We start from the raw sequence: 72,089 nt of genomic DNA on the forward strand, positions 1-72,089 counted from the left end.
TTTCATTACTGGGGTTCCGATGAGCTGCAAACACCTTAAGTGCAGCGATCGCGTTTGAGCGCTGCACTTAAGGGGTTAATGGCGGGGATCGAAGCTAATTTCGGTCCCCGCCGTTACAGCCGGATGTCAGCTGTAAGATACAGCTGAGATCCGGTGATGATGGCACCGGCTCAGCTTCTGAGCCGGTCCCAAACATTCGGCGTACATGTACGGCAAGATGCGGGAAGTCAATGCTTTCCATGACGTACATGTACGGCAAATGTCGGGAAGGGGTTAAGGTACCTGTTCAGTTCCAAAGTGGCTTTGAGGGGCCTATGTATTAGAAACCCCCATAAAACACCACATTTTGAAAACTAGACCCCTCAAAGTATTCAAAACAGCATTTAGAAAGTTTATTTAACCCTTTAGGCATTTCACAGAAATTAAAGCAAAGTAGAGGTGAAATTTGCAAATGTAATTTTTCTTGCTGAATTTTAATTGTATTCAATTTTTTTCTGTAACACAGAAGGTTTTACCAAAGAAACACTACTAAATATGTATTGTCCAGATTCTGCAGTTTTTAGAAATGTCCCAGATGTGTCTCTAGTGCGCTCGTGGAATAAAACACAAGCCCCAGAAGCAAAGAAGGACCTAGTACATTTTGAAGCCTCTTTTTTATTAGAATATAGTTTAGGCAGCATGCCAGGTTTGAAGAGGTGTTGAGGTGCCAATGCATTAGGAATCCCACAAAAGTGACCCCATTTCGGAAACTAAACCCCTCAAGGAATTAATTTATGGTTGTTGTTACCATTTTGACCCCATAGTTTTTACACAGCACGTATTTGAATTGGGCTGTGAAATTAAAAAAATGACATTTTTTCCAATAAGATGTCATTTTTGATAAACATTTCTTATTTTCACAGGGAACAAAATACACAATTTTGTTGCCCAATTTCTCCTGAGTGCAGCAATATCCCATTTGTGGCGATAAACTGCCATTTGGGCTCATGGGTGGCCTCAGAAGGGAAGGAGCGCTGTGTGTTCTTTGGAGTGCAGATTTTGCTGGATTGGTTTTTGGGTGCCATGTCGCATTTGTAGAGCCCCAGAGGTATTAAAGCAATGGAAACCCACCAGAAGTGACACCATTTTGGAAACTACACCCCTCAAGGAATTCATTTATGGTTGTTGTTACCATTTTGACCCCACAGTTTTTTCACAGCACCTATTTGAATTGGGCTGTGAAATAAAAAAAATTTCATTTTTTTCCAATAAGATGTCATTTTTTATCAAAATTTCTTCTTTTCACAGGGAACAAAATACACCATTTTGTTGCCCAATTTCTCCTGAGTGCAGCAATACCCCATTTGTGGCGAAAAACTGTTGTTTGAGCCCATGGGAGGCCTCAGAAGGGAAGGAGCGCTGTGTGTTCTTTGGAGTGCAGATTTTGCTGGATTGGTTTTCGGGTGCCATGTCGCATTTGCAGAGCCCCAGAGGTATCAAAGCAATGGAAAACCACCAGAAGTGACCCCATTTTGGAAACTACACCCCTCAAGGAATTAATTCATGGGTAATGTGACCATTTAGACCCCATAGTTTCTTCACAAAACTTATTTGAATTGGGCTGGGAATTTAAAAAAATATAATTTTTTCCAATAATATGTAGTTTTAGCTCAAAATATCTTATTTTCACAAGAAATAAAATACCCCATTTTGTTGCCCAATTTGTCCTGAGTGCGGCAATGCCCAACTTGTGGTGATAAACTGATGTTTGGGCCCATGGGAGGGCTCAGAAGGAAAGGACCACCATTTGGCCTACTGGGGATTTTCTGGTGCGAAGTCATGTATGCAGAAGCCCCTGAGGTACCAGTACAGTTGAAACCTCTGAGAAGTGACCCCATTTTGAAAACTACACCCCTTAAGGCATTCATCTAGAGGTGTAGTGAGCATTTTTACCGGGACATACACACCATAAACTGTAATGTGGGTTCTCACGGGTATGGCAATACCCTCAATGTGGCTGTTATCAGCTGCCTGGGCACACGACAGGGCTCAGAAGAGAAAGATGAGGGGGATAACATGTGCGGAGTACATCAGGGTAAGTAAAACCGGGGTAGATTAAAAATCATTGGATGTATGATACATTTTGAAGCACTCTTTCATACGGAGCATTAGTTTTTCGGGACACGTGTCACATTGATATATTGTGTCCTCCCTTATCCCCCTCTTATAGCAGACTTTGTACCTCTTTTGACTTTTTCCTTTCTTGCCAGTTTGGGGAACTTCTCCTGGAAAGTGTTGCCCTGGTACGATGCGTGTGGCCCCACTTCCAGAAGTACTGGGTGCCCCCCCTTCTTGGTCCCTAAAAATTAGTTTCTTGATAACCACCTCTTGAAATTCCCGGAAAGTTCCCGTCTGGCCTGCACATCGACGTAGCACATATTCATTGTACAATGCCATCTATATGGGGTGCACGGCCAGCTTCTTATACCACACCGCATGGCGCTGTAGGGCTTCAGGACTTGATCTGACAAGTCCACCCCTCCCATGTACCTATTGTAGTCCAGGATGCAGTCTGGTTTGGGGGTCTCTGTACTGGTACCTCTTACAGGTACATGGGTACTGGTGTGACATCTCTCTTGTCCTTGTACATGACACACAATATGTTGCTGCTAGATTGTGCCCTGCTCTCACCCCTTCTGAGTGTTTGCCCTGCAGAGTCTTAGGGAGGCCTCTCAGATTTCTTCTAGCAGTGCCGCATGCCGCAGGACTTATGGAGGCGAGGCAGTTGAAGAGTGGGACGCTGGTATAAAAATTATCCAGGTAGAGTTGGTAACCCTGGTCCAGCAGTGGGTGCACCAAATCCCAAACAATTTTTGCATTAACTCCCAGTAAGGGGGGGGGGGGGCGCATTCTTTGGGCTGAGCACTGGTGTTCTTCCCTTCATATATCCTAAATCTGTAGGTATACCCTGATGCACTCTCGCACAGCTTATACATCTTCACGCCATACCTTGCCCTCTTACCCGGCAGGTACTGACGGAATTGAAGCCTCCCTTTAAAATGTACCAAGGACTCATCAATTGAAATACAATTCTCGGGGGTGTATGCTTGGGAAAACCGGGCACTGACACGGTCTAATAGGGGTCTCCGTTTATACAAACGGTCAAAACTTGAGTCGTCTTAGAGTAGGCAATGCTCATTAGGAAAAACGAAGTATTGCCTCATTTTTATTTTTTTTTAGGTTCCAGTTCAGTTCTGAATTTGCTTTGAGGGGCCTATATATTAGACACCCCCATCAAACACCCCATTTTAGAAACTAGACCCCTCAAAGTATTCACAACAGCATTTAGAAAGTTTATGAACTCTTTAGGTGTTTCACAGGAATTTAGAGCAAAGTAGAGGTGAAATTTACATATTTTTTTTTGTCAGAAAATCCTTTTTATACCATTTTTTTCTATAACACAAAAGGATTTATCACAGAAACGCAACTCAATACTTATTGCCCAGATTCTGCAGTTTTGAGAAATATCCCACATGTGGCCCTAGTGCAGTAATGGACTGAAGCACCGGCCTCCGAAGCAAAGGCGCACCTAGTGGATTTTGAGGCCTCTTTTTTATTAGGCACCATGTCCGGTTTGAAGAGGTCTAGTGGTGCCAAAACAGTGGAAACCCCCCAAAAGTGACCCCATTTTGGAAAGTAGACCCCTTGAGGAATTCATTGTAGTTTTCTTGGGGTGCATGCGGCTTTTTGATCAGTTTTTATTCTATTTTTAGGTGGCGTGGTGACTAAAAAACAGCAATTCTACTATTGTTTTCTTATTTAATTGTTTTTACAGCGTTCACCGTGCGCTATAAATGACATATTCACTTTATTCTGGGTGGCGATACGATTACGGTGATACCAGATGTTTATAGTTTTTTCATGTTTTATGCCGTTTGCACAATAAAATACGTTTTGTAAAAAATCATTCACTCTTTGCGTTACCATGTTGTAGGAGCCATAACTTTTTTATTTTTCCATCAAGAAAGCCGTGCGAGGACTTATTTTTTGCGTAACGAACTGTAGTTTCAATCATTACCATTTTTAGGTACATGCAACTTTTTGATCTCTTTTTATTCCATTTTTTGGGAGGTGAAGTGACCAAACAATTGTGATTGTGGTACGGTTTATTATTATTTTCTTTTACGGCGTTCAACGTGCGGGATAAATAACAAAATAATTTTGTAGTTCAGGCCGTTACCAATTATGTATAGTTTATTTGTTTATTTATCTATTTTTATTAATAATAAATGACTGATAAGGGAAAAGGGGGGATTTTTACTTTTGTCACTTTCAAAACTTTTATTTTCTTATTTTTACACATCTTTTTTTAACTTTTTTTTAACTTTATTACTTTGTCCCACTAAGGTACTTGAGGGCAGGAGGCCCTGATCGCTACTCTAATACACTGCACTGCATGCGTAGTGCAGTGTATTAGAGCTGTCGTTCCGCTGGAAGCAGCCTCGCCAGAAGAGACCATGCCTGCATGCATTGTCGGAGAAGAGGACAGCGCTGGAATGGGAACAGGTAAGACCACATCTTAATTTTGTCACGGTTTTGCTGCGAATCTGAAGGCCCCTGGAATAAATTGTATCCGCATCAGAAGAGACCAGGCCTGCATCGTCGCATCTACATGGGGGCTGTGTGGCGATTTCTACAGGGGGTCCGTGTGGCGCTTTCTATAAGGGGTGGTGCTATCTACAGGGGGGCTGTTTGGTGATATCTACAAGGGGGAGTGTGTGTGGTACTATCTACCAGGGGGCTGTGTGGCACTATCTATAGGGGGTGTTGGTGGCACTATTTACAGGGGCCTGTGTGTGATGCTATCTACAGGGGCTGTGTGTGGCGCTATCTACAGGGGTCTTGTATGTGGCGCTATCTACAGGAGGGCTGTGTGTGATTCTATCTACAGGGAGGTGTATGGGGCACTATCTACAGGGGGTCTGTGTGGCACTTTCTACAGGGGTGTGTGTGTGGTGCTATTTATAGGGGGGCTGTGTGTGATGCTATCTACAGGGGGTGTGGTGCTATCTACAGGGGGGGTGTGGCACTATCTACAGGGGGTGTGTGTAGCGATATCTACAGCGGGTGTGTGTGACGCTATCTATAGTGCGTGTTTGTGTCGCTATCAACAGGGTGGTGTATGTGGCGCTATCTATAGGGGTGTGTGTGTGGCGCTATCTACAGGGGCTTTGTGTGGTGCTATCTACAGGAGCTGTGCTGTCTACAGGGGGTGTGTGTGTGGCGCTATCTATAGTGGGTGTTTGTGTCATGCTATCTACAGGGGCTGTGTATGGCGCTATCTACAAGGGGTGGGTGTGTGGCACTAGCTACAGGAGGCTGTGTGGCGCTATTTATAGGTTTTTTTTGTGGCACTATTTACAGGGGGGGCTGTGTGTGATGCTATCTACAGAGGCTGTGTGTGGCGCTATCTACAGGGGGGTTGTATGTGGCGCTATCTACAGGAGGGATTTGTGTGATGCTATCTACAGGGAGATATGTGGGGCACTATCTATAGGGGGGCTATGTGTAATACTATCTACAGGGGGTGTGTGGCACTTTCTACAGGGGTGCGTGCGTGGTGCTATCTATAGGGGGCTGTGTGTGATGCTATCTACAGGGGGGGGGGTGTGCAGCGCTATCTACAGGGGGTGTGTGGGGTGCTATCTACAGGGGTGTGTGTGTGCAGCGCTATCTATAGGGGGGGGCTGTGTGTGATTCTATCTACAGGGGGTGTGTGTGGCACTATCTACAGGGGGCTGTGTGTGGCGCTATCTACAGTGGGCCGTCTGTGGCACTATATACATAGGGTTGTGTGTGGCGCAATCTACAGGGGGCTGTGTGTGGCTCTATCTACAGGGGGCTGTGTGTGGCGCTATCTACAGGGGCACTGTGTATGTGGTACTTCACTTTACAGTGTTTGACACAATTATATTTAGGGGCACAGTGTTTGATGCTATTTTATTCAGGGACGCAGTGTATAGTGCTATTATATTTAGAGGCGCAGTGTGTGGCACCATGAGAATTTTATCTTCGTTTATAGGTGTGGAAATGTTGGAAAAGTGAGGAGCCAAAGACATCTGAGTGGCAAATTCTGCAGAAATGGGTCATGGCCGGGAGAAGTCGTCATGAAGTCTGGACTGGATGAAGAAGAAAAGAGGAAAAAAAACTACTAGAATCTGAGAAGAATTCATCTGTGTGTCACTGGATTTATAGAAAATCTGTCGCCTCTCCAAAGGGTGTCTGTGGAGCTATCTACAGTGGGCTGTGTGGCGCTATTTACAAACGGTGTGTGTGTGGCACTATCAATAGTGGGTGTGTGTGTCGCTAACAACAATGGGCTGTATGTGGCGCTATCTATAGGGGTGTGTGTGGTGCTATCTACAGGCGCTTTGTGTGGCGATATCTTCAGGGGGCTGTGAGTGGTGTTATCTACTGAGTGTGTGTCTGTAGCGCTATATATAGTGGGTTTGTGTGTCATGCTATCTACAAGGGCTGTGTGTGGCACTATCTACAGGGGCTGTGTGTGGCGCTATCTACAGGGGCTTTGTGTGGTGTTATCTACAGGGGGCTGCGTGTGGTGCTGTCTACAGGGGGCTGTGTGTGGCACTATCTACAGGAGGCTGTGTGGCGCTATTTATAGGGGGTATTCATTGCACTATTTACAGGAGGGCTGTGTGTGATGCTGTCTACAGGGAGGTGTGTGGGGCACTATCTACAGGGGGTCTGTTTGGCCTTATCTACAGGGGTGTGTGGCACTTTCTACAGGGGTGTGTGCGTGGTGCTATCTATAGGGGGGCTATGCGGCGCTATCTACAGGGGGTGTGTGTGGCGCTATCTACAGGGGGGCTGTGTGTGGCGCTATCTACAGGGGGGGCTGTGTGTGGCGCTATCTACAGGGGCTTTGAGTGGCGCTATCTACAGGGGGCTGTGTGTGGTGCTGTCTACAGGGGTCTGTGTGTGGCACTATCTACATGGGGCTGTGTGTGGCACTATCTACAGGGGGTTGTGTGTGGCGCAATCTACAGGGGGCTGTGTGTGGCGCTATCTACAGGGGGCTGTGTGTGGCGCTATCTAGGGCACTGTGTATGTGGTGCTTCACTTTACAGTGTATGACACAATTATATTTAGGGGCACAGTGTTTGGTGCTATTTTATTCAGGGACGCAGTGTATGGTGCTATTATATTTAGGGGCACAGTATGTGGCACCATGAGAATTTTATCTTCTTTTATAGGTGTGGAAATGTTGGAAAAGTGAGGAGCCAAAGACATTTGTGTGGCAAATTCTGCAGAAATGGGTCATGGCCGGGAAAAATCGTCATGAAGTCTGGACCGGATGGAGAGGAAAAGAGGAAAAAAAATTACTAGACTCTTAGAAGAAGTCACATGTGAGTCACTGGATTTATAGAAAAGATGTCACCTCTCCAGACATGTTTATTATAGGAAAACCTTGTATTTCACATATTGTCTTTATGTAGTCCAGGACTGATAGACAAATGGGTGTTAGCATTCCCCTTATCAGGAGGATGTGTCCCTGCACAGTGCGATACTGTCAGAGACGGTTGGAGACTGTCAATATGTAGGGACACAGCCCTTTAACAAGGGGAATTTTAACAACCATTTGTTAATGCTTGCACGAAAAGGTAGTGTTAACAATAGTTACGGCGCGGCAGGGGTGGAGAAGGGGGGCCCAAGTTTGGGTAACAGGTCAGGGCCTATGGTCTACTTAATCTACTACTGGCTGCTGAGGTGCCTATTCTTGCAAAGTGGTGATGGTGTCATCCTTTACATGAAAGGTGTCCTTGACAACACGCATCATTGCCAGTATAGCTGCTGCCAATTGTGTGTACTGCTCGGGTTCCGAATCCGAAAACATATTTGAGGATAGGTCTGTTTAGAAGCAAATGTCTCTCATGGGAAAACCCCTTTAAGGTGGGAATATTAATTTAATAAAAGGTTTTGAATTCCTTTTCTGGATGTCTAAGGCCTTGTTCACATCTGCTTTGTGGCTTTTGATTATAACAGAAGCCACCATGCAGTACCGGATCCATTGTTCGACGTGTATCCCCGGCCCCTGACATATACCACCGTCAGTGGCGTAGCTATAGGGGTCACAGCGGTCGCAGTTGCGACTGGGCCCCTAAGCCTGGGGGGGCCCACGCGGCCCCCATTGCCATACAGCATGCTGATGAAATAATTTTTCTGTGCCGTGAAGCCGGCACTTCCTGGTTACGGTTACATGGTACACTTAGTGTACCATGTGACCGTGTCGTCACGTGAGGGGCGTTCCAGCCAGCGTGGAAGAGGCGGTGCGGAGGACTCCAGGTGAGCTGCAGAGTCTGTATTATACTGTATGGGGAGCTGATATGGGGGGATTATACTGTATGGGGGGCATTATACTGTATGGGGGGCACTATACAGTATGGGGCAGCTATGTGGGGCAATATACTGTGGGGGCTGATATAGGGAGCATTATACGGTATGGGGCAGTTATGGGGGGCATTATACTGAGTGGGGGCAGCTATGGGAGCATTATACTGTGTGGGGGCATTATACTGTGGGGGCTGTTGGGCAAGGCGGCTGGGCATAGGTGCGCCCAGGGGTCTGGTGAAGGTGGTGTGGGGAGGGAAAGAGGGGCCCAAGCTGAATTCTTGCACTCAGGCCCATGAGCCGTTAGCTACGCCTCTGACCACCGGCAGTGTGTACGCTGTTTTGAAGGCAAGAATACCGCTGCATATTATTCTTGCCGTCAAGTCTGATGGAGTTGCTGATGGAGGCTCTGAACGGAGACTCACGCCGATGTGAAAATATGTACTTGTAGACACTACTAAAAGAACACGAACCTCTGTTTTATTTCATGCTGCCATCAGATGGCGCCAACACATAGAAAATAATTGTTATGTAGACATTTCTATTTTCTTTTACCTTTGTTGTTTGGTTGAGTTGTGTTCACATCTGCGTTGCTGGTTCTGTTGTCCTGCAGAACAATGATAATACTGGAAGTGCCGAATCCTTCGCATGACTGAAACCAACGGCGCCCGATAGAACCCAGTGACTTTAATACGCCATACACTTCTCTCCACAACGCCCACTTGGTCAAAAAGTAAAAACACGCCCAGTTGGGCATTAAGAAAGTCATTAGCATAAAGCTAAAATATGTCATAACTTGATCGATTTTCTAAATAAAAAACACTGCTGTTACCTACTGTCACGGCGCGGGGTGTGGACCCACTGGGCCGTACCGCAAAGCCGGGTAGCAGCTGGCCAACAAGGTACAAAACAATGTCTATAGTTCGGAATGGGTAACTGAGGCAATGTAGACAGTAGCGGAAGCAGGACTTGACTTTCACAGCAGGTGGCACCATGGGTGCAGCGGAAGGCACGACTTGACTTTCTCAGCAGGTAGCACCGTGGATGCAGCGGAAGACTCAACTTAACTTTCACTGTAGATACAATAGCATGGGATACAGGGTACAGGCAGCAGGAACGGGTAATACTGGGAACTGGAAAACACTGGGGGACCATATGTACTGAGCTTTGTTCTGGTACTGTATATATGTACTGCGCTTTGTTCTGGTGCTGTATATATGTACTGAGTTTTGTTCTGGTGCTGTATTTATGTACTGAGCTTTGTTCTGGCGCTGTATGTATGTACTGATTTTTGTTCTGGTGCTGTACTTATTTCATGAGCTTGGTTCTGGCACCGTGTCTGTGCATTAGCCGGGATATTTGTTGCGGCTTTCTGTGCACGCCGCACTGTCCTTCACCGTTCTTACAGTGCACAGCGTAACTAAATGGGCCGAGGACATTAAGGATATTGAATGTGCGCATATAGGTCTATACGTAATGGGTGAGTTTAATATAATGAGTGCGGGTAGGATAGGTATGTACGCTTATGTAATTATATACATAGTGTGGAAATCCATTTAAACATTCTGGACAGGGAATTTCATTATTTAGAGTCCACGTTAATATAGGGTGTATTTGGAATATCGTAATGGTTTTATTTTATTATTAGAATAATTTTCCATGGCGCGTTACACCGCAAAACTACGCGACCCCCAGCGCGTTTGTCCTTGTACGCAAAACAGGGAACCTGTTGTTAAAAATTTGAATCCCACTCCTGACCCAAAGCAATATTAATATAAAAAAAAAAAGGCCCAAAAGGTATTCAAAGCCATTAACCCCTTATCGCGGCAACCAGTTTTGACCTTTCTGACAGAGCCTTATTTTTCAAATCTAACATGTGCCATTTTATGGTTAAAACGTCGAAATGCTTTTACTTACAAGCGATTTTCAGATCGTTTTCTCGTGACACATTGTGCTTTATGTTAGTGGTCAATTTTGGTTGATAACTTCTGTGTTTATTTGTGAAAAACGCCAACATTTATCAAAAATTAAGAGGAATTTTTCTACATTTTATTTTCTTTACTTGTAAAGTAGATTGTCATACCACACAAATTAGTTAATAATTAACATTTCCGATATGTCTACTTTATGTTGGCATCATGTATTAAACATACTTTTATTTATTCAGGATGTTACAAGGCTTATAAGTTTAGCAGCAATTTTTCACATTTTCCAGAAAATTTATAAAACCTGTTTTTTGTACGAACCAATTCAGTTCTGAAGTGACTTGGAGGGGCCTATTTATTAATTATCGGAGGTCGCCGTGAAGGGGCAAGTGGGCTTATACAATTTGATCAAAATGTTAACTAAGAACCTCCTGTTCATGTTCACTGATTAATATTGTGGATGTGCAGTCCTTGTTTCTCCTTTTCAAACAGTACACATCTGCTTTGTGGCTTTCGTTTATAACGGAAGCCACCATGCAGTACCAGATCCATTGTTCCACCGGCCCCTGCCATACCACCGTCATGGTGTACGCAGTTTTGAAGGGAAAAATACCGCTGCATATTATTTTTGCTATCAAGTCCGATGGAGTTGCCGATGGAGGCTATGAACGGAGACTGACGCCGATGTGAAAATATCTACTTATAGACACTACTAAAAGAACACGAACCTGTTTTATTTCATGCTGCCACCAGATGGCGCCAACACATAGCACATAATTGTTATGTAGACATTTCTATTTTTGTTTTACTTTTGTTGTTTGGTTGGATTGTGTTCACATCTGCGTTGCGGGTTCTGTTGTTTTGCAGAACAATGATAATACTGGAAGTGCCAAATCTTTTGCATGACTGAAACCAACCGGCGCCCGACAGAACTGACTCACACAAAATATTTTATTCTCTGGCTTGTTAGAGAGGCACACTATGTAAAGTGTGGTGAAGATAATCTTCTTAGCGGTGGCTGTATGTGTGAGTTATCCCCTCCCTTCTACTCCTCAGCTGTGTCATGTCACCAGTAATGAGACTCCCACTGCCAAGGCGTCTCGTGTGTGGACAGGAAGTCAGTGTCTCCGTCCATTCCTATAAGGGTATGTTCACACGGCGGGGGTCCGTAACGGCTGAAATTACGGGGATGTTTCAGCCTGAAAACATCCCCGTAATTTCAGCCGTACCGGCATGTGCAGGCGCTTGAACGCCGCGTCAATTACGGCCGTAATTAGCGCTGCTATTCATTGGAGTCAATGAATAGCGGCTCCAATTACGGCCAAAGAAGTGACAGGTCACTTCTTTGACGCGGGCGTCTATTTACGCGCCGTCATTTGACAGCGGCGCGTAAATATACGCCTCGTGTGAACAGACAAACGTCTGCCCATTGCTTTCAATGGGCAGATGTTTGTCAGCGCTATTGAGGCGCTATTTTCAGACGTAATTCGGGGCCAAAACGCCCGAATTACGTCCGTAAATAGGCCGTGTGAACATACCCTAAGGGTATGTTCATACGGCAAACTAAAAACGGCTGTAAAATACGGAGGTGTTTTCAAAGGAAAGCAGCCTCTGTTTTTCAGACGTTTTTAAAGCGTGCATGTACATTTTTTTACAGGGCGTTTTTTTACGCGCCGTTTTTACATATGGCCTCCTAAAAAAACGCCCTATGGGGAACGAAACGCAGTTTTTCCCATTCAAATCAATGGGCAGATGCTTGGAGGTATTCAGCCCCCGTATTTTCAGTCATTTTTCAGGGCGTTTAAGGCAGACAATGACAGACAATGGCCTCTCCCGCAAGGTAAACTTCGCAAAAAAAAAAGTCAAAAACAATTCCGGAATCACTATTTTTTGATCACCACCCCTCCCAAAATATAGAATAAAAAGTGAACAAAAAGTCGCATGTACGCCAATATAGAACCAATAAAAACTACAACCTGTCCCGCAAAAAAACCCCCAAGCCCTTACACAGCTTTTTTGACTGAAAAGTGATTTTATTGCGCAAACGCTGCAAAACATAAAAAAAAAACTATATACATATGGTATTGGCGTAATCGCATAGAAGAATAATTTTTTTTTGTCATTTATAGCCCAGGGTGAACGCAGTAAAAAAAAAAAAAAAAAAAGAATAAAAAACATTGTCAGAGTTGATGGTTTTTGGTTACCTTGTTTGCCAAAAAATGGAATGAAAAGGGTTAGAAAAATTGCGTGTACCCCAAAATTGTACCAATGAAAACTACAGATTGTCCCACAACAAATAAGCCCTCCGGTGGAGAAAAACGTAAAAAGTTCTGGCTCTCAGAATATGGCGATGCAAAATGTACAGTGTTCCAAAAGCGGATAAGATCGGGCACCATTTATCAGTGCGACACCGTCCACATATCTGTGAAATATTTATTTACCCCATTATTTATACAGCTTACATACGTCCCCACATTATAAACTGAATTACCAGTAAAAACCCCAAACAGAACAGTTACCAAGCAAAATCTGCGCTCCAAAAGCCAAATGGCGCTCCCTCCCATCTCAGCCCTGCAGCGTGCCCAAACAGCAGTTTACGATTACAGATCTGGCATCGCCATACCCGGGAGAACACGACTAACATTTTATGAGGTATTTGTCTTCAGTGGCACAAACTGGGCACAACATATTGTGCTCTAAAATGGCATACCAGTGTAAAATTTTAATTTGAACTTTGCACCATCCACTGCGCATTAACCCCTTCGTGCAATACGACTTAATAGCATGTCGTGGTGCGGGGGGTGATGTATTGAGCGGGCTCACGCGCTGTATTACAGCTGCCACCCGAAACTACTGGACAGGAACACAGATCACGCTGTTATGGTATGTGCACACACTAAATCAAAAACTTCTGAAAATACGGAGCTGTTTTCAAGGGAAAACAGCTCCTGATTTTCAGATTTTTTTAAGCCACTCGCGATTTTTGTGGCGTTTTTTTACGCCCGTTTTTTGGGCTGTTTTTCTATAGAATCAATGAAAAACGGCTCCAAAAACATCCCAAGAAGTGACATGCACTTCTTTTTCACGGGTGTCTTTTTACGTGCCGTTTTTGGAAAACGAGGTGTAAAAAAACCCCCTTCGGAACAGAATGACATATTTCCCATTGAAATTAATGGGCAGATGTTTGTAGGCATTCTGCTTCCAATTTTTCAGCCGTTTTGCGAAACGTTTACACCCTGAAAAACAACTGAAAACACTATGTGTGCACATACCCTTACAGAAGCCTGTAAAAATGTCTATATACCGCAATACTAGTATTGCAGTGTATTGTACCAGCAATCTAATGATCGCGGGTTCAAGTCCCTTAGGGGGACTAATAAAATGTGTAAAAAAAATCAAGTTATTATTAGTGAAAAAAATTAAATGTCCAATAAATGTAAAAAAAAACACCTTTTTCCCATCTTTCCTCTAAAGCAATGTAAAAATAAACAAAATTGGTATCGCTGCGTCGGTAAGTCTAAACTATTACAATATACCATTATTTAACTCGCACGCTGAACGCCACCGTGAAAGTTCACAGTCAATTCCTTAAAAAAGAAAGATTTTAAAACACCAAAATCTCAGTATTTTGCTTTTTTGGTTACCTTAGCTCTCAAATAAAACGTAATAAAAAGTGATCAAAAAGTTGTATGCACCAAAAAATGCTACCAATAAAAACTACAGCTGGTCCTGCAAAAATAAGCTTCTCTCAATTGACCAAAGAATATAAAAAGTTATGCCTCTCGGAATGCGGTGAAACAAAACTATTTTTTTGTAACAAATAGTTTTTACTTTGTAAAAGTAGTAAAATATTAAAAAAACTATATACATTTTATATCACCGCAATCATATTAAGTCGCAGAAATAATTTAAGTTGTTGTTTTTACTTCACGGCGAAAGCTGTAAAAACGAAACACAAAAAACAATAGGTGAATCGCAGTTTTTTACAATTTCAGCCTGCAAAGAATTTTATTTTCAGTTTTCCAGTACATTAAATGGTACTTTAAATGGCGCCAATAGAAACTACAGGTCGTCCTGCAAAAAGTTAGCCCTCATACCACTCTATTAACGGAAAAAGAAAAAACGTTATGGCACCTGGAAAGCGAAGAGGGAAAAACGAAAATAAAAAAGCAAAAATGGTCAGTCCTGAAAGGGATAATTAATTTCTAATGAAAAACACATTTATGACCACAGGTGGGGTATAACTCAGGAGAAAGTGCCTTACAAATGTTGGGGTGCTTTTTCCTCCTAATTTATCCTTTGTGAAAATGAAAAAATGCAACATTTTAGTGGAAAAAAATTTTGATATTCATTTTCACGGCCGAATTCTAATAAATTCTGCAAAAGACCTGTGGGGTCTAAATGCTCACTATACCCCTAGATAGATTACTTAAAAATTTGAGCTCCAAAAGCCAAATGGCGCTCCTTCCCTTCTAACCCTGCTGTGGGTCCAAACAGCAGTTTATTACCACATATGCGGTATTGCCGTAATCGGGAGAATTTGATTTACAAATTTTGTGGTGCTTTTTATTCTTTTTTCCTTGTAAAAATTAAAAATATCCTAATTTTTTTCAGAAAAAACTTTGATTTTCATCTCCACTCCAATAAATATAGCAAAAGGCCTGTGGGGTCCAGATGCTAACTATAACCCTAGATAAATTCCTTGAGGGGTGTAGTTTCCAAAACGGGGTCACTTTTGGGGGATTTCCACTGTTTTGGCACCACAAGACCTCTTCAAACCTGACATGGTGCCTAAAATATATTCTAAAAAAGGAGGCCCCAAAATATATTATGTGCTTCTTTGCTTCTCAGCCTGTTTTTGTGGGGTATTTCTAAAAACTGCAGAATCTGGGCAATAAATATTGAGTTTTGTTTCTCTGGTAAAACTTTCTGTGTTACAGAATTTTTTTTATTACATATGAATTTTGCAAATCTCCCCTCTACTTTGCTTTAATTCCTGTGAAACGCCTAAAAGGTTAAGAAACTTTCTGAGTGCTGTTTTGAATACTTTGAGGGGTACAGTTTTTATGGTAATTTATGGGATCTATCTAATATATAAGGCCCTCAAAGCCATTTCAGAACTGAACTGGTCCCTAAAAAATAGCCTTTTGAAATTTCTTTGAAATATGAGAAATTACTGCTAAAGTTCTAAGCCTTGTAACGTCCTAGAAAAATTTAAGAATGTTCAAAAAACGATGCAAACATAAAGTAGACATATGGGAAATGTTAACTAGTAACTATTTTGTGTGGTATTACTATACATATAAATTTAGTAAAATGCCAATTTTTGCAAATTTTACCAAAATGTTGGTGTTTTTCACAAATAAACACAGAATTTATCGACCAAATTTTTCCACTAACATAAAGTACAATATGTTAGGAGAAAACAATCTCAGAATCGCTTGGATAGGTCAATGCATTCCAAAGTTATTACCACATAAATTGACACATGTCAGATTTGAAAAAATCGGCTTTGTCCTCAAGGCAAAACAAGCTCAGTCCTGAAGGGGTTAATGGGTTTTGTCGGGTTTCCATCATTGTTTTTGTCATTTTGCTATCCAAAATGGCCCTACAGTTTGTTAAGGTTCTTTAAAGCGATCTTGATTCACGACACATTCTTGTGAATTTTTTGTAAGGAACTTATTTAAGGAACTTATTTACTTATTATTTATAAATAAATAATACCGTTTATAGTTTCATTGCCTTTTGTCATCAATGTGAAGCAAACGTAAAAAAAGTCAATCTTTTTAAGATTAGAAAAAATGTCTGCTTGGGGTTGTGTCTGTTATTGCAGCTGACAGAGTCTAGGGGTTAGTTTTTACTGGGTTTTAGCATCCGGGCATCTCCTTGGCATCTGGTACATAAGTGATATTGATATGTTTTGTACTGAACGTGGGTGATACCGCAGTACAAAAATGACTTGATAATGAATACCTACAATGGAGTTTCCCTTTAAGAATATCACTAGTCAATAGCAGAGAACTCTTAGTATTATCAATATTATGTGCAGAGTACAGGGTGAGCCATTTATATGGATACACCTAAATAAAATGGGAATGGTTGGTGATATTAACTTCCTGTTTGTGGCACATTAGTATATGGGAGGGGGGAAACTTTTCAAGCTGGGTGTTGACCATGGCGCCATTTTGAAGTCGGCCATTTTGTATCCAACTTTAGTTTTTTCAATGGGAAGAGGGTCATGTGACACATCAAACTTATCGAGAATTTCACAAGAAAAACAATGGTGTGCTTGGTTTTAATGTTACTTTATTCTTTCATGAGTTATTTACACGTTTCTGACCACTTATAAAATGTGTTCAAAGTGCTGCCATTTTGTTGGATTGTCAATGCAACCCTCTTCTCCCACTCTTCACACACTGATAGCAACACCGCAGAAGAAATGCTAGCACATGCTTCCAGTATCCGTAATTTCAGTTGCTGCACATCTCGCATCTTCACAGCATAGACAATTGCCTTCAGATGACCCCAAAGATAAAAGTCTAAGGGGTCAGATCGGGAGACCTAGGGGGCCATTCAACAGGCCCACGACGACCAATCCACTTTCCATGAAACTGTTCATCAAGGAATGCTCGGACCTGACACCCATAATGTGGTGGTGCACCATCTTGCCGGAAAAACTCAGGGAACGTGCCAGCTTCAGTGCATAAAGAGGGAAACACATCATCATGTAGCAATTTCAGATATCCCGTGGCCTTGAGGTTTCCATTGATGAAGAATGGCCCCACTATCTTTGTACCCCATGTACCACACCATACCATCAATTTTTGTGTTCCAACAGTCTTGGAGGGATCTATCCAATGTGGGTTAGTGTCAGACCAATAGTGGTGGTTTTGTTTGTTAACTTCACCATTCACATAAAAGTTTGCCTCATCACTGAACAAAATGTTCTGTGTAAACTGAGGGTCCTGTTCCAATTTTTGTTTTGCCCATTCTGCAAATTCAGTGCGCCAATCTGGGTCATCCTCGTTGAGATGCTGCAGCAGCTGGAGTTTGTAAGGGTGCCATTTGTGAGTAGCTAATATCCGCCGAAGGGATGTTCGACTGATGCCACTCTCCAGTGACATGCGGCGAGTGCTACGCTGTGGGCTCTTGCTGAATGAAGCTAGGACAGCCACTGATGTTTCTTCATTAGTGACAGTTTTCATGCGTCCACATTTGGGCAAATCCACACTGAACCAGTTTCACGAAACTTGGCAAGCAGTTTGCAAACTGTAGCATGGGAGATGGGTGGTCTCGTAGGGTGTCTTGCATTGAAATCTGCTGCAATGACCCGGGTACTGCATTCACCAGACATCAACACAATTTCTATCCGCTCCTCACGTGTTAACCTCTGCGATATGTCAATGGCTGTAAACAAAGAGAAGCTTGTAAATAACTCATGAAAGAATAAAGTAACGTCAAAACCAAGCACACCATTGTTTTTCTTGTGAAATTCTCGATAAGTTTGATGTGTCACATGACCCTCTTCCCATTGAAAAAACTAAAGTTGGATACAAAATGGCCAACTTCAAAATGGCCAACACCCAGCTTGAAAAGTTTCCCCCCTCCCATATACCAATGTGCCACAAACAGGAAGTTAATATCACCAACCATTCCCATTTTATTTAGGTGTATCCATATAAATGGCTCACCCAGTATTTAAAACATCATTTAGAAAGTTTCTTATCCGTTTATGCGTTTCACAGGGTTTAAATCAAGGTCGAGGTGAAATTTAAAAGTTTTATTTTGTTTCTTGCAGTAATTAAAATTTAATTAATTTTATTTTTCAACACAGCAGGAGTTAACAGAGAAATGTAACTTAATCTTTACTACCCAAAGTCTGCAGTTTATAGACATATCCAAAATGTAGCTGTGGTATGCTTTTGGACCTAAACACAGGCCTCAGAAAAGAAGGAGCACCTTGTGGGTTTTGTGGACTTTTTATTAGGATGTTTTCCAGGCAGCGTCAGGGCCAGTTCACTCGGGGTGGATACGCTGCATAAAAGCATGCAGCGTATCCGCCCTGTGCGCCACAGGGAGTTCCGGGTAAAAGGTCGCACCAAACTGTGGTGCAGTTTTTTTTTACTATAATGTCCGCTGTGGAAAACTGCAGCATTTAGCCGGTCTGCTAGCAGGCCGTCCTCCTGGGATGACGTTTCATACCAGGAGACCGCTGCAGCGGCGGTCACATGGGATGACACATCATCCCAGGAGGTCGGCCCTCTGACGTCATCCAGACCCTTTGACATCATCTGCCACTGCAGCCTGTGATTGGCTGCAGCGGTCACATGGGTTGAAACATCATCCTAGGAGGCCAGCCTGGAGGAAGAAACACAGACTTCTGGGTAAGTATGAGAAAAACATTTCTGAGTTGCGTTTTTTGCGGCGGAATCGCCACAAAAAAAAGGCAACAACTGCAATTTGAATTCAATGGGGATAACCCTCAACAAATAAGCAGCATTTATGCAAATACAATTGACATGCTGCGGAATGAAATTCCCCACCACATGTCAATATCTGAGCATTTTTTCCACTCAGTATTTACGCAGCTTGTGGATACGATTTGTTCTATCTCATCCACTTTGCTGCTACTGTATTATGCTGCGGATTCCGTTGTGGAAAATTTGCAGTATTTACGCAACGTGTGAACTGACCCTTATAGATTTGCAGAGTCCTTAACTCCTTTGCGCATCTGGCCATAACTGCACTTCCTGGTGCGGGGGGTGAAGTATGTAGCGGGCTGTGCCTGCTTCATACGCCGCAAGTGTCAGCTGTGTATTACACAGGTCTGCCTTCTTTCTGCCTCTGTTAAGCCCTGCCTCTTGCAGGGCTTAACAGAAGCCTGTAAAAATTACAATATATTGCAATACATTAGTATTGCAGTGTATTGTACCGGCGATCTAACGATCGCTGGTTAAAGTGGGGACTAGAGATGAGCGAACCGGGACAACCGAACCCGGTTTCGGTCCGAACTTCCGGTAAAGTTCGGTTCGCAGCGAATCCGAACTTCACCGGGTTCGGCCGAACCCGTTTTGACCGAACCCGGTCAAAAACATTATACAAATCGGCAGCCACTTATCTCTATCAATCACTGATAGAGAAAAGAGGCTGCTGATTAAAAATAAAATAAAAAGCATTTCATACGTACCCGGTCGTTGTCTTGTTGACGAGTCCCTCTTCTTCCTCCAGTCCGACCTTTTCTGACGCGGCAGCCTGTGATTGGCTGCAGAGGCCTCTGCAGCCTGTGATTGGCTGCAGAGGCCGCGGCAGCCTGTGATTGGCTGCAGCGCTCACAAGGCTGCATCGTCATCAAGGAATGTCGGGCCGGATGTCGAGAGGGACGCGTCACCAAGGCAACGGCCAGGAGACCGGACTGGAGGAAGCAGAAAGTTCTCGGTAAGTATGAACGTCTTTTTTTTTACAGGTACTGTGATCGGTAGTCACTGTCCAGGGTACTGAAACAGTTACTGCCGATCAGTTAACTCTTTCAGCACCCTGAACAGTGACTATTAAGGGTATGTTCACACGGCCTATTTACGGACGTAATTCGGGCGTTTTTGCCCCGAATTACGTCTGAAAATAGCGCCTCAATAGCGCTGACAAACATCTGCCCATTGAAAGCAATGGGCAGACGTTTGTCTGTTCACACGAGGCGTATATTTACGCGCCGCTGTCAAATGACGGCGCGTAAATAGACGCCCGCGTAGAAGAAGTGACCTGTCACTTCTTTGGCCGTAATTGGAGCCGCTATTCATTGACTCCAATGAATAGCAGCGCTAATTACGGCCGTAATTGACGCGGCGTTCATGCGCCTGCACATGCCGGTACGGCTGAAATTACGGGGATGTTTTCAGGCTGAAACATCCCCGTAATTTCAGCCGTTACGGACCCCCGCCGTGTGAACATACCCTTAGTGTATGTGCACACACACTAATTACGTCCGTAAATGACGGACGTATTTCGGCCGCAAGTACCGGACCGAACACAGTGCAGGGAGCCGGGCTCCTAGCATCATACTTATGTACGATGCTGGGAGTCCCTGCCTCTCTGCAGGACAACTGTCCCGTACTGTAATCATGTTTTCAGTACGGGACAGTAGTTCCACGGAGAGGCAGGGACTCCTAGCATCGTATATAAATATGATGCTAGGAGCCCGGCTCCCTGCAGGGTGTTCGGTCCGGTACTTGCGGCCGAAATACGTCCGTCAATTACGGACGTAATTAGTGTGTGTGCACATACCCTTACTGACGTCGCCTAGCAACGCTGCCGTAATGACGGGTGCACACATGTAGCCACCCGTCATTACGGGGCCTCATGCACACGACCATAAAAACACCCGTTATCACGGGTCGTAATTACGACCCGAAATAGCGGGCCCATAGACTTCTGTTAGCCACGGTTACCTTCCCGTTTTCTCACGGGAAGGTGCCCGTGCCGTTAAAAAGATAGAACATGTTCTATTTTTTTATTTTACGGGCCGTGCTCGTAATTACGACTCGTAACTACGAGCACGGCCGGCCGGCCACGGGCAGCCGGCCGCTTTTGCGAACCGTGCTGTCATTATAATTATAGCAGCACGGCCCGTAAAATAGAAAAATAGAACATGTTCTATTTTTTTAACGGCACGGGCACCTTCCCGTGAGAATACGGAAAGGTACCCGTGGGTAACAGAAGTCTATGAGCCCGTTATTGCGGGTCGTAATTACGACCCGCAATAACGGGTGTTTTTACGGTCGTGTGCATGATGGGAGCACGGCTCGGAAAAACGAACGGCTGCCCGTGCTCATCTCCTGAAATAATCTGTGCTGCCTTAAACTCTGTGGACAGGTCAGGATCCTGTTTCTTTTAAATGCTGCTAGGGAACCCGCTCGATCCACTATATAAGGCTGCGCTACAGTGCAGCATTTAAAAGAAACAGGATCCTGACCTGTCCACAGAGTTTAAGGCAGCACAGAGTATTTCAGGAGATGAGCGTGCAGATTCAGTGCTGTTGTGAACTCTGCTCTTACCATTACGTAGCTCTCAGTCTGTTATCTCTCCTCCACTCCTGTCCTCAAGAACACCTTCACATGATTGGCAAGTCACCACGTAATGGTAAGAGCAGAGTTCACAGCAGCACAGAGTATTTCAGGAGATGAGCGTGCGGATCTTGTGCGTGGTGGTGACTTGCCAATCATGTGAACGTGTTATAGAGGACAGGAGTGGAGGAGATGTAACAGACTGAGCTACGTAATGGTAAGAACAGAGTTCACAGCAGCACAGAGTATTTCAGGAGAGGAGCGTGCAGATTCAGTGCTGCTGTGAACTCTGCTCTTACCATTACGTAGCTCAGTCTGTTACCTCTCCTCCACTCCTGTCCTCAATAACACCTTCACATGATTGGCAAGTCACCACCCCGCACAAGATCCGCACGCTCATCTCCTGAAATACTCTGTGCTGCTGTGAACTCTGCTCTTACCATTACGTGGTGACTTGCCAATCATGTGAAGGTGTTCTGGAGGACAGGAGTGGAGGAGAGGTAACAGACTGAGAGCTACGTAATGGTAAGAGCAGAGTTCGCAGCAGCACTGAATCTGCACGCTCATCTCCTGAAATACTCTGTGCTGCCTTAAACTCTATGGACAGGTCAGGATCCTGTTTCTTTTAAATGCTGCACTGTAGCGCAGCCTTATATAGTGGATCGAGCGGGTTCCCCAGCAGCATTTAAAAGAAACCGTGTTTGTGTATGTGTGTGTTTGTGTATATATGTGTGTTTGGGTATGTGACTGTCTGTTTTTGTTTTTATATGTGTGTGTGTATATATGGGTGTGTTTGTGTATATGTGTTTTGTGTATATGTTTGTGTATATATGGGTGTATTTGTGTATATGTTTGTGTGTAGATGTTTGTGTGTGTTTTTGTATATGTGTGTATATGGGTGTGTGTTTGTGTGTATATATGGGTGTGTTTGTGTATATGTGTTTGTGTATATGTGTGTTTGGGTATGTGTGTTTTTGTTTGTATATGTGTTTGTGTATATGTGTTCGTGTATGTGTGTATAACTGTGTGTGTGTTTGGATATGTGTGTTTTTGTTTGTATATGTGTGAGTTCGTGTATATGTGTGTGTTTGTCTGTTTATGTGTGTGTGTATATCTTGTTGTGTTTGTGTATATATGTGTGTGTCTGTGTATGGTTGTTTGTTTGTGTGTGCGTGTATATATGTGTGTAGGTGAGTAGAAGTATTGGTATTGTTCACATTGATAACTGTTTTTTTATGTTGTTGCAGATTTTGATGTACCGATTGGACTACATCTACGATTCGTTGGACTACTGCGTAGATCTGCGTTTTTTCAAATTTTAATAAAATGGTTAACGAGGGTTTTGTTGGGGATTTCTTATTTCAATAAAAAAGAATTGTCTTTGTGTTTTTTTTTCAAACTTTATTAGTGCCTAGATAATGGCAGTTGGCTGATTGACAGCGTCCATTATTAAGGCGGTACTTAGTGTTAGCCGGTGCAGAGGCTAGCACTAACCACCCATTATTACCCCGGTACCCACCACCACCAGGGGTGCCGGGAAGAGCTTGGTACGATCCAGTACCCGACCATCTGTTGTGATGGTCGGGTACTGGGGCGGCCGTAGGCTGGTATTATGAGGCTGGGAAGGGCCAAAATCAGTGGACCTTCCCACCCTTGTAATGCTAGGCTGCTGCTGCTGTGTTGTATCGGGCTGGTTATAAAAATGGGGGGGACCCCCACGTCGTTTTTTTTTTGGAATTTAACAAATTTAGCAATAGACGGGTCCCCCACATTTTTAATAACCAGCCATATACAAGGCCGCAGCAGTCTGGCATTACATGGGTGGGAAGGGCCACTGGTTTTGTCCATTCCCAGGCTAATAACACTGTTGTATGTGGCTGGTTATGATAAATTGGGTGGAACCCCATGTCTTTTTAAAAAAAAAAATGTAAATAAATAAATAATTTAAAAAAATGACGTGGGGTCCCCCCCACTTTTATAACCAGCCAGATACAACACAGCAGCAGCAGCCTAGCATTACAAGGGTGGGAAGGTCCACTGTTTTTGGCCCTTCCCAGCCTCATAATACCAGCCTGCGGCCGCCCCAGGGCCCGACCATCACAACAGATGGTCGGGTACTGGATCGTACCTGGCTCTTCCCGGCACCCCTGGTGGTTTTGGGTACCGGGGTAATAATGGTGGTTAGTGTTAGCCTCTGCACCGGCTAACACTAAGCCTCGCATTAGTAATGGATGTTGTCACTCAGACAGCGGCCATTACTAAAGTGGTAATAATAAAATTTGAAAAGAAAAAGACAAAGATATAGATAAAATATTTTATTGAAATAAAGCACCCCCAACACAACCCTCATTAACCATTTTATTGTAGAAAAAAAACCGTCATCGAAGTAGTCCTCGAAACCGACGTAGTCCAAACACCAAACCTGTGGAAAAAAAAAATAATGAAATAAAACATGTCGTAGGCTTACATTCAGTTTAATGTGTGATACTGACTGTTATACCATGTATAGAAGCCTGCCGTGAAGTTGACTTAGATACAGGGCGCCAGCAGACAGTATCATACATGGCCATACATACATATATACAAATATACATACATATATACAAACATACATACATATATACAAGCATGCACATATATACATGCAAATATACATACATGCAAACATACACACATATATACATGCAAACTATCATACATACATGCATACACACACACATGAAAACATACATACATACAAACAAACATGCAAAGATACATACATACATATATACAAGCATGCACAAATATACATGCAAACATAAATACATGCAAACATAATTACAAACATGCACATATATATATAAACATACATGCAAACATACATGCAAAAATAAAAACATGCAAACATACATACATGCACATCTATACATACATACATGACAACATACATACAAACATACATGACAACATACATACATGCAAACATACATACATGCAAACATACATACACACATGCAAACATATATACATGCAAATATACATACAAACATGCACATGTATACATACATGCCAACATACATGCAAACATACATGCACATATATACATACATACATGACAACATACATACATACATGCAAATATACATACATACACACACACATGCACATATATACATACATGCCAACATACATGCACATATATACATACATGACAACATACATACATACATACATGACAACATACATACATATATATATACACACATGCAAATATACATACAAACATGCATACATACATGCAAACATACATTCATGCAAACATACATGCAAACATACATACATACATACAAATATACATACACACATGCACATATATACATACATGACAACATACATACATACATGACAACATACATGCAAAAATACATACATGCAAACATACATACATACATGCAAATATACATACAAACATGCACATATATACATACATGCCAACATACATGCAAACATACATGCACAGATATACATACATACATACATGCCAACATACATACATGCCAAAAAATAATAATAATACGTTCATACTTACTTTCCTCCTGTCCGGCCTCCAGCGATGACGTTTCATCCATGTCGCCGCTGCAGCCTGTGATTGGCTGCAGAGGCGGTCACGTGGGATGAAGCGTCATCCTGACGTGCGTGACCGCCACTACAGCCTGTGATTGGCTGCAGCGGCGAAAGGGATGAAACGTCATCGCTGGAGGCCGGACAGGAGGAAAGTAAGTACGAACGTATAATTTTTATTTTTTTATTACATTTAAATGGTATTTTCCGCGCGCCGAGCATGTACTGTGAAGGTTGCTGAAAGAGTTAGTGCAGCCCATTAACTCTATCAGCACCCTGGACAGTAGCATGCTCGGCGCACGTAAGTGACAGGTTCGGTCAGAACTAGTTCGGTCCGAACCGAACTTTTTTGTGAAATTCGGCGAACTAGCCGAACCGAACTTTTGATAAGTTCGCTCATCTCTAGTGGGGACTACTAAAATGTTAAAAAAAGTTTGATAAAGTTTTCAGTAGTGAAAAAAATATTAAAAGTTAAAAAAAAAACCCTTTTCCCATTTTTCCTCTAAAGTAATGTAAAAATAAATAAATAAACAAAATTGGTATCACTGCATCTATAAAAGTCTGAACTATTAAAATATAAGATTATTAATCTTGCAAAAAAATTAAAACACCAAAGTCACGGTTTTTGGTCACCTTAGCTCTCAAAACAAAATGTAATAAGTGATCAAAAAGTTGTATGTACCAAAATATGGTACCGATAAAAACTACAGCTCGTCCTGCAAAAAATAAGTCCTCAAATCTCTCAATCAACAACAATATAAAAAAGTTAATACTCTCAGGGCGGATTTACACGAGCGTGTGCGTTTTGCGCACGCAAAAACCGCAGCGTTTTGCGTGCGCAAAAGGCACTTAACAGCTCCGTGTCATGTTCATATGGTGCGCAGCTGCGTGCTTTTCACGCAGCCGCCATCATTATGACACTCCGTTTGGATGTTTGTAAACAGAAAAGCACGTGGTGCTTTTCTGTTTTCATTCATTTTCTAACTGCTGTTGCGCGAATAACGCGCGTCCCACGGAAGTGCTTCCGTGTGGTGCGCGTGATTTTCACGCACCCATTGCCTTCAATGGGTGCGTGATGCGTGGAAAACGCCGAAATATAGAACCTGTCGTGAGTTTTACGCAGCGGACTCACGCTGCGCAAGAATCACGGACAGTCTGCACTGCCCCATAGACTTGCATAGGTCCGTGCGACCCGCGTGAAATTCACGCGGGTTGCACGGACGCAAATCACGTTCGTGTAAATCCGCCCTCAGAATGCGGTAAAACAAAACTATTTTTTTTAACAGTTTTCTCTTTGGAAAAGTAGTAAAATATATATATATATATATATATATATATATAAAAAAAATTGTTATCACTATAATTGTATTGAGCTACAGAATAAAGTTAAGTTGTTGTTTTTACCGCTCAAGTATTTTTTTTCAGTTTCCCAGTACATTATATGGAACTTTAACTAGTGCCAATAGAAACTCCAACTCCTCCCACAAAAAATAAGCTCTCACTCCACTCCATTGACGAAATAATAAAAAAGTTATGTGTCTTGGAAGGCGGTTAAAGACCCCATTTAGGAAACTAGACCCCCTTATGGCATATGTCTGGTATAATACACTGCACTACTTATGCAGAGTATTATACATGTCAGTTTTACAGGCCTCTGGCAGGGCCTAATAGGCTTCCATACCTGGCAGATCAGGAGGCCTTTGTTAGGCTTCCTGGTTGCCATAGCATCGCAGGGCAACCGGGCTGTAGCAGCACAGCAGGGTGTCAGCTGTAGTATACAGACTTGATCAGAACTAAGCTTAGAAAATCTCTCAGGAACACACAGGAGCCGACGTCAGCCGAGCCGTCAGTGCAGCTCACTGACAGATTCAGCTTAGAGCGGCATTCTGCAGCTTCTGTGTACTGCGATACATATAAACTGCAGAAGTGTAACAGTGTCCATAGTCTTTAAGGACCTAGAGTGTACAGAGCACCATCTAAACTTGAATTTGAGGAAATAGAGTTAAAGAATAAATAGCTTTGGTATGAAAATGTGCCCGAAATGTCACTTTATAAACTACTTACTTAAATCTTTAAGTTCTCATTAGACAGACTATTTTAATAAAGAACATTTATGAGATGCTCATAGCAACGTGCCTCAACGAGTGCTATAGCACATGCTAATTATGACGCACCCTGGCCTAGTTTATCGAGAGGCACTATGTGGTCACGGCTGCGACTCGTTTCGGCCTCATTCACATGTTATCTATTCCTGTTTTGACTTCAATGGGTCAAAAAATGCAGTAGTTAAAACTTTGATCATAGAAGCAATTTTGGAACAAGAAACATGACTGCAATTGAACAGCAGTGACTGTGAACATAATGGTTTCTTAAAAGGTTTCCCGCCATCAATATTTATCAGTAGGGAAACACCACAGCCCCTTCACTGCAGTAACTGGCAGTATCCTTAGTTCAGCTTTAGTCACTGGAATAGAGGTGCGTTGCAGTACTAGATAGCGCTGCGTTCACTGGCAGAACTAACATTGTAGCAGCCGTAGATGCTCTGCAGGAAGGTATATTCCTCTAAAGCTGTATGTGAGATAGGCCCGAGTCATCCGCAGGAAGCAAAGGTACAGAGAGCTGTTTCCATAACTCCCATTTACTTCTATGGGTGTTACACAAACAGCGTAGCACAGCGAGCCCGGACGTTTTCCTAATCCTGACCATCTCTCCATTTGTTTACAGATTGGATGTGGTATCCTCCAGTCTGAAGACATCTACAAGAACAGGATTTGAGAAATTTGCCGCTTGAAGAACTTGGTAAAAATCCTTAACAACTTTTCTGCTAGAGGTAGACTCTGATGCAGCAATGCTGTAGTCACTGGTTGGGTTAAGAGAGTTGATTTAAAGGTTTTTTTGCCATTATAGTAAGTGATGGCATACTGCTAGAGCACTCACTAATCGGTGGGGATCCAACAGCCATGACCCCCATGGATCCTTAGAATGAAGGGGCCGCAGTGCTAGCTAAGAACTTTTTCCTAGCGTTTCTCTGCACAAAAACTCTCCTGGCCACCTGATGTGCAGGGAACTCCCAAAATATCCCCATTTGCTTCAATGAGTCTTGTTGCAAATTTTTACATAGTGCGTGGCTTTGTGCACTTCTGTGCAGGAGAAAACACAGCAGGGGCCACAGATATTGAATCTCCACTAACCCAAATTTTATGTTGGCACAAAGCAATCCTAGAGGTAGAACTCTCTAGTTATGCAGTGATTTATCTCTTGCCTCACTGTCTAAGTGAATAAAGAGATTTTGGATCGATAGATGGATAAATAAATAAATAAATAAATAAATAAATAAATAAATATTAGATACATATTAGATATACAGAAAGATCGAGAGAAAAATAGATAGATGATAGACAGATGATAGATAAGTAGATGCAGACTAATAGGCAGATTTAATGCATCCAATAAGATATTCAATTAAAGTTAAAAATTATATGACCCCTCTGAAATATAAATATCTTCTGGGTCATCTTCACCCCCATTAGCTTGATTCCAAAACATCTGCTTTAAGACCCCTGACCACTTTTCTTGAATTTCTCTATATCATTTTAAAATTTGGCTTTGAGTTTTTGACTTTCTTGGTCACATGTTGGACCAGCGGGGCTTCTACAGAACAAAAATTGTTGAACTTCAGGATTTGTACTGTAGATATATGTCATTTTTTGTGAATTTTTTTTACATTTCACTTGAGTTTACTTCTAACTTTCCTTGTAGGTATTTATGTCATAAACTGATCTTCTAAAAACGTTTTCACTCTTGGCTATTTGCAAATTTTCTTGTATAGCTTTGCCCTGTAATTTACATGCTGACATGCTGCTACTTTTTGCTACATATTGTAGGGGAACTATTCTACCCCTGCCATTAGGCCACAGCCTGGCAGCCATTAAATGACCTTACAGGAGACTAAGCCATGAATTAGACCTCTTTCGTGGGAAACAGCTGCACACTGTCCAGTTTGGTGCCCAAAGGCTGCAGCACAAAGAATCCCACTCTGCATGTTTATCTTGTTGTGCGCTATGTTCCATGAGCAACTCTGTGAGCAAAGCATCTAACCCCTTTAGCATATTTTATTTTAACCCCTTAAGGACGCAGGTCATTTTGGCCTTCAGGACACAGCTCATTTTTTCCATTTTTGACTCACTGCATTCCGAGAGGGAAACATTTTTTATTGTTTTGCTGACGTTGCTGTGTGAGATCCTGATTTTTGCATTTTGCATATCGGGGTATATATTTTTATATAGAATTTTTTGGTTCCTTTAGATAAAGGAGATTTACTCATAAATTCAAGTTTCTCCTAATAATGCATTAAAAAAACCTATGTACACTACCGTTCAAAAGTTTGGTGTCACCCAGACTTTTTTGTGTTTTCCATGAAAACTCACACTTATATTTATCAAATGAGTTGCAAAATGACTAGAAAATATAGTCAAGACATTGAAAAGGTTAGAAATAATGATTTTTAATTGATTTTTATTTGAAATAATAATTTTCTCCTTCAAACTTTGCTTTCGTCAAAGAATGCTCCATTTGCAGCAATGACAGCATTGCAGACCTTTGCCATTCTAGCTGTTAATTTGCTGAGGTAATCGGGAGAAATTTCACCCCATGCTTCCAGAAGGCCCTCCCACAAGTTGGATTGGCTTGATGGGCACTTCTTGCATACCATACGGTCAAGCTGCTCCCACAACAGCTCTATGGGGTTGAGATCTGGTCACTGCGCTGGCCACTCCATTACAGATAGAATACCAGCTGCCGGCTTCTTCCCTAAATAGTTCTTGCATAATTTGAAGGTGTGCTTTGGGTCATTGTCCTGTTGTAGGATGAAATTGGCTCCAATCAAGCGCTGTCCACAGAGTATGGCATGGCGTTGCACAATGGAGTGATAGCCTTTCTTATTCAAAATCCCTTTTACCTTGTACAAATCTCCCACTTTACCAGCACCAAAGCAACTCCAGACCATCACATTACCTCCATCATGCTTGACAGATGGCGTCAGGCACTCTTGCAGCATCTTTTCAGTTGTTCTGCGTCTCACAAATGTTCTTCTGTGTGATCCAAACACCTCAAACTTCGATTCCTCTGTCCATAACACTTTTTTCCAATCTTCCTCTGTCCAATGTCTGTGTGCTTTTGCCCATATTAATCTTTTCCTTTTATTAGCCAGTCTCAGATATGGCTTTTTCTTTGCCACTCTGCCCTGAAGGCCAGCATCCCGGAGTCGCCTCTTCACTGTAGATGTTGACACTGGCTTTTTGCGGGTACTATTTAATAATGCTGCCAGTTGAGGACCTGTGAGGCGTCTATTTCTCAAACTAGAGAGTCTAATGTACTTGTCTTGTTGCTCAGTTCTGCAGCGGGGCCTCCCACTTCTCTTTCTACTCTGGTTAGAGCCTGTTTGTGCTGTCCCCTGAATGGAGTAGTACACACCGTTGTAGGAAATCTTCAGTTTCTTGGCAATTTCTCGCATGGAATAGCCTTCATTTCTAAGAAGAAGAATAGACTGTCAAGTTTCACATGAAAGCTCTCTTTTTCTAGCCATTTTGAGAGTTTAATCGAACCCACAAATGTAATGCTCCAGATTCTCAACAAGCTCAAAGGAAGGTCAGTTTTATAGCTCCTCTAAACAGCAAAACTGTTTACAGCGGTGCTAACATAATTGCACAAGGGTTTTCAAGTGTTTTCTAATCATCCATTAGCCTTCTAACACAGTTAGCAAACACAATGTACCATTAGAACACTGGAGTGATGGTTGCTGGAAATGGGCCTCTATACACCTATGTAGATATTGCATTCAAAACCAGACATTTGAATAGTCATTTAGCACATTAACAATGTATAGAGTGTATTTCTGATTAATTTTATGTTATCTTCATTGAAAAAAACTGTGCTTTTCTTTAAAAAATAAGGACATTTCTAAGTGACCCAAAACTTTTGAACGGTAGTGTATATGGTATGCCCTAACAGGGATTAGCTCAGGACAATTTTGGGGCTCCTGTTGGGTCCAGGCCTGTCCCTTAAAACTGCCAGTCTCGGCAATTGCTATTGTCGGGGCTGACAATCAGGGGCAAAAGGGAGTCCCCCTTTTTCAACATGTGATGCCGCGATGGCTATTGATCGCGGCATCACTAGGGTTAAACGGCCAGTAACAGAGTTTTCTTATGGTGGTGTTTTTACCCCATTGACTATAATTGTATGACAAAACCACAATCATAGTCTTTACATGTGGTTCCACTATTGTTCTTTTCCTATAGAAATAATTCTAGGAAATTCTTAAAAATGATAACTTACAATGATTCTAATGCTAGTTCAAGATGAATACTGTAGCTTTGCATTAGGATACACACGAGGGTGTGTCGCAGTAACATTTTGATATTACAGACAATAGAAATGTATTGGGTTGGACATTGTATGATACGCTGTATGACCACACTGCAGGTCGAGGACATGTTTGCTGAATACCTATACGAGTATAGACCATTGGCATGCGCCAAACAATAATGCGTCCACACAAATCATAAAGCAAATATCAATACCTATACCAGACTGTGAAGACTACTAGTATATCCAGAAAATGAAACACACATAGCACAAGTCATGTACCATGACAATATAAAACAAACTTTATTGAAATATACATAACACATTGGCCATCAAAATATAAAAACAATATAGCACACAGTTAAAAAGGAGAGTATGGAGGAGCTGCGTGAATAATCCAATATATATGCTACCATACTATAAACATCCTGTGATGTGGTAACAAATGCAGATATCTATAGAAAAGATAATCATATAGATCAAGTATTTGGAAAACAGAAGCACATAAATATATTTAGCACCTAACAGAAGAGCACACAATTGTGCATACATATAAGAGTATACAACTAAAGCTCCAAGTTGCACCCAAAACAAAGACCATGCTTTATAAATAAAGGATATTGCACAAACCCATGGACTGCATGATGGGAAGCACGCAGGAACACTCCACACTGACCGCCCCCGAGGACATGTTTGCTACTGAAGCTACTAAAGCTGCCTTTTCCTACAGATAAAAACTTTTTTAGGAACAGCACCACTCTTGTCCTTGGGGTGTGTTTGGTAATAGAGCCCAACCCCATTCAAGTGAAATGGACTGAGCAGCAATAACAGACACATCTCAAGAGTAGAGATAGTTCTGGAAAAGAGCGGACGCTTCTGAACCAACCCTTTAAAGAGGCTCTGTCACCAGATTTTGCAACCCCTATCTGCTATTGCAGCAGATAGGCGCTGCAATGTAGATTACAGTAACGTTTTTATTTTAAAAAAACGAGCATTTTTGGCCAAGTTATGACCATTTTTGTAGTTATGCAAATGAGGCTTGCAAAAGTCCAAGTGGGTGTGTTTAAAAGTAAAAGTCCAAGTGGGTGTGTATTATGTGCGTACATCGGGGCGTTTTTAATACTTTCACTAGCTGGGCGCTGTGAAGAGAAGTAACATCCTCTTCTCTTCAGAACGCCCAGCTTCTGACAGTGCAGATCTGTGACGTCACTCACAGGTCCTGCATCGTGACGGCCACATCGGCACCAGAGGCTACAGTTGATTCTGCAGCAGCATCAGCGTTTGCAGGTAAGTCGATCTTACCTGCAAACGCTGATGCTGCTGCAGAATCAACTGTAGCCTCTGCTGCCGATGTGGCCGTCACGATGCAGGACCTGTGAGTGACGTCACAGATCTGCACTGTCAGAAGCTGGGCGTTCTGAAGAGAAGAGGATGTTACTTCTCTTCACAGCGCCCAGCTAGTGAAAGTATTAAAAACGCCCCGATGTACGCACATAATACACACCCACTTGGACTTTTACTTTTAAACACACCCACTTGGACTTTTGCAAGCCTTATTTGCATAATTACAAAAATGGTCATAACTTGGCCAAAAATGCTCGTTTTTTAAAAATAAAAACGTTACTGTAATCTATATTGCAGCGCCTATCTGCTGCAATAGCAGATAGGGGTTGCAAAATCTGGTGACAGAGCCTCTTTAAATACTGCACAATCACAATGCATACAATTACGTCTAGGGTAAAAATGAAGAAAAAGAAACTCCATTCTGGTCATGTGCTGTCTCTCCCGAAGTGATACAAGAAGGTAAAAGCAACAGGAGACTGTTGCTTTTATCTGCTTGTATCACTCCTTGAGAGACAGCGCCGGACAAGAAAGGAGTTGCTTTTCTTCATTGTTATCCCTGATGTTATTGTCCTACTTCGGATCCCAAAAATCTTTTTCAAATCTGTTGTAGCGTCCTTCCCTGATTGACACCAGCGAGACCGTGCACTCCATTATTTTCCATATGTCATGGATTTGCACAACCTGAGATGGTTGGTAACCATTTGTGAAGTGCTTTATAACCTCAAACTGTTTTCCCAGATGTTGCTACCCTAGGTAGTGCCTGCTCTTTTTGTTTTATATTTTTGCATTGCATACAACTAAGGATTCGTTCACATCTGCGTTGGGACTCCCTTTATGGGTTGCGTCTGAGCTTTCCGTCAGGGGAACCCATGAACGGAACCCTGACTCAAACAAACGGAAACCATAGGTTTCCGTTTGCATCACCTTTGATTTCAAGTGTGACGGATCTGGTGCAAATGGTTTCCGTTTGTCCCCATTGTTTAAGGATTCTGTCATTTTGACAGAATGAATAGCGCGGTCGATGTCTGCCAAAGTGAAGGAACCCTTGCGTAACTGAGACAAACGGAAATTGTTTGCACTGGATCCGTCACCATTGAAATCAATGGTGATGCAAACGGAAACCTATGGTTTCCGTTTCTTTCAGTCAGGGTTCCGTTCATGGGTTCTCCTGACTGAAAGCTCAGACGTAACCCCTGAACGGAGCCCTAACGCAGATGTGAAAGAAGACTAAAGTGTTCTTTTGCAGTGAGCGTTGTGAGTATTGGCTTTTCAAAATAAAGTTTTGATTGGTGGGAGTTTGAGACCTGAGACCTCCACTGATCGCTAAAACAAAGCTGAAGAAGCACTCAGGTGAGCGCTGTGCTGCTGCTTTTCTACTCGGTTTTCCTCGCAAAGCTGAGCGAGCAGTGTACGTACTCATAGATTTTCTAATGAGTCCGTACACAGCTCACTCGGGTTTTTGAGGAAAGTTGAGCAGAGCCGAGCAGAAACGAAGCGGCGCATTGATCACCTCTTAGTTTTAGAGATTGGTGGGGATCTCAGTGCTCGGACCCTCACCGATCAAAACTTCTTTAAAGAAACCAGGTTTTAAACTCTCATTCAGTCACAAATTCAATCAGAAACAGAGAGACAGCTTCAGCATCAGTTTCTGAGATGCTAATTCAAAGGAGACAACCAACATAGCTGAACTTCCTGTTGTCACTTTTATCATAATGGCTGACACAGCTGAATGCAAAAAATGACATTATCTCTTCCACCTCATATCTCATGCCACCATTGTTTCTGCAGACTTGTTGGTGATCGGACTTACCTATGTTAAAGTATGGTAGCGTGGAAAAAAAGAAATGACCATTTGTTCACTCACCCTGTGCAAAGTTTTGGCTCCAACTAAGAAGAGCCGAGTCAGAGCTTTGGATGGTTGCTGCCCATTGTCCATGGTTGCTCTCTTTTAGACTCGCTCATTATGAGCCCCCAGCGGGGGGCTGTTTGTCCTTCCTGTTTCATACCTTCTGTCACGTTGGGTATGTGGACCCACTGGGCCGTACCGCCTTGGCGGTATGGCAGCTGACCAACAGGGCGCAGGTCAAAGCCTATAGTTCGTATAGGGTACCTGTGGCAGCTCGGACAGTAGCATGGCAGGCTTGGTTGGGACTAGGCAGCGGATAGACGTCAGGCGTGGAGTAGCAGGACAGGCGTAGAATACAGCACAGCATGACTACAGCACAGCTCGGCACTTGACCAGGATAGCACGGGATACAGAATACAGGAAACACTGGGAATTGGAAAACACTAGTAGACCATTTGCATAGACAAACTAGGAAACTACAAACAATGCTCAGGCATCGAAGCAAGGGGCTGGGCCCCTCTTATAGTCCAGGGCACTCATCGGCTGATTAACCATTAAAGTCCGGTGCGCGCGCTGCCCCTTTAAGAGCGGGCACGAGCGGGCCCTACGGGACCCGGCCGAGGTGAGTGGATGTGAGCGCTGGCGTCTCCTGAGGAGGAGACTGGGGCCAGCGCTCGCAGATCCATGGCTGCGGCCGTCAGGGGGAGAGTGAACCTGACGGCCCGCGGCCACGGACATGACACCTTCTGTATCTATTGTAAGATACTGAGGATAACATGGAAGCCAAGCACAGCTCATAAATACATTATATATTAAAGTAATTCATTGAAGTTCCCCATTAAATAGACATTCAACTAAAATGTGAAATTCTGACACACTAAGGTTTGAGAATTACTCCAGGAAATTTACATTTTGTGGTAAAAGGCACCCAGTGTTTATTTAATATCTAATCCAGGAATGCGACAAATCTTTCTACCTTGAACTGATTTTTTTAAGCCTGATAATACTTATGTTCTTTTACCTGACCTTTATACTTCCTCATGTAGATATACTCCACTAGTCTTTACTTTACGGTGAGTGAAGTGAAAAGAAATTTAGGAGACATTCATTACATACACAGTAATGAACTTGGTTCAAATAGTTTAGCAGTTCTTAAAGTGGTATTCCCCTCATAATTTTATGGCATATAAGGCATAACGTTATGATCCGTGGTGGTCTGACCTGTGGCTCATTCTCTGTACAGCTGTGCTTCCGGTCACCAACTGTACAAGGAATTGCAACACAACCCCATTCAAGCTCTACTAGCGCTGCTGCACCTTTATTCTAAGGATTGGTGGTGGTCCCAGCAGTCCGACTCCGCCGATCAGTAAGTGACGGCATATCCTAGCAATATCCCATAATTTACTATAATGGGAATACTCCTTTAGGGTGTAGCTAAACGTTTAGCAAACTTCTGACATGTCATAGTGACATGTCAGAAGTTTGGATTGGTGGGGGTCCGAGCATTAAGACCCCTACCAATCGCTAGAACGAAGCAGCTGAAGCACTCGTGTGAGCTCCTCAGACTCTTAATTTCTGTTCGGCTTTTTCCGGAAATAAATGTATCGCCGTACGGGCTCATAGACTTTCTATTGAGTCCGTACTCCGATTCATTCATTTCCGGAAAAAGCCGAACAGACACGAAGTGGCTGAGCACTCACACGAGCGCTTCAGCTGCTTCGTTCTAGCGATTAGTGGGGGTCTCGCTGCTGGGACCCCCACCAATCAAAACTTCTGACATGTCACTATGACATGTCAGAAGTTTGCTAAACGTTTAGCTACACTTTAACCCCTTAATGACCGCCGATACGTCTTTTTACGGCGGTCATTAGTGGGCTTTAGGGTATGTGCACACACACTAAATACGTCCGTAATTGACGGACGTATTTCGGCCGCAAGTCCCGGACCGAACACAGTGCAGGGAGCCGGGCTCCTAGCATCATAGTTATGTACGATGCTAGGAGTCCCTTCCTCGCTGCAGGACAACTGTCCCGTACTGTAATCATGTTTTCAGTACGGGACAGTAGATCCACGGAGAGGCAGGGACTCCTAGCGTCGTACATAACTATGATGCTAGGAGCCCGGCTCCCTGCACATTGTTCGGTCCGGGACTTGCGGCCGAAATACGTCCGTCAATTACGGACGTAATTAGTGTATGTGCACATACCCTTATTCTAGAGCGCCGACAAACTACGTCGCTGCTGTAGAATAAAGTAAACAGAGCAGGGAGCCGTGAAATCTCCCTGCTCTCAGCTGCCAGAAGCAGCTGAGGGCTGGGGGCGTCCCTGCTCTGCCGGGTGAGATCGATATTAGTATCGATCTCACCTGTTTAACCCTTCAGATGCTATTGTGCACCGCATCTGAATGGTTTTGGAGAGAGGGAGGGAGCTCCCTCTCATCTCACTGACACCCGGCGATAAAATCGCCGAGTGTCTGTGTCTTCTATGGCAGCCGGGGGTCTAATAAAAACCCCCAGGTCTGCCTGCAGCGAATGCCTGCTAGATCATGCCGCAGGCATGACCTAGCAGATGCCTGTCCGTTTTAAACGGACAGGCAGTAATACACTGCAATACAAAAGTATTGCAGTGTATTATAATAGCGATCGGAGGATAGTGAAGTCCCCTAGTGGGACTAGTAAAAAAGAAAAAAAAGTTTAATAAAGTTAATAAAAAAAAAAAGTGAAAAAAAAAAATGAAAAACCCAGCTTTTCCCCTTACAAACTGCTTTACTATTAAAAAAAACTACAATAAAGCAAAAAAGTTACACATATTTGGTATCGCCGCGTCCGTAACGACCCCGACTATAAAGCTGTTACATTATTTAACCCGCACTGTGAACGCCGTAAAAAATAAAATAAAAAACAATGGAAAAATTGCTGTTTTCTGTTAATCCTGACTTAAAAAAAATGTGATAGAAAGTGATCAAAAAGTCGCATCTACTCTCAAATGGTACCAATAAAAACTGCAAGTCGTCCCGCAAAAAACAAGACCTTATAGAGCTATGCCGACGCAAAAATAAAAAAGTTACAGCTCTTCGAATGTGACAATGGAAAAATCTAAAAAATGGCTTGGACATTAGGGCCCAGAATGCCAGCAGGGGGAAGGGGTTAAGGAGGCTTTCCCAACACGTTGATGACATATCTATAGAATGTTACAAATGAATCATTAGTGTGGGTCCATCCTCTGCAACGTCCACTTATAGATAAAAACAATGGGGTTGCACCTCACTAGGCTCCTGATGGCTACTCTCTGCTTCACTCTGTAGTTATTAGGTCGGCCTAATATAATCAATTGGCGACATGTTGTCTCTCAGGTGAAACCAAGCTCAGCTGATGGAAGTAAATGTGCTTGTTGTTTGAAGAGCACCACAGCCCTTATGTTTTTAGGAATTGCTGGGATTCACAGCAGTTGAACCTAAAATTACCAGACATTTATGGCATATACAGTCACATTGTCATAACTGTATATGATGGTAAGACCCCTTTAACACCATCAATATGGCGCCATATAGGAAGCAATAATTTAAATAGAAGAAAATGTATGGATATACAGGAGAGCGCTACAGGTAATCAACATCTGTTGATATGATGACATCACGGACAGCTGCTCTCTCCATGAGCTCTGCTTTCGCGGTTTTTTTGGGCTGTTCTGAATTTTTGTAATCATGTTTGGCTTTGTATTTAAGATGTCTCTTTGTACTATTTGTTCTTCCTTGGCCTGACGAAGACACATGTCCTGTGTTGAAACGCGTTGCCTATATCAAATAAATCAAGGAATCTACCTTTGATAATTATTTACTTACCATTAGCGCTCTCCTGTATATCCATACATTTTCTTCTATTTCAATTATCGAATTGCGGTACTACGTTTCACGTTACCGGCATCTGGATTGGGGAGCTGCAGCTGTTTTTAAATCTTTACATGTTTACATCATTCGTGTTGTACCTGAATTGTACAACCCGTAAAGGTGAGCTCAATCACTTTTCCTTACAATTGTTCTACCCTATCCACCAGGTTTATCTTGCACCATGTGGCGCTGTGTACTCTTTTTTTTTTTTTTTTAAAGAAATAGCTCTAAGGGAATTTTTAAAATGTTGCAAAGTTTAAAAAAGACATACAGCATAAGGCGTTATGCACACAAACGTGCATTTGCAATTTATCCATATTTTTACGCATAAGCTGCGGACCCATTCATTTCTATGGCCCCCATGCACATGACCGTGGTATTTACGGATCTGTGCTGCGGCGGCAAATCCGGAGCGCAAAAACTCAGGACAAGTCATTTTACAGTCCGGATTTGTGGGTTCCTACTACTGGTGAAATATTTGGTTTTTGTTGTGTATCTGTGAATACTGATGACACAGGGATGCACTACAAAGATTTTTTGCGGTCCAAGACTGCACAAAAATCTGATCAGTATGTGTATGGGAATTAATAAAGAGAAGATATCCATTTGCTACGGGACAATATAGTTGGGTGACTTGCCTGTCCCATTTTCTGTTTTGATCAGTGGACTAATAAAGCCTCTGCCTTCCACGACTGATCTCAGGTTCATGTGGAAGTTTGGTTGGGACTTGTTTTCTTGACATTATCAGTATGTATGTTTCTTACATATAGATCCCAACATGTCCATATGGAATTGAGTGTCTGCTTCTGACACCTTATACCTCCCTTGTCTCCAACCAAACGCGGGCTGCACCACTGAGTCTCAGTGAGGTTTTTTCAGGGTAAGAAAGAAGTATGACAGCGTCAAAAATGCCCTTGAGGTCCCTTCATTTACTGTACTCTGGAAGAAGGGATTTTCTTTTAGCACGATAACCCGAGGTAAGAAAAGGGTCAAAGGACATATGAGTGTTCGAGGTCCACAGCAATCACCATTTCAGTGGCTGAGAAACATTCAATTTGGCCTCATACAGCATCAAAAGTAAAGGATTCACTGTCTTTGGATGTAGCCAACCCAGGAGTTTTTTCTACATCTGGATGATCAAGGGTCAGTGACCATAAAGGTCATTGGATTCCCATGCGGCGTTCACTTACAACCTTGGTGATTCCCATTGTCCTCTGCTAATAGTGCTAACAGAGGAACTGATTTCTGCTACCTACATAGTTCACAAGGAAGTATAGAATACATTAAAATGTCCTGACAGCTTGCAGAGATCTATTTTCTCACACTTCAGTGGTATAAGTTCCAAATTTGCTCAGTGTAAAAATTGAAAAGTGTTCATGCGCAATTTACACTGATTCTGCACCTTAAATGGGAAGCTTCATCGTAGAGTAGCTTTAAAGAATATATTAGGAAAACTTCACCTGCAAGTCCCTAATATAATCCACTTTATCTATTGGAAAGATCTGATAATAAAGAGTAGGGGGCCAGCAGAGGGCAGTGTGAACTCAACTTGTCACCAAGGGGTTTGACGTTGGGCTAATCTGGGGAGCGGAGTCTAAGGCGACCACTGGTTTTCACTCTTAAACTCCCGTACAGAGATCTGGACATTGCTGCAGGGGAACTCCAGGTTGCTACGCTCAGGACAGTCTACCTTGGTGACAGCCAACGTAACAGGAGTATAGACAGATTAGCCTGGTATAGCACAAGGTTAGGGCAGATGGCAAGGCTCGAAGCAGGTCACATAGCTGATGGTCAGGGCATGCGGCAGAAGCTTGTCATGGGTCACTAAGCAAAAGGTCAGTGCAGATGGCAGGGCATCCAGGGGAAGATGGTGCTCTCTGCCAATGGATGGCGTCTGTGTTGCTAGGCAGCAGCTTACTGAGCCATGCACTTAGCAGACAGGGAGGTTGTCATGACGCCGTGGGTAGGCTTGCGGTAGCCGTCAGTGTCTGGGAGGAGGAACGGTGGGGCTGGACATCAAGAAATAGATTTTTTGCATACTGCCCAAGTGACCCTTTGTGTGCTCTGTCAAAGTAGCAAGGTTTGTGTCAGTAGCCTGCTAGAGGAATACAGTGGGCTACAGTCAAGACCCTAGAGTAGGGGAGCTTCACAGTTACCCTCCACCCTCATTACTGTGTGACCTCACCTAGAGTTGAGAAGAAGTGAGATTCGTTGTTGTGTTCAGTTCTGCAGTTCAGACAGCATTGTACTGTTTGATATAATTCTGTGATTTATGTGTGGTCCTAAAAAGAAGGTTGTCTACAAATCAATGTAAACTGTGAATTACTCTCAGACACCAATTACTGGGTGTGTGTTTAGTTTGTTGGTGTCAATTACGAACAACCGCTCAATACGGGAATACTGTGACAGGTAGTGGTTGACCACCACTAGCAGGGGCGTACATTGCGAGTGTTGCTGGATTTGTGGGTGCAACCAAGAGCAGAGAGCAGCTCCATTGCTCTTGGAGAAGTTACCCACGGAGGCACAGTTGGAACACGGTCGGAGACGAATAAATGCCACAAGTGATACTGGTGGAACTCCTGCTTTCGGTAAAAGGTCTCCAGCCTCGAATTGACCACTCAATTTATTACTGCTTTTCTTTGCAAGAATCCATTCTATGAAATAAACCTATAGTCTCTTTTTTGAGGCGCTACACACAACCAATTTAAAAGGTATTTTCGGGGTAAAAAAAAAAATTGGCCATGATTATAAAATATAGAAATATATAGTGTTGGTCCCCTTATGTTCCCACGCCTTGGCTTTCCAGGTTCCTTGCCATTCCTTTTGATCTGCCCTTGTGCGATAAAGCTATTGATGACATGCCAACACGATGGGCCGTGATTATCCACTACAGTGAAATGTTGTGTCATCAGGATGGTCAAGATATCATTACACACAGAAGCTCAGCGATGACTAGTGTGGCAACTAGAGGGCGTCGCTACTGTAAGTATATTTAAAACTTTATTGCTTTATGGCCATAGTTAGTTTGTTTACAACCTCGGAAAGCCCTTTCAGGCAGACTGTATACTTTCCACACACTTACATAGTTACGTAGTTAGTACGGTATAAAAAGACATAGGCATGAGTCAATCTGCCCTCAAAGGGAAACATTTCCTTCTGATTCCCAAGTGGCGATCAGATTGGATAAGACAAGAATTCTATACTATTACACTGTTTTTATGTGTTTACAGCATTTTGTTAGCAGCACTCACAAAATTAAACTCAAAACACGATGCTAATAAAAAATTTATTTATTCCATTTCAATACATTGACAAGTTAAATATAAAACAGAAATAGATGTGCAGAAAGTTTAGCAGGTTGTATTGAAAGATATTCATTCATATTTTTGGTATTAATGTTACTAACATTATCGAGGGAATGACGTGGAAAGCGCATTGTGGGGAAAGAAGTATTCCTGCCCCTCCACCATGCCTGTTCTCAGGTCTGGGGCATGACCACCATAGGATAGAGTGGCAGGGGAAGCAGTGGCAGACTGGTTAAGCCATGGAGGTTGAGAGAGTGAGGGTATGTTCACACGGCTTATTTTCAGATGTTTTTTGTGCCATAAACGGATGAAAAACAGCCGAAAAATCGGTAGCAGAGCGTCTCCAAACATCTGCCCATTGATTTCAATGGGAAAAACGGCGTTCTGTTCCGACGGGGCATTTTTTGACTCGCCCGCGAAAAAGAAGTGCATGTCTTTTCATGAGTAATTTTTGGAGCCGTAAAAAACTCAGCAAAAAATGCTAGTTAATTAAAAAATGGCTGAAAATCAGAGGCTATTTTCCCTTGAAAACAGCTCCGTATTTTCAGACGTTTTTTGTGGGTTTTAAGCGTGTGAACATACCCTTGGAAAGGAATGTCATGCATAAAGGTAAGAGTCAGGAGGTTGGAGCGAGTTAGAAAGGAATAAGGCCTCATGCCCACTTCAGTTGATATCTTCAGTGTGTTATCCGTTTTTTTAACGGATAGCACACTGACACATTCATTTCTATGGGGCCATGCACACTTCCGTTGTTTTAACGAAACCGTGTGGCCGTTCCGACAAAAATAGGACAGGTCCTACGCCGGTCCGTTTTTGACGGAACAGTCTCGGCCATTTCATTCATTTGTTCCGTTGAAATAACGGACTGCACACGGAAGCCATCTGTGTGCAGTCGGTGTTTCACGGATCCGTCATTAGCGGCCGTACGACGGCCAACAGAAGTGTGCATGAGGCCTAAGTCATGAATAAAAGGTGCGTTTGCTGCAGACGGATTGAGAGTTCCAGAGCGCACAGTAGAAGACATACAATGAATGATAAGATTTGCAAGGTTTCTATGTGTGGCAGGTAAGACGTTGAACTTAGCAGTAGGAAAGGGAGGGTCAGGGTTAGGAGAGATGCCATCTGCAGCTAATAGCAGTGCTTTATGGAAGATAATTTTTTTTGCACACTAGGACAAGATAGTTTAAGGTGATTTTGGAAAGTGAATAGTGCATTTGAGCTGTACATGGGCAAGGGAAGGAGAGAGGGAAGTTATGGGCTGTTGGCAGTACTAGCACGGTTGGATGAACCCAACCAAATTTTGATGTATTGAAGGCAGTAGAAAATTACTGCACTATGTGTCAGCTGCCGCAAAAAAATCCATCTTGCAGGTGTTGATAACACCTCGGGCACCCTCTTGGAAACTTTTTTTTGAGAAATTAACTTATCTATTTGAGAAGGATTGGGTGGAGACATCTATACGGAAGGAAGAAAAAATGGCAATGTGGGAAAGTTTTATTCTTATACTTCCTAAGCAAATATAACTAAAAATTAAGCAGCATTTCTCTTTGACAACCTGGCATCTGGAAAGAGATTTGTTGGTCAAACCTCCTATTTCCTGACCTCCTTAAAAGAGTCAGAAATATGGACACGCAAATATTCACCGGCAACATTTTCTTAAAATAAAGATTATTTTTTTCCCCTTCGTAACGCTCTCCCCTTTTTCTCTTGATATTGTTTTTATTTTGTTTGTTTTTTTACTTCTCCCCTTATTTCCAGCATTGATTTTTCTTTCTTTTTCCTTTCAATTTGTGTAGACTTCCTTATAGGATTGATAACTAAATAATTTCTTATCAAGCCATTTGTCTAGTTTGGTCTGGTCAGCCTCCAAAAGTGAGACTATTGTCTGCTGATAATACTAATATATAAGATATATTGACAATGATTACTATGTCTCTGTTCATAACAGGGACCTGTTCTCCGAGTGTGTTATTAATTTGGAGGCTGAGGAGGTCACATTGGACACGTCAAGTGCCTAATGGGCTCCAATCGGGCCTCCGTTTCAGATGCGACAGGAAATTACCGGAGGCAATAGCGCAGCATGCTGCACTATTGTTTCTGGTAAATCGACGGAGGCCTTGATAGAAAGCTGATGGAACCATTTAAGGTCAATGGATTCTGTCGGTCACCGGCGGTGTCCATGTTGCAATGGAACCGTTGCGTCCGGCATTTCCTTTGTTCTGCTCCTCAGCAGAAACACGGAATGCCCTGATGCAGATGTGAACAGGGCCTGATTGATGGATAGATATGGTCTTATACCTTTGAATTTTTATAGGTCAGATACAAAGGCATACTGTCAGATGGAGGCTTTTACTATATTTTCTGCTGTTGATTAAGATTTGTACCTATTTCTATGTTTGTGGAAATACGACAATGATACAATGATGTTAACTGAAGGAACGTTTCTTGTAAAATAAATATAAAAATGTTTAATAAAAATATGTAAAAAAAACAACAACTCTCAACACCCTGACCACCCCGCACTTTATTTTACAAATTCCACGGTATTAAATTATAAACTTTAACCTCACGTGCAAAAATGTAGGTGTCCAACTCATAACAATAAAAGATCCTATGTGGCTTGACATTTTTCTGCTTTCTTTCCTCATTCCCACAGAAAACCCTCTCATATATTTACAGGGGTCTCCTGCTGGATTCTGCAATCGAGTAACCAACATTTTTAAACGCCTGGGAAAAAGAGCTGAATATAAAGGTGATATTACATGACCCGACGTGGGCCATGCAAACGAGCGCCGATCAACAAGGTGCTATGTATACGGATGAACACTCGTTACTACGATCACTCGTCACCATACATTTTTATTATATCGGCAGCACGTCTCCCTGTCTACAGAGTGGGATGTTCTACCGACAACAATAATAGTTTGGGCATTTAAAACGATGCAATCAGCCGAAGAATGAGCGTACTCGTTCTTCGGTTGATCGTTGCCCTTTTTACACAGGACAATTATCGGGAGCGACCGTTCAGTGAACGCTTGTTTGCCCGATAATTGGCCGGTGTAAAAGGGCCTTAAGGATATGTTCACACGGCAAATGTAAAACGGTCGTAAAATACGCAGCTGTTTTTAAGGGAAAACAGCCTCTGATTTTCAGACGTTTTTAAAGCATCAAGTGTTTTTTGATGCATTTTTTACTGCCATTTTTGGAGCTGTTTTTCTATAGAGACAATGAAAAACGGCTCCAAAAACGGCCCAAGAAGTGACATGCACTTCTTTTTTATGGGGCGTTTTTTTACCTGCCGTTTTTACAAACGGCCGCTTAAAAAACGGCCCGTGGGAACAAAACGCTGTTTTTCCAATTTAAATCAATGGGCAGATGTTTGGAGGTGTTCAGCTGCCGTATTTGCAGCTGTTTTTCGGGGCGTTTACGGCCTGAAAAATGGCTGAAAATAAGCCGTGTGAACATACTCTAAATCTCACTAGGTCAGGTATTGTCTACATTTTATCCCATTCACAGGGTATCTCTAGATATATACGCATACAAGAGAACTCATTTAAGCGAATGACTCGGTGGAGTTTAACCCCTGAATTCTTATTCCAGAAGGGCTTAGCTAACTCTGACAGATGTTGGAGATGTTAACAATATGCAGGTACAATATCTCACATGTGGTAGCTTTGCCCAAAAATACAACCCTTCTGGACTGAGGTAAAAACGGCTATAAATACAATATGCTGTAATAATCTTCTATTCTCTATCCAGAGAGTGAAACAGCACAACAAATACATAGTTTGGAAGAAATGGCTGAATCGGAGATTAGAAATAGAGAACTTTATATCAAAACTTTGCAACCACGGTCGAATTACATAAATAAACAATCGGTTTCCATGGTAACAACACATTACTGACCACCTGACAACATTCCCTGAGATGGTGCGTCTCCACAACACCATAAAAATGTTCTACTAGAATCCTCCCAAGCCTGCTAGAAGCCAACACACCCCGCCGGTTAAATTTTTCTAATTGTTCCCTTTGTGTTCGATCTGTTATTTCTTCTCTTTGAGATACTGATATGTAATAATGCTCTAATATATTACTTGTAACGCATCTTTTACTGTTATGTCTGGACCTTTGTCTCTTCTGATATAAATCCTGCGTGCCTTAATGCTAGTATTGGCACAAACTGGTATGTCTTACATTTCTAATACAAAAAGACACTATATATATAAAAAAAAAAAAAATCATATATTTCGTAAGTTTTTTTTTAGGGCTGTCATAGCAGACAATTCTGATGTCCGATCTCTGGGACCCTGCCAATCCAGACAATGGAGTGACAGAGGTCCCATCTTTAACATGGCTGTAATGTACTCTACAGATTCTTACAGTTCTGGGGATACCAAACTTATGACTATTTGGTTTTCTTATAATTAATACTATATTTTTTTGTTTTCATATTTTTTCATATTTTTTTTAATCCTATTAAAGGATTTTCTCTATTGATCTTTATGTTGCACTGTGATGTACTGCCATATTTCTGTAAGTCAGTCCACTAGTCGGTGATTGACTAAATACACAGGGAGTTGTAAAAGAATATCTAAGTATGTCTTAAAGGTGTTAGAAAACCCCAATTTAAAATATCCTATTAGGCCGTTCTTAGTTAAGAGAAGGGGGACTCGCATTTGGGGCTTTTATCAACTAGCTGGATCAAAAATCGTCTCTCTCTCTGGAAAACTCAGTACATCCGTGCAATACATAGACAGCCCACTGATATCAATGGGCTTCATGTAATGGTTAATTTTCCCTATGGTGGCCCAGTAGTGGGACCATTGAGCAATGAGTTCAATCTAACATAAGAGAATTTTAAAAAGTGGACAGCCTCTTCAACAACTGGCAATATAAGAAAACAGCCACGTTACCATTGTTATTCACATGGATACAACACTGCTGTGTGCCAAGCACGGTGATGGTTTGTTGCTTGGCGACTGGCACGGTGTGGGAACAGGTTTACTATGACTCACAGGTCTGTTATTCTAAATGTTGACCAGAGAAATGGGGTCACTTTTGGGGGATTTCCACTGTTTTCATCCCTCCAGGGCTTTGCAAACACGACATGGCACCGACAACCATTCCAGCAAAATCTGCGCTCAAAAATCCAAATGGTGCTCCTTCATTTCTGAGCCCTGCTGTAGGTCTTAACAGCAGTTTATTACCACATATGGGGTATTGCCGTAATCGGGAAAAATTGCTTTACAAATTAGAAGCAATGAATAGCCGGGTACGTTCCGTTCCTGGCTATTCAGCTCTTTTGTACCAGAGAAGCGCTATCGCGCTTCCGTCGATGAAAGGCGCTGAGTGACAGAGAAAGTCATCCTGCGCAGCCAATCAGCGCCTTTCATAGATGCTTCGTTCAACCCCCAGGAGACCTGACAAGAAGAGAGCAGGTCTCCATGGCTGCCGGACGGCGTGGGAACGGGATAAAGGTGAGTTTAAATAGTTTATTTTATTGTAATAAAAAGTGTGTGGCATTATCTACAAGGGGGACTTTTATCTACGGGGGGCTTTATCTACAGGGGGGCTTTATCTACGGGGGGCTTTATCTATGGGGGGGCTTTATCTACGGGGGGCTTTATCTACAGGGGTGGGCTTTATCTATGGGGGGGCTTTATCTAACTAGTGGGGCTTTATCTACAAGGGGGGCTTTATCTACGGGGGGCTTTATCTACAGGGGGGCTTTATCTACGGGGGGTTTTTATCTACGGGGGGGCTTTATCTACAGGGGGCTTTATCTACAGGGGGGCTTTATCTATGGGGGGGGGGCCTTATTTACGGGGGCTTTATCTACAGGGGGGGCTTTATCTATGGGGGGGCTTTATCTACAAGTGGGGCTTTATCTACAAGGGGGGCTTTATCTACGGGGGGCTTTATCTACAGGGGGGGCTTTATCTACGGGGAGGCTTTATCTACAGGGGGGCTTTATCTACAAGGGGGGCTTTATCTACGGGGGGCTTTATTTATGGGGGGGCTTTATATACGGGGGGGGGGCTTTATCTACAGGGGGGGCTATATACTGGGGTGGGCTATCTATGGAGCACCATATACAGGGGTGGACTATATCTACAGGGGAGCTATATACAGGGGTGGGCTATATCTACAGGGAGGCTATATACAGGGGAGGGCTATCTATGGAGCACTATATACAGGGGTGGGCTATATCTACAGAGGGGGCTATATACAGGGGTGGGCTATCTATGGAGCACTATATACAGGGGTGGGCTATATCTACAGGGGGCTATATACAGGGGTGGGCTATCTATGGAGCACTATATACAGGGGTGGGCTATATCTACAGGGGGGCTATATACAGGGGTGGGCTATCTATGGAGCACTATATACAGGGGTGGACTATATGTGCAGCACTATATACAGGGGTGGACTATATGTGGAGCACTATATACAGGGGTGGACTATATGTGGAGCACTATATACAGGGGTGGGCTATATCTACAGGGGTGGGCTATAGCTACAGGGGGCTATATACAGGGGTGGGCTATCTGTGGAGCACTATAGGGGGAGCTTTTTGTGGAACACTATACAGGGGTGGGCTATATGGGGGCACTATCTACAGGGGGCTCTATCTACAGGGGGCATGATGTGTGTGTGGGACACGGTGTATGGTGCTATTATAATTAGAGGTGCAGTGTATGGCACTATTATATTTAGGGACGTAGTGTGTGGTATAATGAGAACTTTATCTTTATTTATAGGTGTAGAAATGTTGGAAAAGTGAGAAGCTGAAGACATCTGAGCAGCAAACTGCAGAAATGGGATGTGACCGGGAGAAGTCATCATAGAGGTCTGGATCGGATGGTGAAAAAGAACTAGAATCTGAGATGTCACCGGTGAGTCACTTAATGTAAATGTTTATTCTGCCTCTAATCAGCACTGTAGTCACTGTATGATCTGCAGCGAGATGATGGTGGTATGATATTTTTTTGTGAAACAGCATCTTCCAGCATATCCTTACCATTGTTTGGGCCATGCTGGGAGATGTAGTTTTATGCCGTACACACCTATACGGCAGGGGTTGCACTAAATTGAGCTGTATTTGTGCTGGTGCTGTATATATGTAATGAGCTTGGTTCTGGGGCTGTATATATGTACTGAGCCTGGTTCTGGTGTTGTGTATAGCACTATATTGCTTGTAAAATGTACAAATGTTTTTATGCTAGAGTTACATAAAAAGAAATGTGGAAAAGAAATGACACGTCATTGATTGGTAGAGAAAACAAGCATGGCGAGGGGGAAGGAGATGTCGGGAAAGAGGTTGGGGAGGGGGCGCTAAACTGAATCTTTGCCTCGGGTGCTGGAGAACCTAGCTACGCCTCTGCCTTAAGGGCCCATCTCCGCCTTCCTGGTCTGCGAGACTGCCACTCAAATGGTCGAGATCTCACATCACCTATTTAGGGACAACCCTTACAAAAAACCTGCAAAACCCGCAAAAATTATACGCCGATAACAGAAATGCATATATAGACCATCTAAAACACCTCTACCACATTTGGCAAATTTCCACCCTCTCCCTAATAAAATCTGTGGTCTTTCCAAAACTCCTATACTCGATGCAATCCCTTCCCATATATTTAAAACCTAAAGACGAAAAGGTAATCATGGCCCTCTACAGAAAATTTATTTGAAGCAATGATCGACCTACGATAGCCATGAGGGTCCTCCAGCAAACAAAATTCAATGGCGGCATTAACTTTCCAAACATCCGAGATTATAACCTGGAATCTAATCTAAGAATTGTGGTAGATTGGACACACAACACCTCGCACTACTCCGAAACCTCTTGTGGAGGTGCAATTTGCCAAACCCCAGTCTTTATTATACATCCTGCATGCCCCTAGTGACAGCCTGACAGACGAGGTGCGCCTTAACCCTCTCCTCAGTCATCAAGACATGGCAGATTGTGCGCAAGAGAGTCAATTTGACTCCCCATGCTTCACTATTACTGCCATTTGTAGGTAACCCTGATTTTCAACACGGACATCCTGCTGGAATATTTACTCGCTGGAAGGGGGGGGTGTGAGATGCATCTCCGATCTGTTGCGGACGGACGCCTTCCGTCCACTGACATTTGGGTAATTTTAAGACAAATTCCATTTCTCCTCTCAGGCGCTCTTTCCATTCTTTCAGGCTTCTAGTTACGTTAGAAAAATCATACACCAGATCTCCCCTGATCCCTCACAGGTGGTTAACCTAATTCTCAAAACTAAAAATACCAAGGGAACAATAACGTAGTATTATAATTTACTGAGATCTCCTTTTGATTACATTACCCCCGCAACAGGTGCACATTCCTGGCTACAACATTTCCCCACACTGTCCATCAAAGATATTATGGATAGTTTATACACTGCATCGAGATTTCTTCCGTCAGCACTGGGATATGGCACTGAAGTTTCTCCATAGGGCCTACATATCCCCAATGAGAAACTTCTTTATGGGCAGAATTCCCACATCAGCTTGCCCCAAATGTTCTGAAATGAACGCTGACCTCTATCACTGTTTTTGGGGCTGCCCCATTATCCGCCAATTTTGGAAAAGAGTTGAAGCCTTTACATTACAACACTTTTTGTGCCGCTCTCCCCTTCTTGGGCAATTTTTGATATTTTGCACTCCTCCGTACTCTTCAAACGCAAAAAAATTACTATTATAGTTTCTAGCGCAGCCCATAAGACCATACTACAGGAATGGCTTTCGTTTCAGGCACCACCCCTGAAAATGTTTTTGGAAAAGCTTTCTCATATTTTCAGGAAGGACTTGGTGCACAAAGAAGCGAGAGTTAAAAAATGTTTTTCCTTATGGGAAGCCTTTATTGACACGCTCCCACCCAGGATAAAACAGAAACTTAACACCTGCTTTCAGTATACCCAATGGTATCTTGAACAGTCGGTAGCTGGTGCTCCACCAATTACCCTTTGTTGAACGGTTGTGCAATTGCCTACACTATACTACTCTAATGATTGAGCCTTTCGCCTGCCTAAAGTGACTCGCGCATCTTCCTCTATAAGAGAAGTCCCTCTCCCTCTCCCCCGTTGTCAATATCTACCTTAATGACTCACAGATCTCATTTCTAGGTTGCATATGTTGAACGCATCTACATATATTTCTGATTAAATATTGTAATGCTTATATTTGGACCTTACGAATCTGCTGGTCTAACTGCATGTGATGTCCGACTATGTATTGGATATGTAGATGTACAATACCAAAGTTGATTTGTGTTATGCCTCCTTCTCTGTTCCCCTTCCCCCTTCCCTCCTCTTGGTATACTTAAAATTAGTTGAAACCAAATAAAAACATTTATAAAAAACAAAGGTAGAGGGGTGAAGTGCTACCAGACACTACTGGCATGAGCAGCTGCTACGGGGCCCGCGGCATGAGGGGGTCCGTGCCACCTGGCTGGACACATTATTATGTGCCGGACCAGGCAACACAGGCCCCCTCTTTCCCGGTAGCGTCGCTAGCACCAGGCATCTACAATGGGGGAGGGGCTATGTGGCACTATCTAAATTGGGGAGGGGCTATGTTGCAATATCTATAAGGGGGAATGTGGCACTATCTACAAGGGGGGTTGTGGCACTACCTACAAGGGGGGCTGTGTGGCACTATCTACAAGGGGGTCTATGTGGCACTATCTACAAGGGGGCTATGTGGTACTATCTACAAGGGGGCATCTGTGGCACTATCTACACTAGGGGGTATGTGGCACTATCTACAAGAAGTGTTGTGTGTTGCACTATCTACAAGGGGGGTTATGTGGCACTATGAACAAGTGGGCTTGGTTGTGGCACTATCTACAAAGGGGGTTGTGTGTGGCACTATCTACAAGGAGGGGTATGTGGCACCATGTACAAGACGGGTTGTGTGTGGCACTATCTACGAAGAGGGTTGTGTGTGGCACTATTTACAAGGGGGGCACTTTCTGCAAGAGGGGGTATGTAGCACTATCTACAGCGGGCCGTGTGGCACTATCTACAGGGGTGTGTCCTGGTGCTTTAAGTTTCGGGTCAGTTTTATTAATAACTATTATGACTGTGAAATAACATGATTAGGCTCTGTTCACACTGAGTTTTTTTGCAGACGGAAAATGGAAGGGATTTTGAGGCAGATTTTGACCTGCCTGCACTCTCTTTGCCAAGTTTTTTGCTGTTTTTTTTGTGCCGATTTTCGGTTGCGGCCATTGGGCACCGTGGGCAAAAACGCAGCGAAAACCACTTTCTCAGCCTCCTATTGACAATGTCAATGGGAGGTCAGAGACGGAAACGCCTGAAGAAATGGCATGTCGCTTCTATTTCCCGTTTGCGTGCAAAAACACCTCCGCCTCCCATCGAAATCAGTGGTTGGGGATTTCAGGCGTTTTTGGGCACTAAAATACTCTGTGTGACTAGCCCTTAAGTGATAACAAATGTTATAATATCCGTGCTTAACTGTTTGTTACAATTTTTGTAACCCTGTAACTAAAGATTAATATTGAGTACACTGGTGGTCTAGCTGTATTATTACATTGCACACAGAACTGATAAATGTTCATTGTCGGAAGGGCAGGGTGTTGGTTGCAGGAGAGGGGGGCCCAGTCAAAAGTTTGCTATGGGGCTCAGTCTTTAATAGTTACGCCCCTGGTTAAATGGTTAAATGGTAAAATCATACAAATGATCAGTGTGCAAGCTAAAGGCATATAACATGATCTGTCAACAGCAATCTATTATTTATTTATTCCTGTTCCTTCTATAGCACCAACATATTCTGCAGCGTGTAGTCAGGGAGTTTCCCCCATTTATATACGAAGCGGCCCTGACACGGTTGCAATGCGGCCAAGAACCGCGCTGGCACTATGTATATCCTAGTTAAGGGGTATTCCGGTGACATGCGCATGCGCTCTGCCGCTCCATTCATTCTCTATGTGAGCACCGGAGATAGCCGAGTGCAGTGTTCGGCTTTTTCCGGCGCTGCCACAGAGAATGAATAGGGGGTAAGTTGTTGTAATTTGTAAAATCGTGCGGCCGTAAAGGGTGTATTAATTCATGGCCGCACGATTTTGCAGATAAAGGGACGGTTTACCCGCGTTAACGTGCGGCAACTAACAGGCTGTTTGACAGCCGCACCGAACATGGTGATGGCGCGGTTGTTAGCCGCGTTGCGACCATGTCAGGGCCGCTCCGTGTGGCCTTACCCTTACAGAACTTTGAAATATGTGCATTGCCTAGGGAACCCGATAGCCATAGAAATACCATAGAAAAGAGGCTACACATAATGCATTATAGTTATTTTATAATAGTCAATAGAGCACAAGTTCTGTGTTACATAAAGCAACAAAATGGTATGGAGCCTGAGGCAAAAAGTAAAATGGTGCCACCCCACTCCCCAAATAGAAGATGGGAAACAGAGATGTATATTTGACAAAATTCTGCCAGGGAAGTGAAACTGGGGTGTACCTTGCCTCATGGTGCACCCTTTCTAGTAGCATCAAAGAAGCAACCGCAAATCTTTGATTTTCTAAAAAAAACAGGGAATATCAGGAACGCCCTGAAATACTTTGTGCTGCTGTGTCAAATAACCTCTTTGACTTGCAGGCTAGCTATGCTCTTTAAACCACTGTATAATTGCCTTTCAGTATAATAAATGAGCACAAGGTGGAAAATGTAGAAATGTGATGTAAAAAGGTCTAAAAACTCATGTAGCCGGTTTTTAATAAGACATATTTCATTTAGCTCCAGGATCTTGCTGGGTAAAACGGAAATTTTTGGTGACAATGATAATTCAAACACTGACGTTGATTTACTAGCCTGCATACTACTTTATAAATATGCTTTATCAGAGTCTTCTGTCAAAATTGTTATCATTGTTGATTCAAGGTAGTGATACATCTGTATGGAATGTGTTTATGGGAATAAAATTTAGTTTAAGAAACAAAAAACCCACAAACTCTATCCCTAGACCTAACTCAAAAATACTACACCACACATGTTATATACATAAACGTAATACATTAGCGTCCACATGGGAATGAGGGCAAATGGGACAATTTCCCTGGGGCTTCCAAAATCCCATGTTTAACTTTATTCCCATTTTACACATATATGGCATATCCACATCTGAGAGCCTCACCTACTGGGAGAATAGAGCTCCAATAAACACTGTGTGCTGATTAATGGCCGCCGTGGTCATGACATGAACAGGAGTTACTGGAGATACTTTTATACATATATATATATATATATATATATATATATATATATATATACATACACACACAGTCAAGTCACATTATTATGACCACCTCCTACTTTTGACGTTGGCAGCGCTTAGCCCATGAAGTAAGTGATGTGTCGTGGGCTGGCTTGGTGGGTATATAAGGTGTGCGATAGGCTGTCTGAACACATATCACTCATTGTTGCCATGGGTCAAATGGGCGATTTGTCAGAGTTGCAAAAAGGCATGATTGTATTTGGGCCAGGGGTGGCAATATTTCGTAAATGGTGCAGTTTGTGAACTGTTCGCGTGCTGCTGTGGTGAAAGTGGTTCGTGAGTTGACAAATGGCACCATTGAGAATAACCGATGTGGAAACTGCGGAGCACCATGCGCCATTGATGTGGAGGTGCGTGAGGGCCGAACGACACGCTACAGTGGAGGTCACCGTGAAAATCAACCAGGAGGATACCAGACGTGTGTCTAAAACAACAGTTCAGCTAACCCTACTGCGTATGGGGCTCCGAAGCAGACGGACGGATGGTCACTGCTCCTATGCTAACAAAGGAGCACTGGAAAAAAAGGCTTCACTTTGCACGGCAGTATCGGAGTTGGACCACCGATGATTGGCAAAGGGTTGCCTTCTCCGATGCCTCACGTTTTCTGCTTCATCGAACGGATGGACGTTGGCATGTCAGACGAGAAACATCAGAGAACAAATACCAGTATATATACTGGGACAGATTTACAACTGTTTCAGCCTCAACATTGTGTTGTAAAATGCATGTAAAGTGTATTCTTTCTATGATCTCGAGCTGCATATTCTAGATGAGGCCGCACTAATGCTTTGTAAAGTGGTAATATTACATCCCTCTCCCGCGAGTCCATGCCTCTTTTAATAGACGACAATATATTTCTGGCCTTAGATGCAGCTGATTGACATTGCATGCTGTTATTTAGTTTATGATTTACAAGTACATCCAGATCCTTCTCAACAAGTGACTCTCCCAGTGTAGCTCCCCCTATGACATGAGATGCATGTAAATTATTAGTATCAGTTGCGTTACTTAACATTTAGCCACATTGAACCTGTCTGTCAGATTTACTTCTGGTCCAATACATATCAACATCGAGACTTTTCACTATACAGTGCATAGTTACACGTTTATTAGGTTGAAAAATATGCATACTGTATCAATCAATTTTAATGTTGCCAAATTTGCCCACAATGCAAACAATAATCTCTTACTGATCCCACAAAGGTAGATGATGTCCCTGGATTAATTTAACATAATTCTTCCGCTTATTAATTATAACGCTCAATAACATTAGTTATGAGATAAATATCTAGCTCTTTGTATGAATTCCTAATTGTTTTTGCCATTACTACCTCTTGTGTAAGGTTATTTTCAAATTTGACTACCTCTACTGTAAAGAACCCTTTCCGCCATGTGCAAATAATGTCCCACGGTGCATTGCATAGTCCTTCGAATCAATAATTCATGTGACAATTCTTTGACCTTATATATATATTTATAAATAAGGTATTACTAAAATCACCTCTAATGCATGTTTTTGCAAGCTTAGTGAACCCAATTCTTTCAGCCTTTTATTATAATTGAAAGCTCTGATTCCGTTTATTAATGGCAATGCCCCTATATACTTTTTACAGCCGAAACCCATGAGTTTTATCTTTTTTTTTTTATGCACCAAAAAATTGTATTTGCTTTAACGGCTGCTGCTTGGCATTGACTTGGCATTGCTTAGCTTATTGTTTAATAGTATACGGAGAACATTCTCTTTCTCTGTTATCCCCATTTGTATTTCATTTAATATACAGTATACCCATCCATATTGTTACTGCGGTCTAGATGCATTACTTTACATTTATCAGCATTAAATGTGATTTGCCAATTACCTGCTCAGGTTGTCATCTTTTCAAGTAATATTTTACAATCCAGCTAAGTGTGGTGGTACATGCCATTTCTATAGGGGTTAGCCTAAGGCCTGGTTTACACGAGCGTGTGCGTTTTGCGCACGCAAAAAAGGCGGCGTTTTGCGCACGCAAAAGGCACTTAACAGCTCTGTGTGTCATCACCATATGATGCGTGGCTGCGTGATTTTCGCGCAGCCGCCATCATTATGACACTCCGTTTGGATGTTTGTTTACATTCAGAGTTTGACAGCTGTTGCGCGAATCACGCTGTTCGCACGGAAGTGCTTCCGTGTGACCTGCGTGATTTTCACGCACCCAATGGGTGCGTGATGCGCGAACAGCGCACAAATATAGGACATGTCGTGAGTTTTTTTCAGCGGACTCACGCTGAGCAAAACTCACGGACTGTCTGTATGAGACATAGACTTACTGTGTTATGCGAAAAGCTCTAAGAAGTCTCACACAATATCCCATAGACTTCTTTGTTGCACTTCCCACTTGGATAATCAGAGCAATTTCTCAAAAGCAGACTAACTCTCTGTTATGGATTTCCATAAGTAGATGACATTCTTTCTTTAACCTGCTTGAAGTACTATAAGTATTTGAGGGTAACTTAACTTATTCATTTTGTTATCCAGCATAGACAACCCCTTCTCCCTTCAAATATGGTGATCACAGTGGGTCCAGTTGCTTTAAGCTAAACAAGGTTGGACTAGCCCAGCAGTCAGAGCAGTACAAAGATTCAGCAGAAGATAGTTTTAAGTCATCTACTCTACCCTTTTAGGTTATTTCACATATAAAAAAATAAGTCCTTATTCATACAATTAAAGTATGCCTCCAATGATGCAGGATCGCCCATTAGACCTTTTAACCGGGAAGAGGCAGAAGGAAGAATAGGTGGTCCTGTGACTGATGCAATAGTATGATAGGAGAAGCCTCTCCTCCAAAGCTCCTGTAAATTATAGGGGCTTTCAAGAATAGGGTGGTACAGTTCCCTCCCTGCTCCTTCTCCCTGGTGGATAATTTAAGGTTTGAAATGGCTGAATGTGGTAATAACAGGATGTATTAAAAAGACTGTTGGCTGGAAATGTTATCTACAAGTAAAATCGTTTTATAAAGGGTAATGCAAGGTGAAGAGTGAAAGTTCCAAACTATGTGGCCTATGTCAAACCTTTGCAATTCTTTTATTTGCGTCAAATATGAAAAAACCTGTCTGTCCGGTTTGCTTTGCCCTATGCTAGAACTGTCTACATTTAATACAAATTATTGAGCTAAATGACAACCTGAGGCACATAATTGATTGAATCTTATACAGGAATGTGAGATATACTAATTCTTCTAGCAATAAATCTCTTTTCCTTTAACAAACCCTAAGGAGGACCCTATGGCTTCTTCAAGGAAAACCTATCTGGGCACTTGACTACATACATTTCATGTACAATCAATCAAAATCAGGACTGGACATACCGTCTGAACAGGGGCCCCAAGGGAAAGGCGCCTGTCACAATTGCGTTGTTGTAGCTGTGGAATTCAGCATGGGGCCTGGCTGAGCTGCAGAAAGGGCCATTTGTGGGTAGCTTGGGTCTTGCTCAGCTGTGCCAGGGTTGAAGCATGACAGCACCACTGGCCGTAGTTTAGTGGTTGTGGTTGGCATGAATATGAGTGACAAATATTATAGTATTGTGTTTCTTTGTCGGTATTGAAGTGATAAGGGCCCACATACACTTTAGTGTCAGTGTAAGCCCCTGATAAATTCTATTATAGTAATTGTCAGGTAAGGCTCCAGTCATAGTCAGTATTAGAGGATATATTAGATGATTGCTAAAACAGAATTAATTTAAACATTGTTATCATGGGAAATCCTCTTTTTAATCTCAGGAAGATTCCAATAACAACATCCAGGGCTGTGAGGATTTTCAAGTTCTCCACTGTTGGATTCATCAACATTACGGAAAAGTAGGCTAAAATAAACTCATATTACTGGTAAGGTTATACTAGTTTATCCCCTTATGGGGTAACTAAACATTCAACAAACTTCTGACATGTCATAGTGACAATCGCTAAAAAGGAAGCAGCAGAAGCGCTCATGTGAGCGCTCAGCCGCTTCCCTTCTGTTCGGCTTTTTCCAGAAAGCCGATGTATCGGTGTACGGGCTTATAGACTTTCTATTGAGCCCATACACCGCTACATCGATTTCCGGAAAAAGACGAACAGAAAGGAAGCGACTGAGCGCTCACAGGAGCGCTTCTGCCGCTTCCTTTTTAGCGATTGGTGGGGGTCTCAGTACACGGACCCCCACCAATCAAAACTGCCGACATGTCACTATGACATGTCAGAAGTTTGTTGAATGTTTAGTTACCCTTTAAAGGGTTTGAACGATCAGTGCCCTGTGTCCAAGGCTGTTAGCAACAGCCTGGACCAGGGATTGTATAGCACATGGTGCTGCAATCTTCTTCTGAAGTGCCGCTGTAGAAAGGCGGGGCATTAAATGAAGTCCCCTGAACAGCCAATGTAAAAACACTATACTGCGGTAGTTAAGGGGTTAAAGTAGTTGAATGGTAGATTAAAATATTCCATTCCCAACAGGACTCAGACAAGCTACCGGAGGGAAGTGCAAGGTCACATCAAAGTACCCCCCAAGGCTATTAACATACACTGTGCTGCCTAGGTCTAATTGAGATTTGGAGTGTATCATTTACACATAGCGTTTGTTTACTTTTGACCCATTGGCATGAGTATGGCTGTGGCTACATGGTGGCGCTCAAATCTGTATGTCTATTGGTAACTCTGTGAAGATCTCTATACAATGCTCCAATCCTTTTGACAATGTTACTGAAAATCTGACACAACTTCCTAAGCAAAGGTCCATTTAAATCAATAATAGTGTATTGAGAATGTTGTATCAAATTTGGAGTAACAGAAATTGTGCCAGACGGGTTTGAGCCTTTCCATTCTGAAGATCAGCGGTGGTCAGAGGTCACAGACTTCACTAATGCGATCTTCCCACAGAAATCATAGGACCTTTTTTTAACCTATAGGCACATCTTCTTTCAATCTCATCTGGATGCTATGGTCAGCGGTCATCTCATATAGCAGAAAAATGTGCTCCCAGTAGGTCGGGGTACAAGAGATGGACCTCCTCATATAAATCTGTGGCAGAAAAACCCCTTTGTGTTTTATAGAATCAAATAGCTGTGAGCATTATTGACAAAGTAGCGTTCTTGAGTAATAGAGTTGGGATTTGTACATTACTATGTAACCCAAATCCCATAACCTACACATGCAGATGAAGTAAAGCTGATATTGTCTTTTAACTCTTTAGATCTGCAATGTTTGTGAATTGTATTGTTTCCCCCAATGCATACCTCAGAGTCAGGGGCGTAGCTAAAGACTCATGGGCCCAGGTGCAAGAATTTAGCTTGGGCAACCCTACCCCTCCCCAACACCATCAGACCCCTGCGCATGCCTATGACCAGCCACCTTGCCCGACAGACCACATGGATGCCTCCACAGTATAATGCCCCCAAGAGCTGCCTCCTCAATATAAGGCTCCCCATAGCTGCCCCCACACAGTACAATGCCCCCCATAGCTGCCCCACACAGTATGATGCCCCCGTAGCTGCCCCACACAGTATGATGCCCCTGTAGCTGCCCCCACACAGTTTAGTGCCCCCCATAGCTGCCCCCACACAGTATGATGCCCCCGTAGCAGCCCCCACACAGTTTAGTGCTCCCATAGCTGCCCCCACACAGTATAATGCTTCCCATATCTGACTACCACAGTATAATGCTACCCATAGCTGCCTCCACAGTATACTGCCCCAACAGTATAATGCCCCCATAGTATATTGCCAGCCATAAATGCCCCATAGTATAATGCCTCCCAATAGCTGCCCCCACAGTATAATGCCACCACACAGTATATTGCCCCCCATAGCTTCCCCATACAGTATAATGCTCTCCATAACTGCCCCACACAGTATAAGGCCCCCATACCTGCCCCCACAGTATATTGTCACCCATAGCTGCCCCATAAAGTATAATGCCCCATAGCTGCCCCATACACCATAATTCCCCCATACAGTATAATGTCCCCATAGCTGCCCCATACAGTATAATGCCCCATACAGTATAATGCCCCACATAGCTGTCTCTATCAGCATAATGTCCCACATAGCTGCCTGATACAGTATAATGCCCCCATAGCTGCCCCATACAGCATAATGCCCCCATACATTATAATGCTCCCATAGCTTCCCCATACAGTATAATGCCCCCCATACAGTATAATGCCCCCCATAGCTGTCCATACAGTATAATCTTCCCCATAGCTGGACCATACAGTATAATGCCCCATACAGTATAATGCCCCACTACCCCATGCAGTATAATGTCCCCATACAGTATAATGCCCCCCATAGCTGTCCCATACAATATAATGCCCCCATACAGTATAATGCCCCCCTAGCTGCCCATACAGTATAATGCCCCCATACAGTATAATGCCTCTCATAGCTGCCCCATACAGTATAATGCCCCCCATACAGTATAATGCCCCTCATAGCTGCCCCATACAGTATAATGCCCCCATAGCTGCCCCATACAGTATAATGCCCCGCCTATACAGTATAATGCTCTGTCAGCAGCTACCATTTGAGTCCCCCTCCCATACCCAGCATAATGCTCCCATATGTACCTAATAGAAAATAATAACATAATTACTTACCTATCCACGTTCCCACGAAGGGTGAAGAAGATCCTTCTACTCCTCTGTGGGCCCCCCAGGCTTAGAGGCCCAGTCGCAACTGCGACCGTTACGACCCCTGTAGCTACGCTACTGCTTAGAGTAGGTAGGTGACATTTCATGTCATCATGTCCGGTCATCGCACTGATTGCAGAGTGGGCGTGTTCATCTTGACAGGGCTGCGCCTTCGCTTTCAGCTGTTTTTAGATTTTCTGATTACTGACTCACCATTCGCTCCATATAAATACCCTGGTTGTTTTAATTTCACTAGCCTCCTGACAAAGCCGCAGGCGAAACGTGCGTTGAGGCGTTCTTTTGTAGTGTCCCTATCTCTTCTGGTTTCGATTCCTATTTCTTTGTATCCATCATGACCAAGGGTATGCATTAACCTTTTAGCTCTCAGTATTTTTTCGTACATTATTTATGTCCAGCTTTTGGGCTTCAGGCTGCATCTGTATATCCTTGACTAGGTATTGCTATCTGGGTATATCCATTTCATTTTGTGGGGTTACCTCCTCACATGTTATACGCAGCTAGACATACTTGGTCATTGATTGGCATGCATTAGTGCTCTGCTCCATTTATGATACCTTATCTATTTTATTATGGATAGGTTATAATTGGTATTATCCATGGTCTGTTTTGGCTCAGGCTCTCATTCATTTTATACTGGATATTGTATATTGTAGACACCTGTTCTCTGTGTCTCACATCTTGCTCTCTCGTTTTTGATTGTATTTGCTATTATTGTATTTTTTGACAGTCTACTATTAAAGTCATATTCATATTACTATTTGGGCATGTTATCCTTCTGTTTTTGGGATACTATTGTAGGTTTTCAGAGGAGGTAGGTTGTCAGAATTTCATGTGTAGCATTCTCCATATCTCTCAATAAAGTGCACACATTGAATAATAGAGACTATGCTAGTAAATAACACCAGGTTGTATCACATCCATGTTTCTGTTCAGAAAAGTATTAGGAAAGACATACACTATATTTGCCGTTGTATTGGTAAACATTCTTAAATGAGCTTCCTCGCCCTGTGGACCCAAGTCCATCAGGAGTCTTTGACAGAGGTGGACAAATTACTATAGACTGTAGTAGCCAGTTGGATCACTTCAAGAGCAAGTTTGATTGTTTTAGAAGAACTTCTATAGAAATCAACATAAAACAACCCATAAAGCTGGGTGGTAGAAGCTAATCTTTGGGTGCATTGGCTACCTAGCTCCAAGGATTTCTCCAGCCTTGTATATGAGGTATCACGTGAGCCTTCTCAGTTTTTCAGACTTGCCAACATGGCTTAAAAGATATGCATACCTCCCAACTTTGAAGTATCGCAAATAGGGACAACCCATGTGGCGTGCATAGCGCAGCATGGCATTTTTTCCTTTTGGGCCACACCCCTAATCCCATCCAATCCCTGCCCATGCACATCCGGTTCCGCACACAGCATCATGCTTTAATAGTGCCTCCCCACATTATAATGCCCCATAAAACCCCCACACAGTATAATGCCCCTATAGCTGTCCCCCACATAGTATAATGCCTCATAGCTACCCCCACACAGTACAATGCCAAGTACCTGCCCCACACAGTATAATGCCCCATTGATGCCCCCCATACATTATAATGCCCACACAAATTCCTTCATAGCGTATAATGCCCCATAGCTGTCCCCATACAGCAGAATGCTCCCATAGCTGCCCCATACAATATAATGCCCATGTAGCTGCCCCATATAGTATAATGTCCACATAGATGCCCCCATACAGTATAATGCCCACACAGATGCCCCATACAGTAAAATTCCCCCATAGCTGCCCCGTACAGTACAATGCCCACACAGATGCCCCCATACAGTATAATACCCATACATATGCCCCCATACAGAATAATGCCCCCATAGTTGCCCCATTCAGTATAATGCCCACACAGATGACTTCATACAGTATAATACCCATTGAGGTGCACCCATTCAGTATAATGCCCCCTTAGATGCCACCATACAGAATAATGTCTCCTTAGCTGCCACCATACAATATAATGCCCCCATACAGTATAATGCCCCCCTAGCTGCCCATACAGTATAATGCCCCCATACAGTATAATGCCTCTCATAGCTGCCCCATACAGTATAATGCCCCCCATACAGTATAATGCCCCTCATAGCTGCCCCAGACAGTATAATGCCCTCATAGCTGCCCCATACAGTATAATGCCCCGCCCATACAGTATAATGCTCTGTCAGCAGCTACCATTTGAGTCCCCCTCCCATACCCAGCATAATGCTCCCATATGTACCTAATAGAAAATAATAACATAATTACTTTCCTATCCCCGTTCCCACGAAGGGTGAAGAAGATCCTTCTACTCCACTGTGGGCCCCCCAGGCTTAGAGGCCCAGTCGCAACTGCGACCGTTACGACCCCTGTAGCTACGCTACTGCTCAGAGTAGGTAGGTGACATATCATGTCATCATGTCCGGTCATCGCACTGATTGCAGAGTGGGCGTGTTCATCTTGACAGGGCTGCGCCGTCGCTTTCAGCTGTTTTTAGATTTTCTGATTACTGACGCACCATTCGCTCCATATAAATACCCTGGTTGTTTTAATTTCACTAGCCTCCTGACAAAGCCGCAGGCGAAACGTGCGTTGAGGCGTTCTTTTGTAGTGTCCCTATCTCTTCTGGTTTCGATTCCTATTTCTTTGTATCCATCATGACCAAGGGTATGCATTAACCTTTTAGCTCTCAGTATTTTTTCGTACATTATTTATGTCCAGCTTTTGGGCTTCAGGCTGCATCTGTATATCCTTGACTAGGTATTGCTATCTGGGTATATCCATTTCATTTTGTGGAGTTACCTCCTCATATGTTATACGCAGCTAGACATACTTGGTCATTGATTGGCATGCATTAGTGCTCTGCTCCATTTATGATACCTTATCTATTTTATTATGGATAGGTTATAATTGGTATTATCCATGGTCTGTTTTGGCTCAGGCTCTCATTCATTTTATACTGGATATTGTATATTGTAGACACCTGTTCTCTGTGTCTCACATCTTGCTCTCTCGTTTTTGATTGTATTTGCTATTATTGTATTTTTTGACAGTCTACTATTAAAGTCATATTCATATTACTATTTGGGCATGTTATCCTTCTGTTTTTGGGATACTATTGTAGGTTTTCAGAGGAGGTAGGTTGTCAGAATTTCATGTGTAGCATTCTCCATATCTCTCAATAAAGTGCACACATTGAATAATAGAGACTATGCTAGTAAATAACACCAGGTTGTATCACATCCATGTTTCTGTTCAGAAAAGTATTAGGAAAGACATACACTATATTTGCCGTTGTATTGGTAAACATTCTTAAATGAGCTTCCTCGCCCTGTGGACCCAAGTCCATCAGGAGTCTTTGACAGAGGTGGACAAATTACTATAGACTGTAGTAGCCAGTTGGATCACTTCAAGAGCAAGGTTGATTGTTTTAGAAGAACTTCTATAGAAATCAACATAAAACAACCCATAAAGCTGGGTGGTAGAAGCTAATCTTTGGGTGCATTGGCTACCTAGCTCCAAGGATTTCTCCAGCCTTGTATATGAGGTATCACGTGAGCCTTCTCAGTTTTTCTGACTTGCCAACATGGCTTAAAAGATATGCATACCTCCCAACTTTGAAGTATCGCAAATAGGGACAACCCATGTGGCGTGCATAGCGCAGCATGGCATTTTTTCCTTTTGGGCCACACCCCTAATCCCATCCAATCCCCGCCCATGCACATCCGGTTCCGTACACAGCATCATGCTCTAATAGTGCCTCCCCACATTATAATGCCCCATAAAACCCCCCACACAGTATAATGCCCCTATAGCTGTCCCCCACATAGTGTAATGCCTCATAGCTGCCCCCACACAGTACAATGCCAAGTAACTGCCCCACACAGTATAATGCCCCATTATTGCCCCCCATACATTATAATGCCCACACAAATTCCTTCATAGAGTATAATGCCCCATAGCTGTCCCCATACAGCAGAATGCTCCAATAGCTGCCCCATACAATATAATGCCCATGTAGCTGCCCCATACAGTATAATGTCCACATAGATGCCTCCATACAGTATAATGCCCACACAGATACCCCATACAGTAAAATTCCCCCATAGCTGCCCCATACAGTATAATGCCCACACAGATGCCCCCATACAGTATAATACCCATACATATGCCACCATACAGAATAATGCCCCCATAGTTGCCCCATACAGTATAATGCCCACACAGATGACTTCATACAGTATAATACCCATTGAGGTGCACCCATACAGTATAATGCCCCCTTAGATGCCACCATACAGAATAATGTCTCCTTAGCTGCCACCATACAGTATAATGCCCCCTTAGCTGCCCCATACAGTATAATGCCCCATAGCTGCCCCTATACAGTATAATGCCACCTTAGCTGCCCCCATACAGTTTGATGCCCCTTAGCTGCCCCTAGTTCCAGTGTCCACCTATAAAGTGCCAGTGCCCACATATAGAGTGCCAATGCCCACATAGATAGTGCCACAGTGCCCATGTATATAGTGCCACACACAGTGCCCATGTAGATAGCGCCACAGTGTCCACTTTACATAGTGCCCATATAGTGCTACAATGCCCATGTATATAGTACCACACCCCCTTGAAGATAGCATCACCTTGCTGTAGATAGCGCTACCGCCCTGTATATAGCACCATTGGGGCTTTCTCTATAAGCGGAAGCCCCAGCCAGAGCATCGGCCACGCTGTGTCCAGGGATTCCGCTCCAGCAGGAGCCCCTGTCCATATATGGACAGTGATGTTAGGGGTTCCCTCTAGGAGAGGAATCCCTGGCCAGAGTGTCGACAATGCTCTGGCAGGGGATTCCGCTGTAGGAATAGCCCCTGACGTCACTGTCCATATATGGATAGTAATGCCTGGGGCTTCTCCAGGAGCGGAAACCCCCGGCCAGAGCATTACCGACATATATGGCCAGTGATGTCAAAAGGCGTCTCTGGGGCTCAACACTTAAAGTAGCGATGTGCCAGGGGAGTCCTTGATGAGTGGAGGAGCTCCCTCTGCTACTCCGCTCTGTACTAATGCTGAAGCAGGGAGCTGACGATTCCTTGCTTCAGCATTGCATTCAACTGTATCTGCATTCTGAGGACACATATACAGTTGACACCAGGACATACCACTGGCCGCCCGGGACAGCGGGACAACGCCTGGAATCCCAGACTTTCCCACTGAATCCAGGCCGGTTGGGAGGTATGGTGGTGGATTATGTCATTTATGCATAACGTTTGTTTAATTTTAATCCGGGGATTCTCGGTTTGACTTGGCTATGTATGACACCTGGGTCCAGGGAGCCCTTGTCTAACTTGCGCTGTCCTCCTGACATAGGTGAGAAAGACAGCATGCTCCCAAGTTGAGATTGAAGTTTTTTACTACTTTTTCAGTGCTTTCCCTTACTCACTACTTACTCCTATATTGGTCAATTTACAGAGGATTGAAGGTAAGAGACATATTATATGATCATCATGACTCACAACCATAACAGGGAGAGTGACCTGCAAAACCTGTTCATTGGGTATAGATACATTGCTTGAAGGGATTGTAAATTTATGTATGGCAAGTTTACATTAGTGTAGTCACAAATATTAATTAGAGGATTAAAAATAAACAAAATTGATGCACAATTTATGTTACCAGGGGACATATATACAAGCACCTGAATAATGCTGGTAATTTATCCGCCTCAAGTAGTGAAGTCACTCTATTATGTGTAATCTCTAGCAACGCTTGTGCAGGTACCAGTCAACTTTATTACACTGTGAGTATTTTTTAGGATTAGCTTGAAAGTATTATACCTGATAATATCTAAATTTATGATCAGTGGTCATAATAATCTGCATAAGGACCCCAGCTTCAAAAATCATCACGGACAAATCTATTTGTAATTACGGTGACCGGCCAAAAGTCTTTTATTCTTATGGACTGTCTGTAAATTTACGGTAAGGTTTATCTAATGATTTGGAAATGATTAGTGTAGTCTCCTATGTGCAGTCTAATAGATGGTTTTATTTCTCTTTTAATGTAGCAGTGTCCCCTCTTGTCTGCAGAGCCCCTTTGCAGTTACAGAGGTTACACATATGGTATGTCTAGTACTGTTGTCCAGTCAGTATGTGTGCAAGGAGGGTGAACTAAGTATTCCCCATTTGCAGCCCATGAACTGTCCATGTGTCCTTTGTTTGTATATAGTTACCTGGCACTTTAAGGTTGGGTTCCCACAGTGCAGATTTGCTGCAGTTTTGTTTTTTTGGACAAAACCAGGAACGGAACTTAAACAGAAGAAATATATAAAGAAAGCCCTTATAGGTCTACTCTCCTGGATCCAATTCTAGATGCAAAATCTGCAGCAAATCTGCACTGTGGGAACCCAACCTAAGGGTATGTTCACACGAGGGCGTCCGTAACGGCTGAAATTACGGGGATGTGTCAGCCTGAAAACATCCCCGTAATTTCAGCCGTACCGGCATGTGCAGGCGCTTGAACGCCGCGTCAATTACGGACGTAATTGGCGCTGCTATTCATTGGAGTCAATGAATAACGGCTCCAATTACGGCCAAAGAAGTGACAGGTCACTTCTTTGACGCGGGCGTCTATTTACGCGCCGTCATTTGACAGCGGCGCGTAAATTACGCCTCGTGTGAACAGACAAACGTCTGCCCATTGCTTTCAATGGGCAAATGTTTGTCAGCGTTATTGAGGCGCTATTTTCGGACGTAATTCGGGGCAAAAACGCCCGAATTACGTCCGTAAATAGGCCGTGTGAACATACCCTAAGAGGGACTGTAAAGCTGCTGAGAGACTGCCTGGACACCTGACGTGATACTGTCTTGTAGATTTGTTGCTTTTGTTTTGCAGATCGTTGAAGGTGGGTAGGCTGTGATCCCCTTCAGCTTTGCTGCTTGCATGGTGCTGTCATCAATAGAAGGAATGATGTTTCGGGGGAATGGTGACACGAGAAGTGGGGATGTCTGGCAGGCCCAGGGAGATCCTGTTACTGGGTAGAGGTGAAGTGTAAAGATGCTGATATGCAGGGGCGTAGCTAGGGGGGGCAGGTGGGGCATGTGCCCGGGTGCAACTAGGTGGTAGGGAAGGGGGGCGCCGAAGAGCAGCTGATCGCTGCTGACAGGCGCCCCGTATGTCGGACACCTGCAGCAGCTTTAGGAAGAGCCAGGAAATTACGGCGTTCTGACTGGGGTCTGTGACAGCCAGGGAGTGGACCAGTCCAGTCACCTTACCTGTCACCTGACCACACGTCAGTGACATGAGGTCAGATGACTCAGGTCAGGGGACAGGTCCACTCCCGTGCTGCAGCCTTCCAGCTCTGCCTCTACTCTGTGCTCTGCTGTTATACACGCCGAGAAGCAGAGAGAGAGCTCCGCCCACAACCCGTCCTAACCTGTCAGCAATGGGATAGGGTGAGTGTCTGTGTGTTTATGTGTGTGTAGTGTGTATACAGTGTGTGTCTCTGTCTTTGTATGTGTATATGTTACAGTGTGTATGTGTGTGTCTCTGTCTGTCTGTGTCTCTGCATGTGTTTGTCTCTTACATCTACTACATTATCTGTTCTCAGAGAGTTATCACTGTGATATCTGTGATGATACATAGGACTGCAGGCAACATCTACCACATTATCTGTACTCAGAGAGTTATCACTGTGTTATCTGTGGTGTTACACAGGACTGCAGGTAACACTACTACATTATCTGTACACAGAGAGTTATCAGTGTGTTATCTGTGGTGTTACATAGGACTGCAGGTAACATCTACATCATCTGTGGTGTTACATAGGACTGCCGGCAACACTACTACATTATCTGTACTCAGAGAGTTATCAGTGTGTTATCTGTGTTGTTACATAGGACTGCAGGTGACATCTACTACATTATCTGTGCTGTGTACATATGTGCCTGTGTGTGTATATATGGGTCTGTTTGTGAATGTTTTTGTGCTTGTATATATGTGTCTTTTATGTATTTGTATATGTTCCTGTCTGTGTATTTATCTGCCGGTGTGTGTGCGTATATGTGTCTGTACGTCTATATATTTACCTGTATGTATGTATTCCAGATGTGTGTATGTATATTTGCCTGTATGTCTAAATGTCTGTCTTTATGTATGTACAGTATATATGTTCCAGCGTGTCCATATATGTGGTTAATTTTTGGTTTGTGTAGGGGGCGGCAATAGAGAGTCCCGCACAGGGCGCCATCCAAGCTAAGGCCGGCCCTGGCTGTCACCGACCCTAGTCAGAAGGAACTCTGCCACTGCCTGCGCCGCATGACCTCCTCGGCTCCTCCGATAAGTCACACCAGGCAGAGCGGAAAGTGGTAGCGGTAGGCTACCACTCACCGGTCTGTTCCCAGTTTGGCACTAAGTACAAGGGGGGGGAGTGTGGCGCTATTTAAAAGGGGGGGGGGAGTGTGGCACTATTTACAAGGGGGGGGGGGAGGGGGGGGGGAGGGGGGGGGGGAGTGTTGCGCTATTTACAATGGGGGGGAGTGTGGCGCTATTTACAAGGGGGGGGAGTGTGGCGCTATTTAAAAGGGGGGGAATGTGGCACTATTTACAAGGAGGGGGGAGTGTGGCGCTATTTACAAAGGGGCAGCGGGCTGTGTGTGGCAATATCTACAAGGGAGGGTGTGTGCCGCTATCTACTAGGGGGAAAACGGGCTGTGTGTGGTACTATCTACAAGGGGGGCTGTGTGGCGCTATTTATAAGGGGTGCTGTGTGTGGCCTCTTTAATTTATTTTCTTTTAATTTATTTTTATGTTAATTATATTATTGAACTATATCGCTTGTAAAATGTAGAAATGCTTTTATACTCGAGTTACATAAAAAAAATGTTGAAAAAAAATTACACCTCATTGATTGGTAGGGAAAGCAAACATGACGAGGGGGAAGGAGATGTCGGGAAATAAGTTGGGGGGGGGGGGGTGCCGATCTGAATCTTTGCCCCGGGTGCAGGAGAACCTAGCTACGCCCCTGCTGATATGCTGCGCCTCCATGCTGACAGGAGAAAGGACAGAGGGGAGTAAATATAAGGGATTGTTTTTGGCACCTAGTGAGGAGTGCTGGATAAAGTGCAGTAGCAGAAGAAACTGGTGACCAGAGTGGACTTGGCTTCCCACGGTGTGGCATGGAAAGGGATAGAAAACCAGAGGGGTGCCACAGGCCCAGGTTGAGCTGCAAGCAGAGACTGCTGATTATAGTAAGCGGGTAAGGATACTTTGTCAGGCAAAGCCATGAAGTAGGTGTCACGGAATAAACAGTAAGCTATCGGGAGACTTTTACAGGCCGGGGCAGGTGATGGATCAGGGTGGCTCAATGGAGTTCTTCCGAGAAAACACTAAAAGAGTGATGGGGCAGAGTACTGTAAGCCAGAGAGGAAGCTCTGGGAAGTCTACTGGGGATGTGAGAGCCCAGAAGTAGGAACCAGTAAGTGGGTGACTCGGTGGAAGGGTGCAGTGAGGCCTAGAAGAGTAATAGAGATATTCCTGGTTTGATGGTCCTGTGAGGAAAGCTACAGTGTGGACTGGTTGCCCTGTAGGGCTGAGATGTGGCCTAGTGATTGTAGTCCTGGAAAAGGCTGGACTATTGAAATAGTTATTTGGAAAGGTGGCAGTGGGTAACATTTGAGAGTCAGGGCACTAGTGGAAAGGCAACCTTGGTCCTGTGTTGACTGGCAGTGTGAGAGGAGATCTGGGATAGAGTCTGGAAACCTCCTAGTAGAAGTGCCTGTCAGGCATGACTGGAATAGAACATTGAACGGTGGTGCCAAAGAGACAGGGCCGCCATCAGGAATTTCTGGGCCCCATACAGCCATTACCGGGGGTTGGGCAACAGAAAGTGTGGCGTTATACAGTTTTTTGTGGTATCTCTCAGGATGGAATAGCATGGTCTACTACGCTATTCCATCCTTCAAAAATAAGGTATACCGACGTCTACCAGCCCGACTGAGGCTAAAAGGACATAATGGAGCCCTGTGAATTATCGTCTACGTTGTTTATAGTGTACGTTAGGAGCTTTCCTGACGTACACGATAAACTTAGGGCAACAACACGATGCGAAGGGAGCCTTAAGGGAGGGGGAGCACTTGCGAGGATGTAAGGAGAACTAATGCTTCATTCTTACGTTGTCATTAAAGTTCAATGTGTTTTTCCACAGCAAAAATCAGAGGCTTTCCCTTGGATTTCTGCCGCAGATGTGCCACAAGCGTGTAGCGGATCCGCGCAAGAATTAGTCGCATGCTACTTATTGCTGTTCTGGATTTCTTTTCATGGTGCGGACAAAAATACACGTGGAAAATTTTTCCTAGCATGTGAACTGGGTTGCGGAAACCTCATATGCATGGGATGCAGAATCATCAGTATGTCATCGAAATCCGTATCAAATCTAACATGTGTGAACAAGGCCTTAGGGTGAGTTAAAAAAAAACTCTGTTAGGCCAAATGCAATCGATACTTATTACGTCCAAATTTGTCGTGGGTATTTTTGCTCAGCAAATCCGCAGTGTAATACAGTACCAGCAAAGTAAATGAGATCAAGAAATCTCATCTACATGTCGCAGATTTTTTCTGCACAAAAATGGACCTGCGGTGTTTATTTGAAAATATGCTATATATCAATTTATCTTTTGTTTTCGCTTGCGAATTGTTTCTGACTAGTTTAAAAAAAATCTGCAGCATAAAACCTACACCTATTTCCACATCAAAACGTAAAAACCGCACCTATAAACGTATCAAAAAACTCACTATTAGGCTGGGTTCCCACATAGCAGAAACGCTGTGTAATTTCCACAATGCTGCGTAAACGTTAATAAATTGACCTGCGGTGCGGAATTTAATTCCATGTCAATTTAAGCTGCGTTTTCATTGATTTTCTGCTGCAGGTTTTCCCCATTGAATTCAATGGGGATGCACAACCCGCAACAGAAAGCCAAGTGTTGCCACTTTTGCGGCCTATTCGCAGCATTTAATTTAAAATTGCAACGCCGGAAAAAAACAAACAGACATACTTACCCAGAATGCCCTCCTTCTTCGTGCAGTCCGGCCTCCTGGGTTGACATTGTACCCCATGTGACCGCTGCAGCCAATCAAATTTGGAGACAAGTTCCAAATTTTCCCCAAACTACCTTATTATCTATTAATAGGGACTTATTGGCCCAAAATTAAGAGTTGCAAGTGGGCTTTGAACAAAATGTTAACTAAGAACCTCATGTTCATACATTTTTAAATTTTGCTGAGCTGCAATAGATCAAGTATAGCAAGTGGATGTGCGGTCCATGTTTTTCTCTCTCCTTTTATTGATGTATAAAATCCAGCACCTAGCCATGCAATTGCCTTTACA

The 72,089-nt window shown here is 43.2% G+C and overlaps 1 long non-coding RNA gene across 1 annotated transcript; it reads left to right on the top strand.

Moving 5' to 3' along the window:
• The first annotated feature begins 11,169 nt into the window (after positions 1-11,169).
• On the top strand, positions 11,170-41,375 carry LOC142661779 (uncharacterized). Its single transcript, XR_012850809.1, has 3 exons — positions 11,170-11,339; positions 27,698-27,772; positions 41,218-41,375. It is a non-coding gene; the product is annotated as an uncharacterized LOC142661779 (long non-coding RNA).
• The last annotated feature ends 30,714 nt before the right edge of the window (positions 41,376-72,089 follow it).

Source organism: Rhinoderma darwinii, chromosome 10 (assembly GCF_050947455.1).
Source record: "Rhinoderma darwinii isolate aRhiDar2 chromosome 10, aRhiDar2.hap1, whole genome shotgun sequence".
Classification (NCBI taxonomy): domain Eukaryota; kingdom Metazoa; phylum Chordata; class Amphibia; order Anura; family Rhinodermatidae; genus Rhinoderma; species Rhinoderma darwinii.